This window comes from Castanea sativa, chromosome 10 (genome assembly GCF_040712315.1).
Source record: "Castanea sativa cultivar Marrone di Chiusa Pesio chromosome 10, ASM4071231v1".
Taxonomy (NCBI): Eukaryota; Viridiplantae; Streptophyta; class Magnoliopsida; order Fagales; family Fagaceae; genus Castanea; species Castanea sativa.
In genome coordinates, this window is record NC_134022.1 from 23,423,334 (window position 1) to 23,495,422 (window position 72,089).

Sequence of the window (72,089 nt, forward strand, 5' to 3'; positions counted from 1 at the left end):
TTTTATATTATTTAATTATATATTTTATATTATTTTATTGGGTCTTCTGAAAAAAAAGTCAAAAATCAAAAATAAAAAATCTTGAATTTGTTCATGAATTTGAAAAAATCCTGCCAAATATTATAACAAAACACCAATCAGCTTTTTCGAAAAATCGCCTTATTTTCGAAAATATCCTTATTGCCTTTGAAACCTTTCATCATATGCAGTCACACAAATCAGGTGAAAATGGATGTATGGTTATAAAATTGGATATGAGTAAGGTTTATGATCGAGTGTTTTTTGAAATACCTTATGAGACGGATAGGATTTAATGAGAGGTGAATTAGGTTCATTATGGTGTGTGTCAAAATAGTTTCATACTCTATCTTTGTTAATGGTGAACCAAAAGGATTGATCCATCCTACTAGGGGATAAGACAAGAGGATCATTTGTCTCCCTTTCTCTTCCTCCTTCGTACAGAAGGATTGCATGGTCTCATTTCTAATGTTGCAAGTAGTGGGAAAATCAATGACTTTTCTTTGTGTAGAAAGGGCCTTAAACTAACCCATCTACTATTTACAGATTACAATCTTTTATTTTGCAGGGCCACAACTGATGAGTGTGAAAAAATCTTCAACCTCTCGAAAATCTATGAACGTGCTTCCAGTCAAAAGGTAAATAAAAATAAGACAACTTTGTTTTTCAACAGATCCACACTAAAGAATATCTTAGTCTACCATCTTTAGTTAGGAAGGGGAAAAAGGACCGTTTCAATTATTTATCAAAGAAGGAATTTGAAAAAAAAAATTTCAAAGATGGGAAGGGAAGTTATTGTCACAAGCTGGTCGTGAAGTCTTGATTAAATCTGTTATCCAAGCCATCCTAAATTTCACTATGGGCTACTTCAAATTACCCATTGGATTGTGCAATGATATTGAGAGTCTCATTAGGAAATTTTGGTGGGGGCAACATGGTGATAGAAGGAAAATTCATTGGCTCCGATGGAATGAGTTGACAAAATTCAAGTTGGTAGGAGGAATGGGCTTTGAGATGTAGCTATGTTCAATGATTCCCTATTGGCAAAACAAGCTTGGAGATTGTTACACAATAAAGATTCTCTTTTCTACAACGTCTTTAAGGCATATTTTTTCTCCAAATTGTTCAATTATGGAGGCAAAAGACTCAAGATTGGAATCGTATGCATGTTGGAGTATTCTTAAAAGAAGGGATGTTATTCAAAGAGGTGCTCGTTGGCGGATCAGGAATGGAAAAAATGTGAAGATATGGCAGCATCAATGGCTTCCTAGGAAGCATCCTCCACCAGTTTGTTCTCCCATGGTTGCTTCCTTGGAAGAAGCCATTGTTGATTTGCTTATTGATGACTTAACAAGGCAGTAAAACAAGGACATCGTTGACGGGATTTTTGCACCAGAGGAGGTAGAGTTAATTTATAAAATCCCATTATCAAGGGCTGCATTGGAGGATATCATATTTTGGCCATTGACACAAGATGGTAATTACTCAAGCAAGACCAGGTATAGGTTCTTAAAAGAAGAGGCGGAACAAGAGGTTATGGATGTGGAGAGGAAGGACCTGTGGAGAAACATTTGGTCATTGCAGGTGCCAAACAAAGTGAAAAACTTTGAGTGGAGGGCTTACCGAAACTCCCTACCAACGAATACAAAACTAGTGCGTCGTACAATCATCGACTCACCCATCTGTGACCATTGCCAACAATGCCAAGAATCGGTTCTTCACGCACTTTGGTCATGCCATGAGCTTGATGTGGTCTGGGCTGAAGCGAAGTTATCGGATCTCCGACAAAGAACTGTTCGTTATATTTCAACAATTTATTTTTGTGATAAAGCAAAAGGAACAATACACAGATCTAAGAATAAGCAATAACACAAATAGATGTGAAAAACAAAAGCAATAAACAAATACTAAATATATATAAAGAGAAATCTGCAAATAATTAAAAACTCACAGACCAAATGCGTGAAGGATAAACAATTCAAATCAAGTCTTGTATTTGACACAATCTCCTTAAACTAGATTTCGCCCCTCACTCAATCACTGTGGTGCTTTAAAATTCATGGACGTCTGCCTCCCAGGATAAAATGATCTACAACACGAAAACGAAGCACACAAGGTCGTGCTCTGCGAACTACTCAATGTCTCTTTCTCTCTCTTTGACACAAAATGAAAATGCACAAAATATTCTCACTTTTTTTCCTAAAAAGTAGTTTTTATGAATGAGAGACTATGTAAAAACTATACATTGCTGAACAGACACTCTATTTCAGTAATAACTATTGTGTATAGACTAATTGACTCAAAAAATTAAAATAATAAAATATTATTATTTGGACAAGTAAGCCCAATCCACATATGCCAAAAACCCAACCCAATGTCCAACTCATGAGTATATAAGATCATATATTATCTCTTTCTTTTCCTATGTGGGACTCAGGGTTTTTATCACTTTAATAACATTTTCAAGTGAACATAGAAAACATCAATTTCTTATTCACTCCATACTATTTTCCTAATAATCCCCTACATGAATAGAAATTGATAAACACAATGCAAATGATGATGTAAACACAGAGAGAGTAGAAGAAAAGTTACTGTATCAGGAGAAGTAACTTATGACTTTGAACTTTCCTTTGTGAAAGACTATCACATATACTGGCTAACTAATGAATATGATGTCTTGAACTGTTTAGTTGTTTGTGTATACCAAGACAATAGAATTCACACAGCTCCTTTTTGGACATATTTCGTTCTTATAATTGTGTTCATTTCCGCCCTGAACATATCTTGGTAAATTCATAAAGTGCTTTAGAGAATTCAGCCTTGAAACTCTCATGGAAGCGGCCCACATCACACTCACATAGGTGATTCTTATTAAGAGTATCCTGCCATACCCCACTTAGAATTCCAAGATATAATAATCATTAAAAACAAAGCTTACCCTAAACAGCGCTTACAGGCATCGCTATTTCATCATAGGTAAGGGAGGGAGATGTTATCTCCATAGTGATAAAACTAGTCTCTACGATTCGATTGTCCCTTTAAACCTAGATTTTAGGATCCAGTCAGCTAGGTTGGGTTGTCATCCCGGAGACTTTTAAGTAATAGGCTTTAACCCCATTCCCCTCAATGAGCAGTTTACTTACTCTCTACTCAAAGATTTGGTTAACAGATCCGCTACATTCTCTTTCGACTTTATGAAGTCAATGGAAATAATTCCATTAGAGAGCAACTGTCTCACGGTATTATGTCGAGACTTACCATTGTACATATGACTCTGTGCCCTACCAATAGCTAATTTGCTATCACAATGTATACAAATAGAGGGCATAGGTTTCATCCACATTGGCATATCCTCCGGGAAATGACGAAGTCACTCTGCTTCTTCTCCTGTTTTGTCCAATGCGATAAATTCTGATTTCATTATGGATCTAGCAATGCATGTTTGTTTAGAAGACTACCAAGATACCACTGCACCACCAAGTGTAAATACATATCCACTTGTGGATTTGGTATCTTTTGTATCGGATATCCAATTAGCATCACTATACCCTTCTAGTACAGTTGGATACCGAGTGTAGTACAACCCATAGTTTAGGGTGTATTTCAAATACCTCAAAACCCTAACTAATGCCTTCCAGTGGTCTTCCTCTGGATTACTAGTGTATCTACTCAACTTGCTGACAGCATATGCTATGCCGGGTCTAGTGTAGTTCATTATGTACATAAAACTGCCTATTATTCTCGAATACTCCAATTGAGATATGCTTTGCCCTTTATTCTTAGTTAAGTGTAAATTTACATCTATAGGTGTTCTCAAAGGAGTGTCATCATATTTCTTGAAATTTTCAAGAACTTTCTTAACATAATGTGATTGAGATAAGACAAGTCCATCTGATTTTCTAGAAATTTTCATTCCTAGTATCACATCTGCAGCACCTAAATCTTTCATGTCGAACTCACTAGTCAACATTCTCTTGGTAACTTTAATGATATCATTATTGCTACCTATAATGAGCATATCATCAACATAGAGACACACAATGACATAGCCATTTGCAGTATCTTTAATATACACACATTTGTCACACTCATTGATTCTAAACCCATTTGACATCATTGCATTGTCAAATTTCTCTTGCCATTACTTTGGAGCTTGCTTTAGTCCATAAAGAGATTTAACAAGCCTGCACGCTTTCTTTTATTGACCAGGAACAATGAACCCCTCTAGTTGTTCCATATAAATCTTCTCATTTAATTCACCATTCAAGAATGCTATTTTTACATTTATTTGATGTATCTCTAAGTTATGCAACGCTGCAATAGCTATCAACATCCGAATAGATGTTATTCTTGTAATAGGTGAATATGTGTCAAAATAATCCACACCTTCCTTTTGTTTGTAACCCTTTACAACAAGTCTTACCTTATACTTGTCAATAGAGCCATCAACCTTTAATTTCCTTTTAAATATCCATTCATATCCTAGAAGTTTACAACCTAGTGGAAGATCCACTAATTCCCATGTATGATTTTGAAGGATGGATTCAATCTCACTATTGACAGCTTCTTTCCAGAAAGGCGCCTCAGGTGTAGAGATAACTTCCTTGAAGCTTTGAGGTTCATCTTCTAACATAAAAGTTAGAAAATCCAAACCAAACGATTTTAACGTTTTAGCCCTCTTACTACGTCTAGGCTCAACCTCATTCCTCTCTTCCATCAACTCTTGATCATGAGAGGTACTAAACGTAGACTCAAAGTTTCTCTTAAGTGAACTTGATACTTGTGTGAATTTGTAAGGAAATATTTCTTCAAAAAATACTGCATTCCTTGATTCAATAATGGTATTTACATTCATGTCAGGAACGTTAGATTTATGAATTAGAAACCGATATGCACTGCTATTATGAGCATATCCAACGAAAACACAATCCACTGATTTTGATCCTATCTTTATCCTTTTAGGAATAGGGACAGCCACCTTTGCCAAACACCCCCACACATTTAAGAATTGATAGGAAGGTTTTTTACCTTTCCATAACTAATATGGTGTCTTTTTGGTTTTCTTTCTAGGCAATTTATTAAGAATATAATTGGCGGAAAGAATAGCTTCCCCCCACAAATTCTATGGTAAACCAGAACTTATCAACATTGCATTCATCATTTCTAAGGTTCTATTTTTTCTTTCAGTAACTCCATTTTGCTGAGGTGAATAAGGTGCAGTGGTTTGATGAACAATACCATGCTGTAAACAGAACTCACCAAAAGGTGATTCATATTCCCCACCTCTATCACTCCTTAGAACCTTAATCTTTTTGTTGAGTTGATTCTCAACCTCATTCTTTTATTGCATGAATGCCTCAATTGTCTCATTCTTGCTCCTTAGCAAGTACACATAACAGTATCTAGTGCAATCATCTATGAAAGTGATGAAATATTGCTTACCACCTCTAGTTTGTACAAATTTCATGTCACATACATCACTATGTATTAAATCTAGAGGTTTAGTGCTTCTTTCAACTGATTTAAAAGATGTTCTAGCCATCTTAGCTTCCACACAAGTTTCACATTTATGATCAAAATCAATTTCAAATTTAAAAAATAAATTTAAATTGATTAGTCTATGTAAAGTATGATAATTAACATGACCCAATCTACCATGCCATACATTAGATGACTTAAGCATGTAAATAGAAGATGCAACCTTATTATTATTATCAATAACAGTCATTACATTCATCTTAAACAAGCAATTGCTCAAATATCCTTTGCTCACATACAATCCACTCTTAAAAAGTGAAAAAATTTTAGACTCAAAAACCAACTTAAAACCATTTTTGCTCAACAATGAGCCAGATACAAGATTCTTTTGAATTTCTGGTACATGCAGTACATCTTTCAAAGTAAGAAACTTACCCGTAGTCATTTTGAGCACAACCTTTCTAATTCCTTCAATCTTAAAGGTTGAGGAATTTCCCATGAAAATTTTTCTTCCATTACCCACAAGATTATATGTAGAAAACATTTTCTTTTCTGAACATACATGGCGAGTAGCCCCATTGTCCACCCACCATTCTTTGGTATTTCCTCCTACCAAGTTCACTTTAGAAATCACAGCAGAAAGGTTCATGTTGGTTTGAGCCACAACTGGATTCACAACAATTTTGTTTGACATCTGTGTTCAACAAAATTCAAACAAATTGACTCCTCCAAACCAGCTAAGTTTAAGAAATAAATATAAATATTTACTTCCAAATGTTACTGTGCAAAAAGGAAAAACAAGTCAACTATTAGTATTATTATTATTATTATTATTATTATTTCTACACCGAATTGCAAAAATAGAGCAGCATAGTAAACACAAACTAAACAATAGAATCTCAAAACCCAGCCAAGCAATAAACCCAAAGAGACAAAATAAGCCTAGTATTATATAATATATTATAAGCCAACTAAATTTCAACCCAACCAATGCAAGAACAATTTGCACAAACCAGCAAATCCAAATATATAGACCAAAGCCAGTCAAACAAGGATTCATATAAGACAAAAAGGCCCTAATAAAATAATATAAAAAGGAAGAAGGAAAGATGAACTAACTATACAACAATCCCAGTCAAGCACGTAACCGACGTTATCAAAAGATCAAAGTTCACGATAAACACAAAATTAGTCTTCTAAGTTTCGCGCAGTGTATCTACTATTACCGATTTAGGATTTTTTTAACAAACACAAATTCCTTTCACCGTTAAATCACAAAAATAAATTCTAAAATCTGCTTTAAGACTACCAATTATATTTCAACAATTTATTTTTGTTATAAAGCAAAATGAACAATACACAGGTCTAAGAATAAGCAATAACACAAATAGATGTGAAAAATAAAAGTAATAAACAAATACTGAATATATATATATATATATATAAAGAGAAATCTGCAAATAATTAAAAACTCACAGACCAAATGCGTGAAGGATGAACAATTCAGATCAAGTCTTGTGTTTGACACAATCTCCTTAATGCAGATTTCGCCCCTCACATAATCACTGTGGTGCTTTGAGACTCACAAACATTTGCCTCCTAGGATAAAATGCTTTATAGCACAAAAACGAAGCACACAAGGTCGTGTTTTACGAACTACTCAATGTCTCTTTCTCTCTCTTTGACACAAAATGAAAATGCACAAAATATTCTCACTTTTTGAGTTTTTTTTTTATTTTAATTTTTAAAAGTATTTTTTATGAATGAGGGACTACGTAAAAACTATACGTTACTGAACAGACACTCTGTTTCGGTAATAACTGATATGCACAGACTAACTGACTCAAAAAATTAAAATAATAAAATATTATTATTTGGACAAGTAGGCTCAGTCCACATATGCCAAAAGCCCAACTCAATGTCCAACTCATAAGTATATAAACTCATATATTATCTCTTTCCTTTCTTATGTGGGACTCAAGATTTTTACCATTTTAATAACATCTTCAAGTGAACATAGAAAACATCAATTTTCTTATTCACTCCATGCTATTTTTCCAACAAGAACAAGTTTTGATGATTTTTTCGATCTGGCCACATGGATTCTCAAGGACTGAAAACTCCCAGAACTGTTCGCAGTGGCTGTTTGGTCAACCTGGCATCAACGTAACTAGGTCAGGTTACAACAGAGTTGTTGCGTTCTCCATCTCATTCCTCAGGTGTCCAAGGATCGGCTTGAGGAATATCTGGCAATGCAACCACCACAAAATCCCCCACCGACTTCCTATCGTGATCGTTGGCACCCCCCTCCTGTCGGGTTTGTGAAGATCAATGTTGGCAGAGTGGTTTTTTCCAACGAGAACACAGTTGGAGTGGGTACTGTTATTAGGAATCAAGATGGCTTCATACTAGCTTCTCAAGCTCGAAAGATTAATCATGCCTATAGTCCTATCGTTCTCAAGGCATTGGTTGCTCTAGATGGTCTTCAACTTGCAATGGAACTTGGCTTCACTCATGCTGTTCTGGAAGGGGACTGCCTACAACTAATATCAGCTTTGTAAAGTGATTGCGAAATATTGTCACCTGCAAGTTTTATATTGGCGATGTTCGGCATAGTTCACAATCTTTTCTAAAATTACTTTACTCTCATGAGAGAACATAATAAGGTTACTCATTGTAGACATGACATGCTTCAAAAAATTCTAATTTTGTTGTGTGAATGGAGTCTGTTCCACCACCAGTTTTTAATGTAATTTTGGATGATACAACCTATTTATCCTAATAAAAGCTAAGCAAGTTCGTTTCTTAAAGTTTCTCAAAAAAAAAAAAGTTTGTTTCTTAAAAAAAATGTAAAATAGATATTTTTTTACATATTCGAATGTGAATGCATTAAATTGTAAATATCAAATTAATCTCTCTAGCTCAAAATGTTCAATGTTGTGCCAACAACTGAACTTCGGGTTCAACTTTTTAGAAGATGTAAATTTTATTCTTTATATTTGTTTTGTTCTTAAGGAAGACTTGGGAATGAATTTAATCAATGATACATCATGCATAGGTCAAATATTTGGGAAGAGGTCTTGGGTAGAAAATGAAGCTTTTGGGATTGGACCAAGTTGATTGACCCTGGATCCAGGTCAAGACCTTAGAAATGGGCTACTAGTCAACTTGACCTATTCATTACAATTATGGAAGTGCATTGGCAACCTTTGCAGCTAATTTTAGATTATTAAACCCTTATTTTAAGTGAGGATGAAAAATTCTTAGGTACTTTCGGAATACAGAGAAATTGTACTCACTCCTCTCATATTCATGGTAGACCCCATCATGAATGAGTGGATCCTATCATTAATGTGAGGGGAAAGAGCATCATTCTTCGTGCTTCGGGAGTACCTAAGAATTACTAGGCAATGACATGTTCCTTGAAGAAATTTTGAATGAATGAGCCTTAATTTCAAATTTTTTTTTTCAAATATAATTTGTTATTGCTTTCATTTGATCCAAATCTGGAGTCCCAGCTGCGATCCACTTCAGAGGACCTTAGTCAAAGACAGCAACTCCTTGTGTTTTTCTCGACTATACAAAGATCTAAATTAAAATTACTTGGCATATCTAATAGGGTCATGCTAACGAGTGTCCTTAGGGCATTGGTTAACAATTCATTTTAGAAAAGTTTTAACATCACTTTTATGGGAAATGAAAAAGCTTTCAGAATATTAATTGTTTTTTTTCTTTTCCCATAAAAACTTTCTTTAAATGGATTGTTAACTAATGCTCTAAGGACATTCGTTAGTATTTCCTATCTAATATATGATAAAGCCACCCTCTGTTCAAAATTTGCACATACTTACAATTACCACCACTTCTCTAGAAGATGTTGGAGGAGAACAACCCTGTGGGCAACGGCAGAGCTAGGGGTAGTGCCCCCCTGGCTAACCCAAAAAAAAAACCCTTAGTACTTAGCTAATACTTATTAAAACTCTGGCCTACTTTTTTCTTTTGATAGAAATAGCAATCTAAATCAAAGTAATACATCAGTTTGGACTATTTTCCTTGACCTGAGAGGAATTTCATCTAACCAAAAGTTCTACTCACTCACAATGATAATTTAACCGACTAAAGCTCCACTCTATTTCTTTGGTCTTGAAGCATAGCATAACTATACCTTCTAAATGAACCAATAAGTAACTACAAGTCCTCCACTAGCATGCCTTCCACATAAGTTTTAGTGAGCCCCTACCCTACCTTAGCAAAAAGGCCTTGATCAATCCCTTCAAAATTGCACTCTTGCATACCAATGTCGAAAGCAAAGTGCACCACTTGAAAAGTCACAATCCATCATGAAACTTGATGGAGCCTCTCTATACCTAGCTATGATAATATTTGAACATTTTTCAATCATTTTCTTTTATGAAAGTTTCTTGTTCGTTAATTATATATTAAAATTTTAAAAAATAGTTAATTTCTATTACGGTTTAGAAACTAAATATATATACAACATATTAGAGAAACAAAACATTATTTTTTACTCTAAGATAATCAAAAAATGATAATATGATCTCAATTTTTTTGTTATAATTTACTCAACTTTATAAAAAGTTGTGTATAAATAACAAAAAACAACATAAATTAACTAGATAAATAGAATATGATGTGTGGGAGCAAATTCTGAGGACGTCATAAGGCCATGGGCAATGTCTGAGGATGATCAAAGGCCCACACATGTGTTAACCCAAGTCTGACACGTGGGTTAAGATTGAGGAGGGAAGACATCATGATCACTTAGAACCGGACTAAAACTGAGAATGAGAGGTCCCAAGAAAGAAGGCTAACTGGCTCGTCGACCGAGGAGCCCAAGGAGCAAATGCACCTCGGGAGTACCTTATGTAACTCCCTACACCTGAAAGTAAAGCTCTAGGGAAGACAACAGAATCGTGTAAGTAACAGAAGGGGGAAATATCTGAGAAGGTGACTACCACCTCCACATTTAATGCTCTGCACCAACTGAATTGACTGCATTTATGAGGAAAAAGCACCTAAACAGTGACTCCACAGCTCATAGTTCTTTCTACCATCTCCAGAAGGGTCTTGATGGGACAAGCATCCAAATTATTCCCTTAAGACATACAAATAGAGAGCTGAGATGCAATGGAAGGGGCTATATAAGAAAAGGTACCCCTCTAAAAAAAGGGATGAACATTCTACAAGTAAAAAGACAGAGAGAGAGCAAAGGATCATACTGTAAAAATATCAGCCTTAAGTGTTAATGAGAAATCCATCCTCGGACCTACCTGGGGATGAATTTATGTTGAATTGATGCTTCTTTTGTTCATATTAATCGCTTTAGTCCTATTGTCCCTAAGCTTGTAATTTCTTTAGCATTGCAATTAACTTAAAAGCTCACTTTCTTACAAATTTATTGGGTTGGATTTTAAAAATTGAGAGTCACTACTCTAAGTGGGCCAGGGCTTTTCTTTTGAGTCCTGACATGATATATAATTGAATATACTTTCTTTTTGTGAAGATGTTTACATAATTACATTAAAATATCACTTAGTATCCAAATGAATAATTCTAAAATTTTAAAATTGGTTTCCAATATTATATATTCACATGAAATGCATATATCTTATACAAAATTCCCACCTTCCATCCCCCAACTCAGATCCTGTTTCTGCCAATGCCTGTGGGAAAATGGTTAATAGTGACTTTTAAAGCTCCTTTTGTTTTTAACAATCTAAAACTTGTTGAGAGAGATGTTTTTGGGAAAAACAATACATTCTTCATTGTTTGGCGGAAAGTCTGAAATTATGCATTCTACACCAAATACACCTGTAACTTATCAATTAAAAAATGACAAGTCAAAGAATGTCCTCTTTTTTTCTTTTTTTTTTGGATACACACACACATTAATATCAAAGAATGTCTTAAATGCATTGGTTTAGAAACTTTTAATGAAAAAAAAGGAAGAAAAAAAAAGTTGATGTTTTTTACAATTTTTTATATTGAGAAATGTTAACGGATGTTTTTAGAGTATTGGTTAACATTCCATTTTTAAAAAAATATATATGAAAAAATATTTTTTTTTAAATTAACATTTTGACAGTTTTTTTTCATTTTTCAGTAGAGTAAAAATTTTCCTAAAATAAATTGTTAATCAATACCTTAATGGCACTTATTAGCATGGTCCTATATTTATTATAAAAGTGATATCAAATTTTTTTTTTTTTTTTTGAGTAATGTACAAATACGCTAACGTGACCCATTAAAAAAAAAAAAAACTCATGTAAAAGTAAAACACGTGTTACATCCGCGCCAGCCTAGTCTGATTACTAAGAATTTTTCAAAGATAAAAAAAAAGAGTGTGAATTTGGGGTAGGTTAGAACTTAGAACTTTAGAAAGTTCTAGAAAACGTGGTTCATACGCAACTAATTGGACTTTCCAGGAACCTAGAGTAAAGTCCCCAGACCCAGCTAAATTCTTCTAGACTCCAAAACCCATAACTTTATTCAATCGCATCTCTCTATAACTATATATGAAGGGGATAAAAATAGTAAATGGACGGAAACAGTGAGGACGGATCGACACCATGATTGACCCAGCTATGACGGTTAGGTGTTGCTGAATATCCGTCTTGTATAAATTAATTATGGATGCCACGTGGCATGTCGTTTGATATATTTCAGATAAGCTTCTGCTTTATCCCCACGCAAACGTGTATATTTAGACTTCTTGCGGCACACGTTTAAGAAGATTCCTATATGGAAAGGAACTTGAGAAGGAAGTTGTATCCTCAAAGAAAGGTAATTCTACCCACTATAAATACCCCAGAAACCCTAAGTATGAAGGTACGCATAATATTCTTAACTCTAGCACTCTAGGGTTAAAGGAACAAGACTCTAACTTGACCTTCGGAGGGTATTCGGCCGACACCACACCGGTGCTCTCTTCTAGGTCCTTCGTTTTCTTTTTGCAGGTGTTGTTTTCGTTTGAGGAGCACTTGCAACTCACTGGTGATATTTTCGGCATCATCAGTTGGCGCCGTCTGTGGGAAACTAACACTAAGGAGGAAAAAAAAAAAAAAAAAACTTCGGATTATTTTAGCCTCGCTCTATCCCTGAGACAAAGAGTTGCATGGCACTCACCCGATCGATGGCAACGAACAACAATCAAGGCGACGAACCACGCGCCATCGCTTTGGAAAGGCAGGTCCAAACGCTTGCAGCGGCGGTTGAGCGCCTCACTAAGCAGAATCATGATCTGGAAGAGCAGTTACGGCAAATGCGCACATCGGAGCGCACCACGGGGAAGATCGGGGAGGGAGCTAGTCCCGAAGGAAGGAACGCGGAAAGACTCCGAGGGCAGCAACGCTCAGGCTAGACCCGAGCGACAAGAAACCAATCAACCGCTTGCTTTAGACCCGGTGCCGACTCACATAGCCACCGAAATGCGGGAGATGAGGGAACGTATGGATGCAATGATGAACGCCCTTAAGGGACGAGTATCCGGCAATACGGACGACCTAGTCCATAGAACGGATTCACCATTCACGGCGTTGGTGAATTCATACCCCGTCCCTTCAAAGTTTAAAATTCCCCATGTGGAAAACTATGACGGATCCAAGGACCCGTTGGATCACACGGAGTCTTCGAACTCTAATGCATCTTCGGGGTGTGCGGACGAAATCATGTGCGGGGCTTTCCTACCACCTTGAAAGGGCTGCGAGGGATTGGTACGGCAAGTTGACGCCCAATTCCATCGGCACTTTTAAGGAATTAGGTGCACGAGTTCGTGTCACACTTCATTGGAAGTCATCGACACAAGAGGTCTATTGCATGTATATTGGGAATTAAACAACGAGAGGGTGAGACTTTAAGGTCTTATATAGCCCGCTTTAATAAGGAATCCCTCTCGATAGACGAGGCCGACGACAAGACACTTGTGGCGGCATTCACAAACGGGTTACAAGAGGGTAAGTTCTTATTTTCCCTATGTAAGAATGACCCAAAGACTATGTCCGATGTCTATTACGGGGCGACGAAGTATATGAACGCGGAGGATGCCTTGGCGGCGGAGAAGACTACGGACCAAAGAAAAGGGAAAGAGAGGAAGATATGAAACGGATAACGGACGAAAAGTAGCTAGAACCGAGAGATCGACGAGACCGGAGACCCCGAGCCGCCTTCGGGGAGGTTCACGAAGTTTCACCTCGCGGCCCCGATTGACCAAGTGCTAATGCAAATCAAAGATGAAGGAAGCTTGACATTCCGGGCAAGTTGAAGGGAGATCCGAACAAGAGGCCAAGAGATAGATATTGCCGCTTTCACGGGACCACGGCCATGATACGACGGATTGTTTTGATTTGAAACAACAGATTGAAGCCACTTATAAGGCAAGGAAGGTTGCAAAGGTTCGTGAGGAAGGAAAGAGCTGATCATCCTCGGGAGCGAGAATCCTAGACGGGAAAACGGCGTCCCGGACCACCGGTAGCGAGACATACGGATGATAATGGGGGGCAACGCTTCGATAGGGTCGTCCAAGAAGGCCGGAAAAGACTTATTTACGGACGGTACAAAGTGTCCAATCGACGGGACCTTCATTAGAAAGAATACGGCGAAACGGCTCGGCATCGAGTTTTTTGAAGACGAGGCCGGCGCCTTCACCACCCCCATTGTGACGACGCGCTTGTGGTTAGCATCCGGGTAGGGGATTTCAACGTCCACCGAGTTCTAGTAGACAACGGGAGCTCGGCGGACATCCTTTACTATCACTGCGTTCCGGCGGATGGGGATTGCAAAGGAGCGCGGTCCGCACGCGCGCCTCGTCGGCTTTGGGGAACCCGGGTCCATCCTTTAGGATCCGTCACATTGGAGGTGACGGTAGGAGACTACCCACGACGGATAACTAAAAATGTCTCCTTTCTAGTGGTGGATTGTTCTTCGGCATACAACGCCATACTCGGACGTCCTCTTTCTCAATGCATGGAAAGCCATCACTTCAACCTACCATCGATGATCAAGTTTCCCCTTGAACATGGGGTTGGAGAACTACGCGGAAATCGAATGCTGCACGGGAATGCTACGTGGCCATGATGGAGATGGATGACCATGTACGGACAATGAGCATCGAAGAACGCAGAGAACGGTCGCGGGGAACCGTGGAGACATTGGAAGAAGTCCAACTAGATGATTCAAGGCACGATCGAACCACCGGGATAGGAACCTCGGTCGACCAAACGATTCGACATGCGATCCTCTTGTTCCTCAAAGAAAACCAAGATGTATTCGCATGGAGCCATGACGACATGCCGGGGATAGATCCGACGGTCATAGTCCATAAATTAAACGTATCACCTTCGTTCTCTCGAGGCAAAAGAAACGCGTATTCGCCCCGAGAAGGGATTGAGCTGCAGCGGAAAGTGCGGAAGCTACGAGAAGCGGACTTCATACGAGAGGTGTACTATCCGGAGTGGCTCGGCAAATGTGGTAATGGTCAAAAGTCAAATGGGAAGTGGAGAATGTGCGTTGATTTCACGGATCTAAATAAAGCGTGCCACAAAGACGGCTACCCGCTCCCACGGATTGACGCTTTAGTCGACTCCACCGCAAAAACATGAGTTGTTGTTGAGCTTCATGGATGCCTTCTCGGGGTACAACCGGATTAAGTTGGAGAAGACGGATCAAGAGAAGACATCATTTGTGACGAGTCAAGGGCTTTTTGCTACAAGGTGATGCCATTCGGGCTTAAGAATGCGGGAGCCACGTACCAACGATTAATGAACAAGATGTTCGAGCACCGGATTGGCCGGAACGTCCAAGTCTACGTAGATGACATGTTGGTAAAAAGCGTAAAGGCGTCGGATCATCTCGAGGACCTCCGGGGAGACTTTCGACACTCTTCGAACGTACGGAATGAAGGTTGAACCCAAGCAAATGCGCATTCGAATGCTTCTTTGGAAAGTTCTTAGGGTTCATAGTGTCCCCGGCGGGGCATTGAGGTTAACAGAAAGTGAAAGCAATTATGGATCTATCTCCTCCAAGGACGGTGAAGGAAGTGCAAAGCCGACGGGAAAGATAGCGACCTTAAATAGGTTCGTATCAAGAGCAACCGACAAGTGTCTCCTTTCTTTAGAACGCTAAGGAAATCTTTTGAGTGGACGGACGAATGCCAAAGGGCATTTGAAGAGTTGAAGGCATATCTTGTACGCCGCCATTACTTAGCCCGTCTGCGCCGGGGGAGGAATTATTCCTATATCTTCTTGTCTCGTCGGCGGCGGTAAGTGCGGCTCTCATTAGAGAGGAAGGGAAGGTCCGGAAGCACTGTGTACTTTGTAAGCCGGGCGCTACGAGGCGGGGAGAGGTACCCACGGATAGAACTCACCTTCGCACTTATGCAGCTCGAAAAGCGGAAGCCGTATTTTCAAGCACACCTGATAACAATCCGACGGATCGGCCATTGCGGAGAGCAATGCACAATCTGAGCCGCCGGACGAATGGCTTTGTGGGCTATCGAGCTAAGCGAGTACGATATCCAATACCAGCCACGAACGGTTTGTGAAAGGACAAATATTGGCAGACTTCATTGCGGAATTCACTACACATGAGGAGCGAGGGGGCGGAAGAGACGCCTACATGGAGAATTCACGACGGATCCTCCCGATAAGCATGCGGGAGGAATCGGGGTTGTACTCCATACCCGGAAGGAGATAAGATTGAATGTATGATCCGTCTGGAGTTCCCTGCTACGAATAATGAAGCGGAGTATGAGGCCACAGGTGGCGGGATTGGAGCTTGCAATAGCAGTGGAGCCGGGGAAGGCAATGGTCACTCCGATTCCCAAATCGTAGCTAGCCAAGTTAATGGGAGTTATGATTGTAGGAATGAACGAATGAGAAGGTACCTCAAAGAAGTGAAGGGTCGGACGAGTGCCCTCAAATTCACGATAACTCGGATACCGAGAGAAGAGAATCAAGAAGCGGATCAACTCGAGAAATGCTTGCGCCGAACCTATGGTCGTCCCCGGAGCGGTATTGTCCTTCGTCCAATATTCATCGTTACTAGATAATGTTCGGGTGCGGGAACTAATCACTAGAGATGATTGGACGGTTCCAATTGTGGCGTACCTCAAGGACGGCAAGCTTCCGAACGGGAAGGAAGACGCAAGAAAATTGAAGGTTAGGGCTGCCCGATTCATGCGATCCGAAGGCATCCTCTACAAAGAGGATTCTCCCGCCCTTATCTAAGATGCACGGGCCATGACGAGCGGACTACGTAATGAGGGAAGTTCATGAAGGGATGCCGTGGAAACCACTCAAGGTCAAGGTCTACGGTACACAAGCTACTCGGGCCCAGGGTATTGCGGCCGACAATGCGAGAAGGATGCCCGTATGTATACGTGAGGAGCTGCGATAAGTGTCAACGGTTCGGCAATCTTATTAGGCGACCAACGGAGGAACTCACACCTATGACGGCCCCATGGCCGTTCGCATAATGGGGATTGGACATCATGGGTCCATTTCCAATGGCGGCAAGACAAGGCGAAGTTCACGGTAGTAGGAATCGACTACTTCACCAAGTGGGTGGAAGCGGAAGCTCTTGCTACTATCACGGAGAAAAATATTCGCAACTTTGTATGGAGAAATATTATGCGCCGATATGGGATTCCGAGTACTCGTGTCGGACAACGGGAAGCAATTCGACAACGATGCGTTCGAGACTTTTGTTCTCGGCTAGGAATCAAGAATCACTACTCGTCGCCCGCTCATCCACGAGGCTAACGGACAAGTTGAAGTCACGAACCGGTCCTTATTAAAGATCATCAAGACCGGCTCGAGGGGGCAAAGGGCATATGGCCGGACGAACTACCAAGTGTCCTATGGGCGTACGAACAACGGCAAGAACGCCAACGGGAGACACCGTTTCGATTAGCGTTTGGTGCCGAAGCCACTCATACCGGCGAAGTTGGGTTGACGAGCTACCGTGTGGAAAGCTATGACGAGTAAGAATGCGAAGCATTACGCCTACGGCTTGACCTTGTTGATGAAGTCGGGGCAACGGCGGCTCAAGGCGCGCTCGGTATCGGGACATGATGGCAAAACATTACAACTCTAAGGAGTTCGGCACGGGACTTCAAAGTTGGAGATCTAGTGTTACGAAAAGTGCTTGGCGCTACGAAAGATGCATCCTAGGAAAGGCTGGGTCCCAGCGGGAAGGCCCGTACCGAATCATTTCATGGCACAGGAAGGGAACGTACTACTTGGAGACACTAGACGGAAGGAAGTTAAGCCATCCCTGGAACACGGAGCACCTGAAGAAGTACTACCAATAAGTGCAGCAGTCACAATACCAACTGCCTTACTTCCCAGTTTAATTTTAGACAGTTATAGCTTTTACTTTTTAGAGCTCAGTTTTTTCTTTTTCATAAACAATTTGGTTTATTGAACTTATGAGAGGAATTTTTTCTAAAAAATGCATGCTGATGAAAATCTACAAGTCCAGGAGTGAACGGTCTACAAGTCCACAAAGTGGACGGATCACCCAAAGGGTGAAGAACCTACAAGTCCACATAGTGGACGGATCACCCAAAGGGTGAAAAACCTACAAGTCCACATAGTGGACGGATCACCCAAAGGGTAAAAAGCCTACAAGTCCATATAGTGGACGGATCACCCAAAGGGTAAAAAACCTACAAGTCCACCTAGTGGACGGATCACCCAAAGGGTAAAAAACCTACAAGTCCACATAGTGGACGGATCAACCAAAGGGTAAAAAACCTAAGAGTCCACAAAGTGGACGGATAACCCAAAGGGTAAAAAACCTTAAGTCTAAAAAGTGGACGGATTATCCCATATTACAACTCCATAAAATAAGGCAGACTACACAAAAAGATTAGAAAATCTAGTTCATAAAGTGGACGGTTAGTAAAAAAACTCATTTGAAAGTCCGTTCACAAATGGACGGGTTATCTGAATATACGACGGATAATAAGCAAGCAACATGCCATTTAAGATTTGATAAGTCAAGTTTAAAAATTACAAATGACGGTTCAAACAAAAGTTCACTAAACAGTGATAAATTTTTACAAAAGGGAAAGTGTTCTATTCGTTCTTCAGAGATGAGTTCCCGTCCAATGGACCGTCGTCTTGCTGAGTAGGAGGTTGAACTTCACCTTCATCGAGCCGGAGCGATGACGGCGAACACTTCATCTGTACTCTCGGCGGACGGATTGCGCGAGTGTTTGCCCTTGAGCATCGATGTTGATGTGAGATACGTCCGACTCGAGTACGACGACTTAACGACGGATAGCGTCGTCGAACCCGTCTGCAAAGGAGTTTCCAAGCTCCGTTATAAGATTCTCAGAATCACGGTATTCTTGGACGGCTATCTCCTTGGCATTGTCAAGCTTCGACACCGTCTCCGTCAGCTGCTTCTCTTTATTATTCAAAAGTTCACGTAGATGCCCATTCTCTTTCTCCACTTCGCCTCTAACTTGCTCCGAGCACTTGAGCTTTGTCCATATTAATCTTATAGGTCTTCGGCTCATGTAACTCCTCCTCCATCGTCTTGTTTTTAAATCTCGGACGGTCCATGGATGTCTCGTGATTAAGGCAACGGCCAAAAAGCCCCTTCATCATCACCATAGCCTGGAAGCAAAAGAAAAACGATGTCATGATAATGACGAGCGTAAAGGAACTTAGCAATAATACTAGACGGATCCAAAATTACCTGAGCAAGGGTGAAGAGTCCCGTTTCACCCATCGCTTCCGTCGAGTGGTTTCCAAGGTCTGCGTAGTCGTCGGCGGTCGGCATGGACGACATCTTCTCGAGAGCATAGCTCGAGTCTTCCGAGAAGAGGACGGGTGGTTTCTCCACGGAGGTGTTGGACCCTTCATTAAACCTTTGCCTTTCCGTGTTTGACGGGCGTTTTCTCGGCTTGTAAGGCCACGACGGGTTCGACGGTAGTCCTCTGTTTCTTCGAGGACGGTCCGTCTTCTCATGTTGGATTCGTTTGACGGTACCGTATGGGTCGTCCCCTTTGCTTGACCCCCGTCCTGCTTTTCTTCTTTTCTTTGTTTAATAAGGGCTCTCCTCACCGGCGGCGTCCATTTACGCAAATCATAGACGGATGAGAGAGGAAAGGTAAAGTAAAGCAAAAGAAAAAGTGAAAGACGGGTATAGTTTTGACGAACTTACGTTTTCGAACCACTGTTATCGTATTGACGGGCAGCGGATGAAGGTTCGGGTCCGTCACTGATACCAATTCGGAAGTATCAAGCGTGACGAGTTGAGCCCAAGTTCTTTCTGCGGTTTTTGTCTTGTTAAAAATTCTCTCCAAAAAACTCCTTTGCTCCAAGTCAACTTGAGGACGGTCCCGAGCTGCAATAAAGGACGGTTAGACCTAGAAAATAAATTAAATTGACTTCAAAAATCGGACGGAAGCAAAAAGGGTACACATACCCGACGGAGGCATTATGCCCCATGTTGTGTCGACGGGCATGTTAGTTACATCTCTGAACGGCACGTCCATTCGTTCCCTTCTAAAAAGAAGTAACGACTCTTCCAGATCTCTGTTGAGTGCGGAGTGTCAGCGACGAGTCTCGATAAGGGACTTCTAGCTACAAAGCTATACATCCCCTTGGACTTGACGATCTACGGTTGGACGGTAACAATGGAAAAATTCTTCCACCGTCAACCTTACGGCACCTTCGGACATCGCCCCATACAAAACCTCAACCCCGATGAACACTCTCCGAGGCATTTGGGGAGATTTGGGTGACGGACGGACCAAGGTATTGGAAGAAGTCGACGGTGAAGAAAACTCAAGGGAAATCGAGCCCCGCCTTTAAAGCTTGCTCGTAGATCCCAACACCGTCTACCCCCTTGTAGTAGCATTTCTCGGATTTGTTGGGAAGACGTAGACGGATGTCGTCTGAGCATTTAGTACTTTGTCCTAAGTGTGTTGAGTTGAGATTCGGTCATGGACGACCTAAAATCGTTTACCGTCCGGAGAGGCGGCATGACGAGAACTCCCTAAGGCCATGCGGGCCAATTGCGATTGGACGGGAGGATCCACACCGTCCAAGCTACTGCGGACGGTACGAACTCTCGTCTCTAGACCACCATCAAGGGAAGAAGAGGTACTTGACGGATCCCTCTCTTCACTTGAAGTGTCAGGATCTCTTGGACCTGACGGAAACTTTTCATCGTAGCCCGCCCCCTCGCGGACAAACGACTGGTTACTTGACGCACTAGACATTACCTACATTTATGACGGTACAACCTAAGACACCGACGGTTCTAAAGAAAATACATATACTTAAAACAGTGAAATTCAAAGAAAGACGGAGAAAGGTTTGGAATACGTACCGGATCGAAATGGTTTCTGACGAGAATCGACGGACGGATCTGTTGAAATGACGGGAAGGCACGATAGTTGTGACGGTTGTGCTCTGCTCACAAGTTTTTGATATGAAGGAGAAATGAGGGGAGAAAAATTTGGCTTTTTATAGAGCAGAGGGCGCGGAATACGAAGCGACGCCTCGGTTTGGGTAAATAGCCAATCCATGAGGGCCACGTGCTCTTCGCCAGAAATGTAGGCCACGTGTCATCCGTCATGGTATGCCAAGACCGTCCCCATTTAATACATTGCTTTTAGTCATTCCATGGATCCGTCAGATTATAAGGACGGATCCAAGGAATGAAGGGGGCAAATGAAGGGGATAAAAATAGTAAATGGACGGAAACAGTGAGGACGGATCGACACCATGATTGACCCAGCTATGACGGTTAGGTGTTGCTGAATATCCGTCTTGTATAAATTAATTATGGATGCCACGTGGCATGTCGTTTGATATATTTCAGATAAGCTTCTGCTTTATCCCCACGCAAACGTGTATATTTAGACTTCTTGCGGCACACGTTTAAGAAGATTCCTATATGGAAAGGAACTTGAGAAGGAAGTTGTATCCTCAAAGAAAGGTAATTCTACCCACTATAAATACCCCAGAAACCCTAAGTATGAAGGTACGCATAATATTCTTAACTCTAGCACTCTAGGGTTAAAGGAACAAGACTCTAACTTGACCTTCGGAGGGTATTCGGCCGACACCACACCGGTGCTCTCTTCTAGGTCCTTCGTTTTCTTTTTGCAGGTGTTGTTTTCGTTTGAGGAGCGCTTGCAACTCACTGGTGATATTTTCGGCATCATCAATATATATATATATATATATATATATATATATATATATATATACAACACCAGCATATATACTCGCCTGACAAGAACAACAACAAATTCGAAACTCCTAAGAGCAATCAAACTCGAAGAAGATAAGATGTGTCTGGTGTTTGTGTGCGATAAAGATGAGAGGGTTGTGGCGAGACAACCAGCACCAGGGTCGTGTCCGTACTGTGGAGGAATGATACAAGCCATGGATGTTGAGTCACAGTGGAGGCTCTGTTTTCTACCTCTCTATTTCAATACCAAGCGCAAGTATTCCTGCACCGTCTGTGCCAGACGTTTGGTGGTTCAGTAACATACAGAAGATAACAAATACTAGTCCTTTTAACTCCTCCTCCTTTTTTTGATTAATGATCGAGATGTAAAAAAAAGGTGACTGAATTTTATTTATTTATTTTATATATAAATAGAAGTGTGAATTTATTATGAGATCTTTGTCTCGTTACTGTTTTCATTATTCTGTTTTGATGATTCTATTGTTCCTATATATGGACTACGCGAGTTGAAATATTGGTTCAGATATGACACATTTGTGGGTTCAACGTAAATTTTAATCCTTGAAATACAATCTTTACTCAAAAATTGGTATAGAAAGAGTATTCAAAAGTTTCTTAAGTTCTAAATTATTAGGTAGGTAGACTCAGGAATGAAAGCCAAAGACACATGAAACATATGTCGATTGTCAAACATTTGGGAAGTATGGAAGTGTATTGGGAACCTTTGCAGCCAATTTTAGATTATTAAACTTTTTTTTTTTTTATGAGTATTATTAAACCGCAATTTTAAGCAAGGATGTCTTTGGAAACTATAAGCATTTCTCGAGACATTTTTGAATGAATGAACCCTTATTTCATTGGTTATTCAAACCATCAAAGGGACTGTCAATAGGATTGCGATTGCTTTCGTTTGATCCAATCCCATCTCCGACCCACTTCTAAGCACCTTGGTCAATAGGTAGCTAACATGTTCTGTTTTCTTTTCTTGGTTTCGACTATCCAAGATCTAAGTCCAAATCAATTTTACAGCTAACACTTCTCTAGCAGACCCTGTGTGTGTAGAGGGCTGTCCAGTGACCTGGACCAACCAACCCACCCTGCCTGGTTCACGGGTGGCTCCGAAATCAGTCACAGTTGGTCACAAGTTGGCAATAGAAATAACCAAATAATTCGGTTCGAATTCGGGTTTAAAAATATTTCACCCGAATAACCTGAACCGACCTAATTATTTATACAAAGTTACAAAGAATATATGATTTGACATGCCCAGACTACTAGCCCACGCGTTTTGGTATCAGACTGAGAGAGGGGAAACGTGTATGAGTGTATCATCCCATCAAACATTAGTAAACAAAAGTTACTTTTTCCACACAAATTCTCAATATACAAATCAACCGTTAAAACTTAAATTAAATTTCAAAAATCAACGGTGCTGATGAGAGTGGAAGCTCAGCACTCAGTGATTTGACTAATTGCAGTGGCACAATTACCCAATTTCTAAATCAACGGTTAAAATACCAAATCAAGACCTAATCTAATGGTGAGAATTACATACCACAGATCTGACATCTCTCAAGTCTCACCATTTCTAACATGTCTCTTCACTTCAAAGTCAGATTGCATAATTCGTGGGTCACTCATGGCTTTGCCTTCATACTTCCTCACTTCTTCACCCTTCCTCACCTCTTCACTTCTTCAGTTTAAAGCTTTAAGCTTCGATCAATCTCAAACTTTCAGAGTCTCACCTCTTGTTTTTGTTAGGATTAGTGTCTTTAAATCCTATTGTATGATGTTATGTATGACTTAATGTTGTATTAGTAAAGTTGTTTTATTATAATCTAAAATAATTGTAACATGAATATTGAACATTATCATATAGTCCATGAGATGCATAGTATGCGATTTATGTGAAAAGTCACAAAAGATATAAATCACAAGTTCTTTGTAAACTCAAAATTGTAGTTCATAGTTGATGATGAAATTGGGCATTTTATCTGCGAAGACTATAATATATCAACTAAGATGATTTGTCTTGATCATGAAAATTGAGATTTCTAGTTGGTATGTTGATATGTTTTAAGAGTTAAAACATATTGAACTGGACCGCTGTGAGATTTATTATTCTCCTAACAACTGTCAAATGAATAATAAACTCACGACTTATATTTACATGAACTCTTAATCCTGAGAGAATAATGGACTTGATCATGACATGTAAGTTACTTTGATATATCAGTAGTGAGATCTAAAGTTACTTTAATAAATAGTTACTAGAGTATATATTTATGAAATTGGATTTCATAAATATATAATGAATAACTTAAAGAATTAAACTAGGTACTCAAGAATTAAGATGTAGTAATTTACAAAGTGACAGTCTATATTTATGACTTTATGTTACTACAAATATTTTATGAAGGCGTTGCATGTACAATAAAGTCTTAGGATATAATTTATAAATAAGGCCTAAAGTGCAACTATATTTATATAGTGGTATTAAATATAGTTAATGGTAACTTTGGACTTGTCAAGAGTTGACAAAAAAGCCTAAGGCCCATTAAAGCTAGTGTCTTATTGGTCCCCTCTGGTCCCACTCCAAGTCACATACTAAAGCCCAATTGAAAAGACCCTAAATGCTAACCCAATTAAATAATCAGTTATAAGGAGAGAAACATACAGAATTTTATACATAAAAATGTGTGTATGTGAGTGTTAGACACTTTCTAATTCTCTCTTGAATAAACTCATATAACTGATTGAGAGACCACATTTTTTGGGCGTTAGTGGAATTGGAGTGAAGATTAAAAGTGTTCTCAAATGCTTCTTATCTTTGTTTTGAAATTCACCGCTTCAAGGTACGCTCTTTTATTCTTAAATTTTGAAACTTAAATAGTGCATGTTATCAATAGTGAATGAAGTAAATCCGTTAATTTTCCGCTGCGTATGTTTTGTATGCGATACAAACATGTATTTATCCATCAGTTTTGGCTCTCTCAAACTCTCTCAAACCCTCACTTCTCTATTTAGTTGGATCTTCAACTCTTTCTAAACCGATTCTCCACATCCAAACCCTAGCCGCCTCCAATGCCGTAGTCCACTCCTCTCTCTGCCTCTAGTGACTAGCCGCCGCTGCCGCTATCCAATCAGTTCACCCTCCACAGCGTAGCTATCGCCGGTGTGTTGTCCTCACCCCGCCGGTGTGTTGTCCTTTCCCCTCCAATGTTTGTACTCACCCCGTAGGTAATTGTTCTCTACTTCTCATCTTTCTTTTGTTGTTAGTCTCGTTGGTTAAATCATATAAATCCAAAGATTTATAATATGAAACCCTAACTAAAAAAAACCTTGAAACCCTAGCTATTTACTTTTGCTCTTTATTCTTTTTTTTAATCAATTTTGATCATGTTTTAATTTTATATAGGATTGAAAGCTGAATCCAAGTAGCATTTTTTTCCTTCAAGTGCAAAACACATACACCCACGGTTTTCTTTAAGATATGGTTTTTGCTTTCCTTTGTGTTTAGCAAAAAATATATATATGTAGTGATTGTGGTGATTGTTTCTTTTTACTAATTGTCTTTTCCTTCTTTGGATTGACTTGAATGGCATTCATCCTGCAATTGATTTAGCTACTGAAGTTTCTTTCATAAGCATCTTATTAGTGGTTTCATTTTATTTTTGAATTGAATCACTGCTTGATGCTTTGTTTTTACAGAGCATTGCAATTAAGGAGGATGATGTTTATTGGTAAATGTGATTCATTGAGAGTAAAATTATGTTGTTATCAATTCTAATATGATGGAAGCCTTAAAAATAATTTAGGGAAAGCACAATGGAAATTCTAACTCTTTTAATCTCTGTGGCTCTTAGTGAACAGAAAAAGAAATTAAGGAAAACCCTAGACCTTGAAATTTTCATTCCTTAATGCTCATGTATCTTTTCTTTTATATCCCTCTCGATTAAGTGGCTGTTGACACTCCTTTAATTACGTATCATAATTTCATTTTCGTTATCCTTGTGTGCACAGCTACTCATAAATTTTACTTTTTCTATAAAAAATAGTTTTAATTTTACTGTTTTATATATAATAAGCATTTTAAACAAAAGCATTAATTAAGCCATTGGAAATATATAGCCTATCACAAACACCATAGAGATTTTATTGTATAACATATGTGGCGAAGGTAAAATTCACTACCCAGTTGCCCATGTGCAGCAGGCTAGGTCAATCAGCAATGATATGTGAAATTAAATTAAAATTGTAGTACCAATACTTTGTGATGATCTAGTACATCACATTCATTATATCCATCACTCATATATCTCCTTTATTACTAAAATTAGCTATGGTGCATGCATATCTTAAGCATAGGATTTGGGGTAGGGCTAGCTATAAGATATGTAGAGTTTAATCCAACAACAACAATAATTATATTACAATTAGACTCCAACCAAGTCAGATCAGCATATTCTAGAATTAAAATTGTGGATGACAATTAAGTTTTTGATTTGGTTTTGTTTTTTTGTTTTTTTGGGAATGTAGGTTTAGTTGAGATCTCACATAACATTACTAGCACTGATGTTATAGTCAATAGTTGAATAATAAATATTGTGGGGATAACTTAAGCTTATTAATTTATGTTGTGTCTAACTACATTTTAACTAACCCTATGTTTTACATCACTAATGATGAAAATGGTTAATCAAACTATCTTGAAAATTAGAGTACTTAATTTGAATTCAGCTTAAAGCTTTTACATTAAAATTAGAGCTAAAGTTTGACAAATGGGAGAGGGAGGAGAAGGGATAAAGTGTCACTGAACTTTGAACCCTTTGGCAAGTTTTATCTCTTTGTTTCTTCATTTAGAGGTAACAATTTAAATTGCCATTATTGAAATCTGGAAAGATAAGGAGTGCAAGGTAAGTAAGAAGAACCTTTACTATCCCACTATGAACTAAGTCTTACCCGAAAAAAATAGAGACATTTTGAAACAGAACCTTCGGTGACAAATTGCCAATGCAATATGTCATCAATTCAGTTGGCCAATTTGACCTATCAATGCCAATGACCTATCAATGCAGTATTATTATTATTATTATTAAAGCTATGAATTATACTTGTTACTCTAGTTCGCTAATACGTATCTTTGATTTTTTTTAGGTCATGGAAACCTCCACTACTGAACCCTCTATCCAAACACCAGCTGCTACACAAGATGATCGTGATATTCCCATCCAAGTTGAAGCTTCTGCTGCAACCCAAGCTGAAGCAGCTACTGTTGCTGAGTTGCCCCCAGTTCCATCATGCCAAGAGAGTATGGCAGTTCCTGTTAGTGGTACTTGTAGTGGTAGGAAAAAGTCAGTTGTTTGGGGTCATTTTGAAAAAATAAAAATAGGAGAGGGTGATACTAGTAAAACAAAGGCTATTTGTAATTATTGCCAAAAATCGTATAACTCTTATAATAAGAGTTGTGGTACTAGTATTTGTTAGCTCATGTGCCAATATGTCCCAAGAACCCTAATAGAGAAGATCTAGTTAAAGGGCAGAAAACATTAGCTTAAAAGGATAGAGAAGATGAATTCCACATTGTGTCAACAACCTTTTCTGTTGAGACTTCTAGAAAGGCGTTGCCTGAAATAATTATAATTGATGAATTGCCTTTTAGGTATGTCGAGGGTATGGGTTTAAGAAATATGTAACTACCTTACAACCTAAGCTTTGATTAAAGGATATCCCATCTCGTCAAACTATGGCTAGAGATGTGATTGGCATTTATAATAGTGAGAGAGAGAAGTTAAAGAAATCCTTGAAGGGTTGTAGGGTGTGTCTCACTACGGACACATGGACTTCTATTCAAAATTTAAATTATGTGTCTCACATGTCACTTTATTGATGATGCTTGGAAATTGCATAAGAGAATTTTAAATTTTTGTCAAGTTGAAGACCACAAGGAGGAGACTATAGGTAGAAAGATTGAGATGTTTTTGCGTGAGTGGGGTATTGATGGGATATTCACTTTAACAGTGGATAATGCTAGCTCAAATTTAACAACAATTAAATTTTTGCAAAGGGTGACTAAAGATTGGAATGGGATAGTTTTAGGAAATGAGTTCATGCACATGAGGTGTTGTGCCCATATCCTAAATTTCATTGTGGGGGAGGGTTTGAAAGAGATTGATGCATTTGTTGCTAAGGTGCATGAAGCTGTGAGGTATGTGAAGTTCTCACCCAATAGAAATCAAACTTTTAGGAGTTTTATGGATATGTTAGCTATGGAGTCCAAGAGTCTTCTTTTTCTAGATGTACTTACTAGGTGGAACTCGACCTATCTCATGTTAGAAACTGCTGAAAAATTTGAGAAAGTGTTCCTTCGAATGGATTTTGAACATAATGGTTATTCAAAATATAGGGCATTTGTGACTTTCTTAAGGCTTTTTTATAATGCAACGAAGAAGTTCTCCAATTCTTTGTACGTCACTTCAAACGCCTTCTATGATGAGATCTTTGTTATTCAGGAGAGTATTTCTAATTTAGTTAAATCCCAAAACACTCTCTTGAAAAACACAACCACAAATATGCAAACTAAATTTGATAAGTATTGGGGGGAAGGGAAGAAAATTAATCCTCTTTTGTATGTGGCTATGCTTCTTGATCCACGAAAAAAATTGAGGTTTTTGAAGTTTTATTTTTTTGAAATTTATAGGAATGCAGTGGCAGAAGTGATGGTTGATAAGGTGAATAATCTTTTGCATAAGTTTTATAATTTTTACTCTTCTATTCATTCACCAAATGTGCAAGAACAAAGTGGGAGTGAGAGGACAGAATTAGAAAGTGATGCTAGTGATCCATATGTGATGATTCACTCGCGATATGATCGTTTCTTGCAAGTTGAGCAATCTGTAGGTTGTAGTAATGAGCTTGAAAAGTATTTGGCTAAAAACTGTGATGGTAGAAAGGACGTGAATTTTGAGATATTGGAGTGGTGAAGGGACAATTGTAGTAGGTGCCAAGTGTTGTCTAAAGTTGCTAATAATGTGTTGGTTGTACCAGTTTCCACTGTTGCATCTGAGTCAGCATTTAGTACTGGAGGCCGCATTGTTGATCCATTTCGAAGTTCACTATCTCCTCTCATGGTTCAAAACCTTGTATGTTCACAAAATTAGCTTCAAGCCACAGTTCCAATTTCTTATCGCTAGTCAAGGGATGATGTAGAGGCATTGGAGGAGGAGTTACTTGACTTAGGTAATATGTTTAAATTCTGAAACTTATTGTCTATTAATTTTATTGAATGTCTCATGTATTCAAGCAAAATTTAATCTATTGTGTTTATTTCCTATTCTTTTCTAGTTTTAAATCAACAACCAACAGCAAGTGCAACAGCAAATACCAATTCAAGCAAGGGTTCCACTTTAGGCAAACGAACCTTAATTAGCATTGATGATTAATCACTAACTTGGTATGACTCTGCCTTTAGCCCCTTACTATTATAAACTTGGTTTCCTTACTAGTTGCTCTTTTATTTGGTACTAATTGTTTGTTGAATATTTTTTTGTCTATTGTAGAAGGATGGTCATTTATTTTGTAAAGAAGACAGCTTTTTGGGAATATTTTCAAAGCTTTTTTTGTATATATTGCTTTTCTAAGTTCTAACAATACTCAACTGTCAATGCTTATAGAAAAGAAATCTTAGTTCATAGGTTTTCTTTTCTATTAGTTATTGACTTTATAAACTATAGAGTAGCCATTTAATGCTTTGGAAAAGCTATTTTTGGGAAATACCTATGGTGTTTGATTACTGTAACAAATTATATTGCTTGGAACTTTGTATAACTAGCAAGCATTCTGCCTTATGGTTTACTGCCCAAAAAACTTGTAGTAATTACCTCTATGGTATTAAGTATATATATCCATTAATTTGAATATTGCAATATAGTATTATCTGTTGTGATTTATTTATTGCTAAAAATAGTATTTGTTGTGGTTGGTAGGTTTAATAGGTGTTGAATTACTCGCTTACTGCCTAGGTCCTTATTGTGTTGTTTAACAGATCACATATGGTAAAATTAGGGTTTTTGTAGGTTGGGTTGTGCTATTTTTAGTCTATTTTGTTGTGTTTATTTTTTTTAGTTAACGTGGGAAATATTATGTATGTGGATTGATATGTATTGCTTAGGTGCTTCTATTCAGAGATCACAGGTGATTAAAAAAAAAAAAAAAAAAAAGAAGACTTTTTGGTGTGTTGATCACAAGTGATTTTAAAATATAGGCTTTTTTGGTGTGTTGTGTTGTGTTATTCTGTCTACTATCCAGGTTTAAATTTGTGGAAATTTGTGAGAAAGTGCAAGATTATATTGGGTTTGATAAGTCCTGATGGTCCAACAGGTCTAGTGTAGTTCATAATATAAGCTAAGCTTGAAGCCCTATTTTAAAATAAATAAAGTAAAAAGAGGCCCAATTTGAAATATATAGGGAATTCAAAAAATTTGAAATCAAAAGGGTTTATTAAATTTTCAAATCAAGTAATTTGAGCTAAAAATGCCCCCAAAAAAATGAAATTATGATAATTTTAACTATGTCAAAAATTTTGGCCCAATTTGAGGCCCAGACCCGACAAACTAACAATTCCGACCCAGTCAACCGATTACTCAAAACGTCGGATCCAACCCGAATATTCGGTCAAATACGGGTCCGAAATTCAACAACCCGATCCAACCGGGTCAAGTTCAGTTTGGGCCCTAACCCAATCTATGGACAGGCCTACCTGTGTGAGTCCTTAATTTGGGCCCCAATGTTCATAAAATATATATGTTCTATTAAAAAAAGAAAAGAAAAAATGGTCTCTCTCTTTAATTCATGAGAAAAATCAGTTTATTGTTCTGGACAAGGCTTCTCATCCTTCCTAAAAGATTTTCTTGGGATTCAATGTATATGCTTAAACAAGATTTGTGAGGTAGACTAAAATAATTTTATAAAATCTTAAATTGATTAAGAAATTACACCATTGCATAATTTGCACTTGTATAATTTCAATTTATGTTACAAATTGATGAAGAATTCATTACTTGAATGTGAAATAACTTACAAAAAATTTGTCAAATAATTTCAGATACTACAAAAAAAAGTAACTCAATAATTCAGATACTACAAAAAAAAGTAACTCAATAATTCAGATATTAAGGGGCTGTTTGGTTTTTTTTTTCATCACTCATCACTCCTCACTCAATTTTCGTCATTCATTACTCATCACTTAAATTACCCAAATTTCCTATACCCACCCGTTTGGCACACTTCACTTAGCTTCCCATCACTCAATTTTTCTACTTTTTTGTAGGACTCACGGATCGACTTAGTGCAGCTTTTACTTCTCTTTTTTTGTCTTCCACCCCCAATACCCAAACTCACCAAACCCAGTGAAAAAAAAAAAAAAAAAACCAAACCCAGTGTGAAAGGGAAAAGAAAAAGAAGAAGAAGACCACCCAAACTCATCGAACCCAGTGGTATAAAAAAAAAACAAACAAACACACCCAGAAACACAATGCGAAAAGGAAAGAAAAGAAGAAGAAAAAAAAGATGAAAAATACCAAACCAGACCCAGCATGAATGGAAAAAGACGAAGAAGAAGACCAGTGTGAAAGGAAAAAGAAAAAATGAAGAAGAAGAAGACCACACACACCGAACCCAGTGAATGAAAAAAAAAAAAAAAAAAGTAAAAGTTGCGACTGGGTGGGTCCCTCAATGTGTGTGTATTTACAAAAATGCCATCATAACTCTATTTCCATAACTTGAAAACACCTAAAATGTGTTTTCAGTTCCCATAACTCATCACTCAAAAATTAGAGAATTGAGTGATAGAAACAAAAAATTGGAAACAATGCCAAACACACTCCTCAGCCGTGGGACCCACATATTTTGAGTTCTGAGTGATGGAAACAGATTAATGAGTGATGGAAACTGAAAATACAAACACCCCTAAAACTTCTGAAAGACCAAAAAATATTAAAGAAAAATTATTAACGTTTGAATTTGAGTTTAAGTTAAACTTGTTAAAGAATTAGTGTTTCACTCTTTGTTAAGCTTGAATTAAACAAAAATAATTTTGTTAAAAAAAAATGATGAGTTTGAGTTTAAGTTGGACTTGTCAGAAAGATAGAGTTTCACTCCTTATTAAGTTTGGACTAAACAAAAATATTTTTAAAAAAAAAAATATTAGTTTGAGTTTAAATTAGGCTTGTCAAAGAGATAGAGTTTCACTCTTTATTAAGTTTGGATTAAACAAAAATAATTCTGTTTAAAAATAAAATGAGTTTGAGTTAAAGTTGTAGTTGTAATTGTCAGAGAGATAAAGTTTCACTCCTTGTTAAGTTTGGACTAAACAAAAATAATGAGTTTAAGTTTAAGTTGGACTTATTAGAAAAATAGAGTTTCACTCATTATTAAGTTTAGATTAAATAAAAATAATTTTATTTAAATAAAATGACAATTTTATTTAAATATTGTGTTGACGTAAAAAATTGTGTGAGCTTCAGAAGTTTCGGTTTATATATATATATATATATATATATATATATATATATATATAATGATAATTACATAAGCATTCAATGGATCTTGAACCCATGACCACATCCTCCGCCTTATTCTTACAAGAAGACCTCGTTATTATTTGAGCTAGATCTTATTGGCTGCACACAATATACAGCTTTTATAAGAGCTTTTACATTATTAAATTCAATAGCATTCCCTTCTCAAATGTTTATGTTACTTGGTATCATTTTATCTTTCTATAGGCCAAATTAAGTTACTTTGCACGAACAACTGATACTACTTGCCTAAAATCGGGATTTCCACCTTATCATATAATTGTTGAAGTTTTCTTAGAACTTCCTTGGAGGCCACCAAAATGGCAACGAAATTTTTTACACAATTTGTCCAACTGTCCAATGGCTATGAATGGTAACATTGTGTAACCTCATAGAGAATGGAGGAAAAAAGAACTTAGAACAAGCAGAAAATGGTGACCATGACTGGAAGATGGTTTCTAGTAGGAGAGGAAGGGTAGCGTCTCCTCCCCCAACTATTGAATCATTCACCACCCAAAAAACAAAAAATGAGGGGACTGATGTATATGAGTTGAGGGCTACAAGCAGCAGAACATTCCAAGTGTTATCTACAGGAGAGAGGAAAGGGGGGGGGGGGGGGGGGGGTGTGGTGGATGCTCAACAACCTCCTAAGGAGGATGTTCTGAGTAATTAGAGGAGGGATCAGGTGTTCTGATGATAAGTTTTGCCAACCAAAGACAATGAGCAAAAAGACTGATTCCCTTCAACTGTGGAGACCTAGACAAATAGCTACTAAATTTCCCTCTAGTGCAAATAACACAAAGGACGACAAAGTCCAGGATCCTCCATGGATGGTTAGCTTTTAAGTTGTGACTTGTGAGAGCCTTTAGTATTATTATTATTGGTAACTTCGCAAACACACAGTGGGTTTTGAACTCAAGAACTCACACTCCACCTCTCTTAAAAGAGTGCCATTCAATGAGGCGAGTGTTCTTTTCATTGGCTAAGCTGCTTGTATTTCTTTTGTGGTACTCTTAAGTAATGTCCTAGGGCGGGTATCAGTGTGGTTTAGGGTTTAGGGACCCCTAAAAGTGTATTCATCTACCCAATACATAGCAAGGAGGCTGGTAATCAGACTGCAAGATTTGCTTCAATTCTAACACCAACTCTTCAATATCAAGGATAAGGTATTAGTGATTCTCATTTTTAAAAAAAGGTTAAGGTAATAGAAATTCAAACTCAAATCTCACCAACTCAATTAAAAATTCAAGGGATTCCAAAGTCCTAACCAACCAAAATAAATTTGTAATCTAGTTACATCACTTACATAGTTTCAACTTCTTGAAAAATGATGAAACTATAGATTTGGGGTAGGGCTTCGTAGCAAGGCAAGTTGGAATGTTTTCAGGCTGTTCTACCCACAGTTTATGAGTGATGCCACCAGCTGTGAGTTTTTCTGACAAATTCAAAATTTGAGGCTCACCCTTCACCTCAAGAGTAACCTACATATTCCATAAAGAAAACATTCAAAACACTGTCATTTCTAATCACTTTCAGCATTTAACAGATTGACCAACTTAGAAAGTAAAAGTAAGAAATATCAGGGAATAACGAGTAGGTTTATTGAAGGCATCATTTCTAATCACTTTTAGCATTTAACAGATTAACCAACTTGGCCAGTATAACTAAGAAAAAATCACTGCAACTGTGAATTACAAGTAGGTTTATTGAAGACAATTATCTGGTAGATATGAAAATTTCAATAAATTGCAGGTCTTGGTTATGGTTTGCAACCCTTACATTCCATGAAATACCAACAACATATTAGAGCAGATATTGAGATGAGCATTGATCAGGACATGGGTCCGGTCGATACTAACTTTATATAGATGTTATGGAACACATTCTAGCAGTAAAAATTGGAAGGTATGCTTATTAGTACAATGAAAAACATGAACATGCAACCCTTTTACAGCAGTATAATTATCCCCATGAACATGCAAGATATGAGAGAATCACCATCTAAAATTGCGCATTTATTGAAATTGTTATTTTCTTTCACACCACAGTTTGACTTTCCATTTTTCCCCTAATTCACAACACTGGTAAAGAAGTAAATCTTCTTTTGAATTGTGCAACAAGCCCAAGCACATGAAAATCATGTTCCTGTTATGCCTCAGGGAGAAGATAACAGTCACCAATCCGCACAAAAGTCAAGCCTGCAAAATGTTTCTTTCCAAACTCCTAACCAACAAGACTTGATCCTAGTCTAAGTCATCCAAACATAAATATTATTACTACCCAAATCAACCACCAAACATATAGAGACATTATGACTCATTCCTAGTCAAGGCCCCAACTCCCAAGTCCATTATCCTACTCTAGGTTCACTGTACTAAATTACTTGTAATGCAAGCAACATAATCTTTATCCCATTTCTAACAACCTTACTTGTAATGCAAGAAAAGTAATCCTAAGGTTAGTCTAATGTTAGACCAAAGTTTAATTTAATACATGCATACCCTAAAATATGTCATCATAACAAACATTGTCATTGTAATAAAGATGTAACTACTAAGTACTTTTCATTAAAGTAGATTGTCAGGTCAAATCACATTAAGATGCAATTATATATGTACGGAAATAACCAATAACTTTTAATTCAGTAAAAAGTTTTCAGGAAAAAGTTAGATAAATTGTTACCAAATGTACACTAGATCCGTTGTGTGCTCTCTTTTTCTCTCTCAAACTCAATGCCAACAACAATTCTAAAATGGTATGAGTTATGTCTAAAACTCTATCTTAAGCTCAATTTACAGAAATAGAAAGGAGGACGAGGATTCACCTTATGCATAGAATCGATATTTTGGGGACTACAATACTGAAGTGTGTGAGGATCGTCTTTGTGGGACCAAATGGCAGACACGGAGGCATGGCATCCCTGTGTCACCACGCTCCCGAGCGGCCACGTGTCGATCAGGTCTCGACGGAGCACCACGTACTGAACCAGCACATCTGAGTTGTCCTTCTCCACCTTCACGCTTTCGTCGTCCTGGGAAGGCGCTGACTGGGTCCCGGCGGCGGGTTGACTCATTGAGTTAAAGCCGATTCGACTCGGTGCCCTAAATCTAATCCCGGAGCTTGAGAAAGGAAAGCGTGAATTGGATTTGGACTTGATGGAGAGAGTGAAACGAAATGGCGAGGTCAGAGATGCCATGATCAGGTTCAGCTCAGCTCAGCTATTGGGCTGGATTTGAATTTCCGAGATTTTCTTTTTTACTTGTTTCTTGCTATTGGGCTGGATTTGAATTTTCGAGATTTTTTTTTTACTTGTTTCTTTATGAATTTAAAATTGGGCCTCAGAAAAAATTAGTTCGGGCTTTCTCCTCTAAATATCCACCATTAGACAACCAATTATGAGAATATTTTTTTTTTTTATTTATTTTTTAAAAGCATTTATACTACTATTTAAGGGGTTTCTCCTGATTGAAACCCTCAATTTTAATGCCCAAATTACTCTCAACTTTACCAGTTTGTAAAACTTAAATGGTAAGGTTAGACATTTAAAAAAAAAAAAAAACCACATTCAAATTTACCAAAAACAAAAAAAAAACAGTTACAAATCTACAACAAAAGTTTCGGATAACTACTCTACTAAAAAAATTGAAAGTAAAAAAAATCCAAAAAATTTCAAATACCACGTCCAATCCCAAAACAAGTTCAGATTCTTAGAAAAAAAAAAAACCATGTTATCTCTGACAAGAGTTTCAGATAACTACTACCAAAATAACTGAAGGAAGTTTAAAGTTAGCTTCATAATACTTTTGGCAATATTAGTAATTCTAAATGCACAATTATTGTGGAAAAAAAGTGTAAACCTCAAATTGAAATAAGTGAAAATTATGACACCAAAAAAAAAAAAAAGCCTCACTGTACGTGCGAAACACGTGTGATGAGACTAGTTTTTATAGTTAGGGTTTTTAAGAAGTGGATTTGAATAAAGCTGCATATGAACCAAGTTGATATGAATAGTTTGTGAGCTTGACTAGAGAAAATATTTTTTTCATATTCACTTGTTTAGACTCGATTATTAAACGAGTCAAGCTTACACATAATAATGTATTTGCGAACAAACTCATAAACATGAAACTTGATATATATATATATATATACATTGGTTGAAAAAATAATGAATGAACAGTAAATACACAATGCAAAGTAAACAATGGTGATCATGAATGACTTAAAGAATGTCATATTTCATTTGATTAAGTCAAGTATAATATACATTAGGTTCCACTATGTGAGGACATTCCACACTGTCCAATAAGGTTCAAAGATCACAGACTTGACTAATCCTTTTTGGGTTCTCAAGACTTGTGAGGTTTGAGTCCCTTTGAATTGAGTGGCTCCTTAAATATTTTGACACAAGACCTTCTCCATTGCCACTATCCTCTTAATGAAATCAACTAGAAGGCTCTGAAAACTTAAAACTCTCTTCTTGTATTTCTCTCATGTAGGGATGGCAATAGGGTCGGGCCGAAGGATGGGATCTTCACTCTCGCCCCACATGGTTTTGTCTTCCCCCGTCTCCACCTCGTCCTGCATGACGAAAAAAAAATTCTTACCCCATCCCCGCCCCTAGGGGCCTAGCAAAGCCCCGCCCCACCTTACAAACTCTACTTTTTGTTGATTTGCCCAAAGTTATTAATTTTTTAAAATAAAACCTATTTCATTAATAAAAATCTACTTGAAATTACAAATAAATTTACATCCATCAAATCAAAATAATTTTTAGCAAATACTAAATAACATTATTCAATTTGTGCATGCCTCCCTGTTACTGGACCAACCTCTTAATTATGCTCACAATTTACTTGTTGTAGTGGGTTTTTGAGTATCTTACAATAGGGAGTTCCTAGAGAAGTAAGCTAAAGGCCTACAAGAATAGCAGATCTCACAAATAGTTTCTCCTTCTTCTCTGTTTCTTCTCTCCCTTTTTCTCTGTAGTGTCTCACCCCCTTTTCTATTACCTTTCCTCTATTTATAGTCTTCCTTTAGTGGGTCAACCATAATTGCTTTCCAACAATCCTCGTGCAAGTAGGGCTCGTTTGGATTAGGGCCCTGCTTTGGAAACAGGAATATGAATGTTGGAATTAGTGCTAGACGCCGAATGGTGCTAGGCAACGGCATTCCCTAAGGCACTATCAATGTATTTCGGTCTACACCCGAGCAATAATGGCACCGGGGCTCAAATAGACCTTAATATAACTTGGTGCACATTCCGCACCAACAAATCCCATCAACAATGGGCCTACGCCCGAATACCGTATAGCCTTGGGCCCAACCACAATGGGCCTATGGCCATACAACGTACACAATTGTTTAACAAGACACTGTCACAATAAAAACAAAAATCTCATAGTACAAAATCAATGATTCAATGGTATATAAATTTGTTTCAAATAAAAACAGAAGAAAATGTTAAAATTGGTACTTTATTTCCAACATTGCTAGAGAAAACAAAAAGGCAGAAAACCACGTTAGGTAGAATAAAATAAACTAATAATATGTTTGTTTAAATTATAGGATTTTAGGGTAAGAAAAAATTACAATTTAACCCTTATCAACGAGGGGTGGGGCGGGGCGGGGCACGGTGGGCCTAAAAAATCTAAACTCATCTCTGCCCTGTCTCGTGGTGTGGGGCTACAATCTCCCCCCATCCTCTCCCCACCACCTTTGCAAGGTGGGGAAAACTCGCGCAAGACAAAACGGGGAGGAGTGGGGCAAAATTGACATCCTTACTCTCATGGTCACTTGTATGTCTGAATGAATGCCCCAATTTTTGTCTTCCTTGCTTCTTTCTTTTATACTACTCTTAGAGGACTTCAAAATTATTGTTCTCTCCCTTTGTTCTTCTAGGTCCTAGAGCCAATTTCCTTTACCTGAAACGTTGGTGGTTGGTCATTTCATTATTCCTTCTTATTTTGCTCTCATGGGAACTCGTATCTAAAAGTTCATCCTTTGGCTTTCTACTCATAGAAGCTCCTTTCTTGGACAAACCCAGATTCTATTCTAAGCTCAATGTTCCATAATCTTCTTCCCATGCTTTAAAAGGACATTTGAAAGGTTCTGGTGCCTTGAAGTTGACTTCTCTTGGTTCAGCATTTTTCAAAAAATGGGATGGATTCCTTCTTGCTAATGATGAACTTGAAAAAGCCTCAGACCGTCGTTCCTCTTATTCCATGTCTTTTGCCTTGCCTGAGGTCCCTTGGTTCCTTCACTGGGTCTTGATCCTGAGGCCCTCATCTATCCCTATCACTTTTTTACTCACTAGGCTTTTTGTCCCTTTTTATTTTATATAGGCCAAGCTTTCTCCTGTTAAGGCCCACGACCCCTCTTGTCTTCATGGGCTGGATTCCTTGTCTTCATGGGTCAGGTTCCTTTGTCACATTTTGGACCTCAACATAAGTTGATGTAGTAACTTGCAAACAAATTCAAGCTTGTCGACAAGAAAATGAACCAAACTTGAACACACAATCTTGTTTGGTGATAAATATAAGTTTAGACCATGTTCAAAATAAAATTAAATAAATAAACCTAAACTTTTAATACTTGACTTGGCTCATTTACAAGCCTATATTTACATAGTGGCGAAGCTAGGATTATTTCCCGGGGGGCCAAGCTAAGCATAAAAAAATTCTTAAGAAAAAAAAAACTTTTATGATCAAAGAGTTGTATCTAACGTGCTTTCATGGTACTAAAATCATTTATATTTGATTCTAAAACAAATTTTTCAGCAGTGTTTTTTCTACATTCACAATTAAACAATCACTTAAAATCTCATGTTTTATATTGTTGAAATCCAAGATCACATTTAAAGAAGCAATATCTAATTGTTTAAGTTCACATTTTGGAGCCTTTCTAAGGTGTTCAATATCTAAAGTTTCAGCATTAGGAATAGATTGTGGATTTTTTTTCTTTCAAAAATTACTCAAATTTTAGCCAATTTAAAAAAAATTATGAATAATTAAGTATAAACTACTAAATGCAATGAGATAAAACCAAACAATTAAAAAATTCTCAAAACCAAATATATATACAATAAAAACATTGTTATTTTTTTATAATCAGAAAATTTTATTAAGAAAGAAACAAACTACACCAAGCCACTAGACTCTCTCAACACAATAGGGGAGAAACAGTCTGAGCTAAAGCTAACATCAAAAGAGCCATAAAACTTCCAAAATAAAGACCACTTGGCTAAAATGTGGGCTGCCTCATTACATATCCTAGGCACCCAACTAACAACAACATTACTATAACTAGACAAAAAGGACCTCAAATCAAAGCAAAGAAACCTGATTCTCCAAAGGGGAGGCACTGATGAGTTCGAAATGAGATTGGCCACAACTTGAGAATCAATTTCCACTGAGACAGAATCACACCTCAAGTCCGGAACCAAAGTGAGCGCCCATCTTACTACTTCCGCTTCAACTTGAAGAGGGAAGGTGGTGTTCACTTTCCTTGAACCAGTAAACACCACTCTCCCTCTCCAATCTCTTGTGACCGTAGCAATGACAGAGAATTTTGGACCAACAGCAGCATCTACATTTATTTTTAAGCCATGCCTCGGTGGAGAATTCCAACCCAAGGCTGCTAAAGAAACTTGAGGTCTAACAAGGGGTGGTCTAGCACTTTTATGTTCAACAAAAAGGCTGAAAATTTTGGCTGCAACACCTTCCAAATTTATGTCCACGTTCTCAAATATGGAACGATTTCTTTGCTTCCAAATAACATCACAGAGGATGGCACCAAATAACAAAAATTCCTCTCTATGGCTAGGCGAAAAATTACTCGCAAAAGTCGGAGATAAAAGGAACTTGACAAACTCCGAAGGGGAATCAAAATTCAAAACATCCATTTTCAACCCCCACTGGCTTTGGAACCATAATGATTTAGCAAATGGACATACCGTAAATATATGCAAGGTTGTCTCCATAGCTGAATTACAAAGAGGGCAGCGTAAATCCATACTTTCATTAAATCTGCTAATTATCTCTTTAGAGGGCAGCAAGTTAGCAGCAATTCTCTTTAGAGGGCAGCAAGTTAGCATTAATATTGGAGGGAGGAGAAACCATTCTCGAGAGCCAATAAGCAGATTTAACAGAGAACAACCCGGATTTTGAAGCTGTCCAAGCCCAACAATCTTCCTTTTAGAATTAGCTCAACCACTAGTTCTTCAAAAAAATAATTTAATTTGGCCATGTCCCAATTCCTTTGCTCTGGCATTAATAGTTGTGAAACCACTAAGGCCAAATCTGAGTTAGCACCCTCTTTAGGAGTAGGAATAAAGCCTGGGAAGTTGGGAATCCAAGGGTCAGACCAGATTCGAATTGAAGCACCATTCCCAACTTGAAAACAAGCTGCCTTAGCTACAAGATGTTTGATGCCCATTAAACTTTCCCAAAAAGGTCAAGCTTTACCCGAAAAAGTGAGGGAAAGCCAATTATTTCAAACCTTGTATTTTGCTTTCAACACCCGAACACAAAGGCAATCCTTTCCTGAAACAATCCACCAGCCAAATTTGGAGAGGAGAGCTTGGTTGAAGTCTCAGAAGTTTCTAAAACCCCAGCCTCCCTCCTTTTGGGGCCAACATAAAGACGACCATGACATCGGAGTCCAGTACGAACCTGATTTTGCATTTGGATTCCACCAAAATCTACAAATTGAAGCTTCAAGTTGGTCACACAAGCCTTTAGAAAGCAAAATAGTAGATATGACATAAATTGGAATTGATTGAGCAACCGATTTAATGAGAGTAGCTCTACCTGACCAAGATAAATTTTTGCTTTTCCAGCCACATAGCTTGTTATCCAGCTTCTCTTTAATGAATCTAAAATCTTTATTTCTACTCTTGGAAAGAAAGAGGGGAACTCCAAGATAAGTGGAGTTTTGAGGCAACGTATTGATTCCCCAAGTATGCTTAACCTGACTAATGAACTGAGAACTTAGTCCTTTAGAAGAGGAAAAAAAAAGCATTGTTCTATATAAAGGGTACTAACATCACTGTTATTCATTCACACAACAGCATAGTAAATGGTGCTCAACAACAATTTAATATACCAAAAATAATATATTATTATATTAAGTTATAAACAAAATGGTAAAGAAATTGACAGCCCCCCAAAAAAAAACTTGACAACCACAATTTTTTACAGCTTTTCTCCGTGATTTCAAACACAAGCAATTTTAAATTATTAAAGTACAATAATACAATGTACAACACATAGTGTTTGTTCGGTAAAGATTATTTTCACCAACTAATTATACTATTCAGTATATTTTTGTTACTATTTATGAGTCTTACTGCACTTTTTAGTACTATTCATGAGTCTCACTGTACTATTTCAGCTAACTTTTACCTTTATTTATAATGCTTTTAGTAAAATGTTTTTTGGGTCTCTTTTTGCATCAATTTTTTTTTTTTTTTTTGGTTTTTGGTACCAATTAAATATTTTGGGCTTTACTGGACTACTTCAAAATTTTGAGGAGCAGGGATCAAATTCTAAGATTTGGGGGGGGGGGGGGGAGCAGTAAGTGATTTTTGTGTGCAAATCATGCTTATATTACATATTATAAGCGAAAATTGAAAAAGCAAAGGAGGCCATGACCCCCCTTGGCCCTGCGTGGCTCTACCACGAGATTTAAATTATAAACATCTTCGTTAAAAACACCATAATATTGTCTACCATGAAAATACTAATACTAATTAGTTCTAAAATTTTAATCCATGTTGTGCATAATTCAAATCTCCACTTTCTTTGACCCAAAAAAAAAATCTCCACTTTCAATAATAATAATAATAATAAGTACCCAAAAAAAAAAAAACATAAACATCGTTTAAAAGAGAGTTTGATATTGAAAGCACAATAACGTGAAAATCACCTAGGATGTCATAGAAATCTAGCTGTATTATACAAGGTAAATTATTTGAGAAGTTAAGAACTACTCTATAACGTGAAAATCTCATTCAAGACTGTAAAATTCAAACCATTGGATGATTTAAATCCAATTTAATAACCAACTTATGGGTAAAATTTAGGTAAAGTACTCAAGTGTTATTTAGGTTCTCATCTTAACATTTTATCATGAAATTTTTTTCTTGTAGAATGAAAATATAATTTTTAATTAAATCACCACACGACAGAATTTTTTTTAAAAAAAAATCTAAAGAGAAGCACATGAAATCCTGGGCATAAGTTTTGTCTCTGAGTTATTCTATTAAATTGCAACACTACTATTAAAATAAGGAAAGGATAACAAAGTGATGCATATTTTCTTTGTTTAGTACAAGGATAGAGTTATTGGTAGTGACGGTTGCGGTTGACACACTTCACTTCCCGACCATACTTATTAACCACATACAAAAGAAAATAGACATGCATTGGGATTTAGATCCTCTAGAGTTCCTAGGGTACTCTACCAAGTAGAGTTCATTAAATCCTAACCACTCTTTAATGATTTAATGGTCTAGATTTTGCCATGTCAGCATTTCATTAACAATCATCTTAATTGTTTTGTTTACAACATTATTTTATTATTTCAAGAATATTATTAATGAAATGCTGACATGGCAGAATCTAAACCATTAAATCATTAAAAAGTGGTTAGGATTTAATGAACTCTACTGGTAGAGTACCCTAAGAACTCTAGAGGATCTGAATCCCATGCATTGACGTTGTTCCCAGAAGATCTGCTCCGATCTCTCACAAGATATACCTGGGAATATGCCACACTCTCCGTAAACTATCATTATTATTTCCTAGGATGAACAAAGACACTTGCACTGTCACCGTGTAATCAATTCTTTTTTTCTTTTTTCTTTTTTTTTATCTGAAAAAAAAAAATATTGTCCCCTTATTCATCCACTTCATAGCACGTATCAATATGTAAAACCATGTATACTATCAAAGTCTTATTGAGATTATCGCTCGAACAGCCCACTAAGTGAAACAATACATGGAAGACTTCTATCATTAAGTCACAATCCGGGTGGTGTATAATCAATCAATGCTTATAACTTTACTCGATGTTTCTTGTTATGTTGTCAGTTCAGTTGTGTGACGCATCTCTACCGCAATGTAATGACAATGAACAATTCCTAGCTCTTGTCATTGCCACCAAAAAGATTGAAGGCTACAATTTGTTGCTTCCAAGCCATATATATATAACCGATGTTACGTATATTTAGTTATTTACGTAGTGAAACAATTCTGCATTCAATCAAATCACTTACCATATTAGATGGAATAATTGCTGTTAAACACAGGCTGAGTTCTACATCATAACTTCTTGTGAAAGATATGAATAAAGGTCTGAGATTGACTAGAATTTGCACTTCGTGTCCGTCCATTTTTGGGTATTTTTTTCAGTTGAGGTGGCAAAAATTTTCCTATCTCACCTGATCTATCTTGTCTTGCGTGCATGTGTTTTATTAACTTAATATCTATACGACTTTACCTTAAAGACACAATAATTAATTATTTTTAAAAAAAAATTTCAAAAATTTCAAAAATATTAATAATTTTTTCAATTTTCAAGAAAATGTTTCAAAAAATGAATGTCTTAACCAAACTCATATCTTTATTAAGATGCAGTCAATCAATGCTACAAGGAGGGATAATACATTTTATTTACGTTGTTTAACTAGCTTGTACCACCCTTCTTGCATAGAACATATTTAAAAATACCCAAAAAAAAATGTATGAATTCCTACTTAAATTTAATACTATATATATATATATATATATATATATATATATATATATATTCACTTTTTAAAAACCATTGTCAAAATATCAACTTTAGACTAATCGGTCATTCTTGATAGCTCAATTTTAATGAAGAAAAAAAAGAGAGGATATTTTGTTGACCGACTTAATTATATATTTATTAGTGTTTACTTCACAACGTTACTTTTGTCATGAAACTTAATAGTGTTCATTATATATTTCAAAAACATTATTAAAATTTATTACATATTTAAAAATACCCAAAAAAAATGTATGAATTCCTACTTAAATTTAATACTATATATATTCGCTTTTTAAAAACCATTGTCAAAATATCATCTTTAGACTAATCGGTCATTCTTGATAGCTCAATTTTAACGAAGAAAAAAAAATGAGGGTAGTTCAATTTTAATGAAGAAAAAAAATGAGGATATTTTGTTGACCTAATTAATTATTTATTTATTAGTGTTTACTTCACAACATTACTTTTGTTATGAAACTTAATAGTGTTCATTATATTTTTCAAAAACATTATTAAAATTTATTCATAAGGCACATGTTTTGACACGAAAACTTTTTTTTAAACTAAGTTTACGCTTCAGTCAATGATAATTAAAATTTGGTTAGAAAAATTAGATTAATCTTAAAGGATTAGGATCCTGATCTCTTATACTGTGACTCCACCATGGACTTCTGAATATCTTTCCATCTATTTTGAAAAGTGTAAATTGGAATATATCATGTCATTAACAATTTAAACAGATATCAAAATGTATATAGTAAATATTTACTTAAATATTAATGATGTTTTAAAATATTATTTTTGTGCATACAAAATGAGTATATACTATGTTACTTTAAACAATAGTGCTTGTACTTTGTTGTTTAAAATATTCTATAAATTTAAATTCGAAACACTTTCCAACGTTTTTTTCCCCCTCATATGCCTACAAAAGGTGCATGCATTATCAAAATAATTGTAAATTTTACATAATATGCATTTTCCATCAATTGCTAATAAGCAGCATTCATCAACTTTTGAACTTGTGTCTCTATCGAACCAAAGATTAAGATGAGCCGATTTGTGGTTCATAAACCTAAGGCCAACCCAGCAATATTGGTGCTATAATAAATGAACTGTATTGTTTATAATTACCTTTTGACTTAAAAAAATAGTAATAAAAAATCTTTTTATGTCTATTTATTTCGCAATCCAGTAAACATGAAACCCAAATTTAAATTTGACTATTAAATAAGTTAAAAGTCAATTATAATTCGTTACTTATAAATATTATTATATATTTTTATATATACATGTATAAAAATATATTTATATAAATTCGATATTAAATTATGTAATTATATAAACTTGATATCGAATAATGTAAGTTCATAAATAAATTTGTAAGATATCTAATTTACAAGTTGATAAACAAAATCATGTATCTAGCTAGTTACCTCAAATAACCTATAAGATTTTTAACAAGCTCAATCTTGTTTGACCAAAAAAAGAAAAAGCAAAGCTTGAACAAACTCTAGCCAGTTTTACAAGAAAATGAACAAACTCAAACCTAACTCGTTATAGTTAGCTAACACTTCTGTACTAGTAATACTTGACTAGTTTACAACTTTCAATTGCCCGACTTGGATCGTTTATTACAATGCAAAAATCATGACTCCATCCAAATGTAAATTTAACCAACTGCAAAGAAAAGTTTTGATAGTTTTGTTCAAACTCCCAAGTTTAGCTACACAAAATAGAAAATTCTTGCATTGGTCTAAAAATAGGATAAGAGAGAATTTGTTTTCTTTTTCTTTTTCTTTTTCTCTCTGGATAAAGAGAGAATTCTTAGTCTTTAATCCTTTTTTTTTTTTTTTTTTTTTTTTTTTTGCAGAGGGTCTTTAATCTTTATACATAAGGACATTCCAACAACAAATATCTAGTCGCACACTCTAGAAACAAAAAAAAAAAAATGATAATTATAATGCCACGTCACAAGATCATGTATATCCATAAGATCATGTATATCCATATGCATACCAAAAATAAAAGTCTTCAAAATCTAGAAGTCTCCACAAATTAAAAAGAAGGATAATATTATTTAGTTATTTTTTATGGTTTTTGAGCGGTCACAGAAACAGCTAAAAAAATTTATAAAAAAAAAAAAAAAAAAACCTTAGCTAATGCCTAATCATGATCTTGTTCATCATGTTCTTGCAGATCTGAGAGAGAAAAACAACTCCTTGACTTGAAACTCAAGAGCCTCCTATCTTGCAATTTACTTGGTATTCTCTCTTGATGTTTTCGATCTTCTTGTGGTTTTTTCTCAGATGATGATGATGAAGAAGAAGGTGAGGAAGAAGATGAAGATGATGGGTACTCTTGCCGCTCTTGATGATGTTCATGGTCTTCGTCCTCATCTTCATCTTCGTTTAGAGCCAATAGAGGCATGGATTTAGGGTTGAAGGAGCTGTAAAAGGAAGATCTCCTTGTGTTCCACTTTGAAGCAATCAAAACCCTCCTCCTCTTGTTAAATGGGTTCTCTTGTTTCTCCAAATCCTTCACTGTACTAGCCACTTCCACTTCTGATAGATTAGCAAATGACTTTGATTTCCCACTAAAGTGATTAGATAATCCCCTCCTGTACATGTACCAAAAAACCCAAACCCATATCACAACTTGTTCCAAAAAAAATCGTAACTTTTTCATGAAGACACAATTTTTTCATACAATAATTCACATAGTAAATCAAAACAGATATTCCATTTGTGAAGTTGCAACAAAAGCAGAAAGAAATATTAACTGCTTTTTTTGTTACCCAACTATCAAACAGAAAATTAACGAAAAACACAAACTTGAAGATCAACATAATCACAAACTAAATAATTTCACACAAAAAAAAAAAAGCAAAATTTTCAAATAATTACTTGATGGGAAGAGAGTCTTCCAAAGAAGACAAAGAACCAAGTCCACGCTTGAAATTGCTCTGGACCTCCTTGGACGAAACGCCATCGTTTTCATCATCATCATCTTCTTCGCTATCATCGGGTACTCCGATCGAAGACGAACTCTCACACGATTCCTCATCTTCTTCTTCTTCTTCTTCCTCCTCCGGAGCCTTCCCGGGCTCACGGATCTCAAACCCCGACCCGACTTCGTTTCGGATCGCGGAACCCACATCACCGATCGCAGCTGACGAAACGACAACAGCGTACTTTGTCGTTGTCGGCGACGGAGACACCTCGATGCTAAACGTGGGACCTCCTAGTAGAACCTCCATCATTAACGGCACAAAAAAAATAATCAAACGTTCTGATCGAAATTGCTGTTTTGGAACTTTCTACAGATTTACCCTCCTCACCCTTGTCCTCTTCGTCTTCTTCTCCTTTTAGGTTTCCAGATTATAGGGTTGCTTCTCATCAATTACAAGAAAGACACAGGGTAGATAGGGTGCGCAGGATAAGGAGGAAGTGGGTGTAGGTTAATAAGAGTTTTACAGACAACAAGGATAAGGATTAGGTTTTTCAATTTTCAACATAGGAGAACACGAGGAAAGAGAAATAGGGTTGGAGCTAATTAATAGTTGTAGAATTTTAACACATGAATTTATATATATATATAAAAATAATAATAATATTAGAGAGAGAAAGAGAAAGAGAGAGAGAGAGATGTGTAAGCTATGTAATCCTATTAATATGCAAAAAGGAAAAGGCTAACGTCCGCCGGCATCGAAATAGGCACCAACGTCCTTTGACACGTTCGGGATTACGTGGCAAAGACAATGACCAGAGAAAATATATATGAATCTATAAAACTTATCCTGTTTCCTTTTGTTGGATCAGATCAAAAGCTTTGGGGGACTTCTCTTACTGCAAAACTGGTCCCCAAGCTTTTATAAATTTTGTACATGTATATCCACTTGTCTCCAATGTCCTTTTATTTCAATTACCCACTATTTTTCTTGTGGTTTATTAGTGGTTTAATAATAAAGTCTTTAATATTACCCTATCATATTTTTATGTTTGTTTTAAAAAAGTTTTAACTTATAGCGTCAGTTCTTGATGATAGTTCTTTATTATCAAAACAAAATATCAATCGGTGTTTTTGCAAATGGGGATCGAATCTCAAGTTTCTTATTCAACCATCAAAGACTTTACCAATTAAGCTAATTAGAATCTACATATTTTTATGTTTTAGGAGTTTTTAGTTTGGGTGGTGGCAAGTTTCACAATTACGTGGACCATCTCATGCCATTCATGACAAGTTTTAAGTGGATTAAGAGAAATAATTACTTGAACCTAAATTTTCAGTACTATTTTTTGCGTTTAACGATATATTTCACCAATTATAACTTATTCAGTATTTGTTTGACTTTCTTTATAAAACAACCAACGTTTAAAATAGAAAAAAAAAAAAAAAAAAAAAAAGTCAAACATATGATAGGTTGTAATTAGTGAAATATAAAGTGAAACAAAAAATAGTAAAGAGGATTTGTATTCATGACTACACCAACTAATAGAGTTAAATTATGTGTAGAAGTTATGGTATGTGGTTATTTGTGGTGTATCTTTATTTATATGGAAATATTACACTAATCAAGGCATTTTTAGAGGTTTATTGTGATTAAAGTGAAGTCAACTTGTATCTAGCATTAATTGTACACAAAACATATTTGGTTAGAGATGTACGATATCTTTATTGGCGTGGAAAAATTACCCAAATAAATGAGTTTCCATAAGTACTTTTTAGTATAAATGTGGGATTCAACTTTTTAGTAGAAATGTGGGATTTAAACTCTATAGGTATCTATTGAAAACCATTTGACAATAGCCAGCTATTGGAGACATCCAAAATTTCTGTAGAGACATGTTATTCAAATAGACACATCTTTATTAAAACCGTCTAAATTTAAAAACTCTCATTCCTAACTATCGATTTATAATTTTATACACATTAAAAAATAATAAAAAAATCCACCATATCCTCCAATCCATTCAAGGAAGGCACTTCATGACCAACAATCTCCTTTATTCGAACCCTTTGCGACCCTTGCATGGCATGACTCAACCCATCCATTGTGCTAGTAAGTGTCGCAATGATGCTCCAAGAGATATCATTCAAATCCACGAGGATATCATTGGAGTTTGTATTGGATATATTGTGAAATTTGGCATTTGTGGGGATTGGGTTCAAGGTTTTAGGGTTGAGCGTGTTATCTCAATGTGTATTTCATATAATAATCTTTTTGTTAAATTAATAATTAATTTGGTCGTTCAATTGTTAATTAGTTATGTTAATTTAGTTTCCTAACTTTTAAAAATCATAGGATCCATTTAAGCAAATGAGATATCTTAATAATGAAAATAATCAATTATGTTGATTTTAAAATTCGAGAGACTAAAATGACACCGTTATAAGTTAATGGAGTAAATTAAAACAGTTAATCATTGGTTAATCATTGAGAGACCAAATTGAAATTTACCCAATAATTGGATAACTAAATTATATAAAATCAAAATTTTATTCTAACAACAATCAAACTGAAAATATAAATTAAAATGTTGCCAAAGAAAAATGTAAGTTTTTAAAGATGTAATTTTTAAAGACCGATCCTATTTTTTAAAGACCGATCTTATGATATAGAAAGAAGAAAATACTTTGACTTTGCTGTTAGATATTATTTGATGTCACGAGATTTTATCAAGACTTGCAGCATGACCCATGAGTTAAGGCCACGTATTTATCAAACTATTTAATGAATTTATTTATATTGGATAAGCAAATAATGTATTCAAGTACTTTTTACTGAATTAATAAATTTAATTATATTAGGTAATGAGCCAAATTTTGAAATTCATATTCACAAATTATTAGAAAAATCTTGAGTAGATCATTGGGCCCTTTGTTTAAGGGTTAGCACTAGGATGGTTTTTTTTATTGGATGATAGATAGACGAGTTTGTGTTGTATTGAGGTAAGGTTATTCAAATAGATAGTTTTACACTAATTTGATCAATTTAATAATTTTATCAAAACCCGTAACCTTAATACAATTGTTTATTAAATGAGTTGACATGGCATAACCTATATAATGGACAATCTAAGAAAAATAGAGTGAAACAGAAGGTTTTTTTTTTTTTTTGGTAAAAGAATTAGAAACTTTAAAATCTCAATGAATAATTTATCAATAAAACCATTAAAATTTGTATAATATATGATCATCTTTCTTTCGAGAAATGAAAATTTATCGATTACAATTTTATTTATTGTAACTAAGAATGTATATGAATTTCCTCAAAAAGAAAAGAAAAGAAAAGAACGTATATGTTATCACATTATTTGTTTGTTTGTTTGCAATGACGTTATTTAAAATTTTATCATGGTAGTATATATCTAAATAAATTTTTATTTGAACCATAAGATAAAGTTATTTCAAATAAAATCTCCCTTTAGCATAATCATGAACAACCCAACACCGTACATTATATTTTGGGTAAATTAATTTTTAACCATTAAAGTTTTGGGCATATTTCATTTGAATCTTAAATTTTAAAAAAATATTTCTATCAAACCTTATATCACATCCTTTTTATTGACAATATTAAACATCACATATCCAACAAGTTTAAATGAAAATTATTTCAAACTTTGAGGTTTAAATAAAAACTATTTGAAACTATAAGGTTTAATAAAAAAAATTTAAAACCTTCAAGGTTCAAATGAAATAATTTGAAAGTTCAAGATTTAAACCGAATGTATCCATTGCTCTAAGATTTAAAAAAGTAATTTACCCCTCTTTTATTTTGGTCTTTTTTTATAATTTTTTATTTGTACCTTTGGTTTTATCCCTTCGAATAAGACAACAAGTGTCTTGTAACTAAAATTTAGCATGAGGAGAAAACTAAGAGACCAGTCTAATCAAACTATAATGTCTCAAATTGATCAATTGCTCCAAATAAAATCGATAAGGTATTCAAGCAAGTTGCATTGTAGTTTCTAAATCTACAAAGTATCAAGGTCGTGTCGCCAAATTAGCTATAGGTTGGTTGGTTGAGAGCAAAGATAGTGATTGCATAATTAGGTTTTGGTTTGGAATATTGACCATAGAGAGAAAAGCATAAAAGCAAAGCTACAAAAATCCATTGGGTTGATAAAGTTGTACTCAATTTAGTTGTGGACATTTTTTCTTTTCTTCTTTTTTATTTTTCGATAAACATTATAGGCTGCCACTTGCCAATATAAATATGGTCAAAAAAGATCGATATAACTAAAATCTTATCGAATCTTGAATGGATCAGCTCGCCTTCTAGTCGATCAGTCTTTGTCAAATACCAAATTTTTTGACAGGGCACCAAGAAAAAAAACTATAAAGAATGAAGAAATACACAGTCGAGTGGGGTCATCACACAAAGAACCGTACGGCTCGAATATTTCATGTGGATGATCCAGCTTGTTATATCCAAACATTGTTAATTATTCATGATTGTAGCCAGTTGCACTTGCACACATATGAACAGAGAGAGAGAGAGAGAGAGAGATAGGGTTTTTAGCTTTTTATTTAAGGCTAGGCTGTTAAATATTTTAACCATGGTGCGGTGGACTTTGACACATTGGCAGACAGAAATTCTAACCTAAACTTGTTAAATGTATATAATAAAAAGTAAACAATTCTAAAAAGATGCTCATTGGAAGAAATGGGGTCACTGACCAATGAATGTTTATCTTCGACTTAGCAATTTGACTGACTTGCCTTATCTTTTTAGATAAAACTATTTAACGATAATAATAATGGTTGGTGAAGAATTCTGATATTTCTAATGGATGTATCTAAAGATTAAATCTTTAGATCCCAAAAAGTATAACGTGACCTTTGATGCCAAGAAAAAATGGTCAACACAATCAACTCTCATTTTTATCATAATTACTATTGTCAACATTAAATTAGAAGATCTTTCTTTCATTTTATTCTTAATTACGGTTGTGAATTCCAGGGAGAATGGGAAAATTGGCATTAGTGCTGAACAAGTAATGCAATGTGTGACAGACATATTTTGTTGGGTTTTATTAACGTGTGCTTTAAGGCCTACATTAGTATATTATTTTAAGAAACCTGTTACAGAAAGATAAAAAAAAAAACAACTAACAGATTTTTTATTTTCTTATAAAAAAATTTACTAAAATGGATGATTAATGATTAACCAGACCCTATTTTGTTAGCAGTTTTAACTTCTAATTATGTAGAGAAATGTTAAATTTACAAAATTTTCAAAATAAATTCTTAAGTGACAAGTTGTTAGTAAGTATTACCGATAGGTAAAAAAAATAATTCCAATAGTGTATTTAAATTAGAATCAGTATCAACTTAGTATTTAAAATTTATTGTGAAAGTGCTATAAAAATGTTATATACAAAAATTATTTAATTGGGTTTCCACTTTCCAATAAAATTGAAGTTCCATTATTGATCGGTCAATGTGTTGGCTTGACACGTTTTAAACCCAAGGAAGGGATCACCTATCAAAGTGGTTTGAATTTTTGAACCGACATTACCTCAGGTATTCAGGATTCAACCTTAGACCCGTATGCAATCAACTCTTTGAGGTTGTTTCCTTATTCATGGCAAAGACCAATGCCTCGACATAACGGACCTCTTGTTTCAGTATAAAAGTAAAACAAATATCCAATCAAAAAAAAAAAAAGTAAAACAAGTACGAAACAAAAAAATATATCTTGGTAGATGTATTTTCTTTTCTTTTTTTTTTCCTTTTTTTTTTTCTTATTGGTTAAAATTGTATGAATCAAGAATTAGTATGGCAAAGTATGCCATGTGATGCAACAAGAAAATTGTCTAGCACATGTTTTGGCTTAATATGTCAAAAGTATAACTAGTTATATAACTTGAACAGAGGAAAATTCTAACACGCTTGAGTCTATGCTTCACATTGACTCAATGTATATTAAATTTATTTTCTTCTTAATAAAAGTTACGGTCTTTTTATATAAAACAAATTCTTCTAAAATATAAGTATATATATATAAAAGAATTAGCATGGTACAAGTTAAGACTGCCACTCCATGTTTAGATTGAAGGGCTTAATTAGTTTTGCAACTATACATTCCTTAAGCATTTGTAGAAGAATTAGTGTTTACCAACAACACTCATCACCCACAATTGAAGGCACAAGAAAGAAAGCAATAAAATAATGGAAAAACTTTTGTCTAAATTGGATAATATTGTATACTTTTATTGTATATCATTTTTTTTCCTTTTGTTAATCATATCTTTATCTCACTCCTCGTCAAAGTAAAGTTATGCATTTTAATAAAGAGTTTTATAATTTAGTGACGTTATATCTTCTTTTTTATTATGAGAAGGATCCAAGTCCAAATCCTTTCCATTGTTGTTATTACATAATTACATATTATGCAAATGGTGAATCTTAGTATATTTATTATTCTTAAAAGGTGAAAACCTTTTTTGTTCATGCTTTAGCCCCCTAACGATGAATTATTGGTTCCATTGCTAATACATTTAATTATCTTTCATTTAACAATAAACAATAACGAAAAAAGTTATAGTATAAAAAATTTGGAATTAAATATGAATCCAACCAACAAAAAAGAAAGAGTATATATATATTATTGAGTCCAACTAAAAATATATTTTTTAATTGATTTCTTGGGATAATAATAGACTAATATGGATATAATTTTGCAAGGTAACAAAGATGATGTATAAACAACTTGGATTATAAAGGTAAAGATGATTGTGCATGATAGTGAATTTGATGAAAAAGAGTCTTATATACTCTAATAGATATCACTGCGTCTAACAACTAAAAATATATATTTTTAATTGATTTCTTGGGAGAACGGACTACTTAATATGGATAGAATTTTGCAAGGTAACAAAGATGATGGTATGAACAACTTGGATTATAAAGGTAAAGATGATTGTGCATGATAGTGAATTTGATGAAAAAAGTCTTAGTTTGTATTTTATACAATATATTATCAATCTTGAGTGCAACCAATTAGAATGCAAGGGTTATAAATATATTTGTAACGGACTTGTTTAGTTAGAATTATTAAATATTGTTATCTAAGTGATGACAAAGTAAGTAAGGATGTTCACGGTGCGGTGCGGTTTTGAGCTATTTTTAGCACCACACTTTGTGATGCGGTTTAGCTAAAACCATAACTGCACCGCATCTTTTTTTTTCAATCACATGTGCAGTGTGATGTGGTGCGGTGAAGTTTAAAGTTTAGCCAAAACCATAACCGCACTGCACCTCATTTTTGAGGTCACATATGAGGTGCGGTGTATAAGATACGGTTTGAATGATTTAAAGTTGGTATATTTTTCAAATTTTGGGTTTTTTCTACCCAGTCCAAAACTAATGTTTCCCTTTGTTTTGGTCCAAATTTTAAACTATTGAACTAATTTTTCTTTATTTTGTGCTGGTTTTCCTAATCAATACTTGCTAGGGTTATCAAACTATTTTTTTTTAAAAAAATTAGAGTTATTAAACTATTAATAATATATTTAATATTAAAAATAATTAAATATATTAATATACAGAGAGGGTGCGGTGCGGTGTGGTGTGGTGCACTATTACTTGCGGTGCGGTTATGCCATTTTGCTTGCAGTTTTGATGTGGTTTTTGCGGTTTGTGCGGTTTGGTGAACACCCCTAAAAGTAAGTTATTAATTAAATTTATCTAGTGGGTTCCAGTTAGCTCAACTAATAAAATATCTGATGGTTGTATAAGAGATCTGAGATTCAATTCCCGCCTACACCAAAAACTGATTGGTGTCTTGATCTAATGATAAAAAGCTATTATCAGGAGCGGAGACCATAGATTGAAACTCTCTAAAAAAAAATTAAATTTATCTAAAATTTATATACATATATAATAGATTTTATAGTCTATCATTTGACAAATGTCCAAATAAAATAATCAGTTTCATTATCATAAAAATAAAAAAAAATAAAAAATCATTTAATTACTATTCACGTTTTGGTAAGTATGATGAGAACACAAAAACATGTGTTTACGAGTTTAGTTTTAAGATCTACCTACACAAAATAAGTAAGCAAATATGATGAATGCATCTACAACATATCCCTTGACTTAATTCAATCAAAAGAGACGGTATCTTACGTATTTGCCATATGCATTGTGAGATCTACACGTTGCAAAAGAAATAATATACATGTGCAATGAATGAGATAAATATTGCAACTCCGGAAAAAGTCATCCTAGTATATACATCAATTATCTATGGAATTATTTCATTTTTATTGACTTTTGGGTTATTGTCATCGTCGTTCAATTCATCACAAACATATTTCCATTATCTCCTGCTTAAAGTAGGTTTTTGACCAATTGATTACCTCTGGGCTCTGGCTATAAAACCCTTACCATCAATTGAGTTGGAATTTGGACTAATGGTGAATTTCACGGTACATGTCAAGAAAGAGCTTTATAACTTCGTGCCCACGAGGACGCGTAACCATTACGCAAACTTCATATATATGCCATTCCCAGAGAATTTTCTTTGAAAGGGGGTGGAAAGGTTCTTCAAAAATCAGAATGATCAGTATACCCTAATATATACGACAAGATCAAGACAAGTCAGAGGTTGATTAGTCTAAAATTCAGTCATGGCAAAGTGCTTCTCTACCATGAGTCATCAATGTTGAACCTTTTTTTTGCTGTCACGTATAGCCATACAGGTAAACCGTAAACATTTGTCTTGTTTTCCCACAAAAAGCCATAGATGAACCCAAAAATTTTGGTAATTAATAAGTGTGAGATTTCTTTAATACATACTTCTTATTTCATACGTATCATATATTTGTCTAATCTCAGTCGTTCAACTTCGATTGTTTCCCACTAACCACCAAAACTTGGACCACATATAACCCTCTAAGGTTTACTTTTCCTTCTCTATATTTTACTTTTTACTCAACAGGATTTACTTTAAACTCATCCATTCTTTTTTTTTTTTTTTTTTTTAAGCTGAAGCAATAGTAAACTTTATTTATACAAAATCATGGTGTATAATGGAAAAGAAAAAAAGAGGGATATTCTTTTAATCAAACAATAACCTCCTCTTTCTCTTTTGTAACACTAGCCAAAGCTAGAATTGCTTGATAACATTGTAATGGTATACTAATAAAACTATGAAAAAAAAAAATCAAAAATCAAAATCAAAACTATCTCTAAACATAGTAATGTCTTCAAGAATCTAAGCAGCCTTAAGAGAATAAGGTCTGTCAGAATTAGGGGTGTACATGGGTCGGGTTGAAAGGATTTTTTGACCCAACTCACCATGGTGGGTCAAAAAAAATTCAACTCAACCCAACCCAACCCACATGAGTCGGGTTGAATCCATGGGTTGGACAAATTTTTTATTATTATTAAATTGAGTAGGAAAAAATATAAATATAACTATAAATATATTTAAAAAAACCCAAAAATTAGTATCAATATAACTCCCTAAATAACAATAGTAATTTATTAGGGTTTGTGTGAACTAATTGGCTTTTATATAGGATAGGAAGAGTTGGTTATTTAAAAAAATTAATTAATTTTATAATATATTTTAAATACATATATATTAAATATATGGGTGGGTCGAGTTAGGTTTGGTGGGTTTGAAATTTTATGACCCAAACTCAACTCGATCCACAATCAAAAATTTTTTTGTAACCCAATCTAACCCACCAAGACCTAAAAACCAACCCGACGGGTTGGGTTGAATTGGGTCGGTTTTGGGCCTTTTGGCTGATTGACTGGACACCCTAGTCAGAATTCAAGCGATCAGCAAATTCAGCAAAATTACTTTCCACCATAACTTTAGAAAAGCAAGTACTCTGACCGAATTGTAACGCCATCCTCATCATAGAAGCAGCCGTACAAAGGGAATTCAATTTCCTCTCAACCCGAACACATGAGGCAGCTAACACTTCTCCTCTTTGATTCCGTGTAAGCAAACCAAACCCCACTGTAGAAGCATTCTTCGTCTGAGATATAGCCAGGTTTAGCTCGTGGATTGATTCAGATTGTGGGGGCTGCCATTTAGCTGGTGGAGAGGGTCATTTAAGTCTAAAGCTTTATGATTCCCAAAAAAATAAAAATAAAAAAGTCAAAGTATTACAAGCCAAGTTATGAAGATAAAGTTCTTTCATTTTGGGCATATTGACTCTATTGAATTTCAGCTAGGTAATGGTTTGGTTCAAGGAAGTCAATACTATATTCGAGACTGTACCGATTTGGCCACCGATACGATATATTTTGGATACCGGTTAATACCGGTGTACCATTTCGAGTTTACCGCTATTTTATATATATATATATATATATATATATATATATATATATATATACACACACACACACCAAAATCTCTAGAACCATGTTTATAAACATATAATATTTCACTTATATTATAGTAAATATAAAAATTTATCATAAAACATTACCTCAATTCACAACAAATTATTCATAGTTTTAAACTTTAGTATTAATTACAATATAAAAAATAGAAAGCTTAGTTGTTCATTGTATACTAAGAAAAAAAATAATACTAATAAGTTAATGTAAATAAGTTACCATTATGCCCTTACAAAAATTCAAAAATTACAAAACTAAAAATTAAAAAAAAATAAAAAAGTTTTTTCTGTACCGGCCGGTATTGCCCGAAATTGGCCGGTATAGCCGGTACGGCCGGTATTTTTTCCGGTACAGTATAGAAGTGTACCGGCCGGTTCCGATACGGTATCGACCACCTTGGTTTGGTTACCTCAACATGATCAAGATTTATTTATGTTTGTGTATGTGCAAATTAATGTGCAAGGTTGGAGTGAGGCCATGAGAATTCCTCTGACCGAAAAACCTCAATTTTAATACCATTAAAAATTATTAATCTCGCTGATGTCTTTATCTAATAAATTGGAACAAGATTTTGATATTTTGTTTCACATTTAAGATTTTTTATTTTTGTGTCAAACATTTAGATTTGTAATATTTAGTCTGAACTATGAAATTAATTTATTTCAAATTAAGATGATCATAATACTAACAAGTTATTATGTCCCTTGTAAATTTTGTTGTAAGATTTCCATACTCAATGAATGTGTTTCTGATTTCATTTGCATTTTTGTGTGATTAATTAATGAGCGGATGAGACAAGACTTTGCCTTCATCCTAACATTATTTCTCTCTCTCTCTCTCTCAACTAGTATTGTCATTTGGTTTTACATCAATTTTCCATGTACGACACAGCCGAGGTAGTTACCAATTCTGTTTTTGTTTGAAACAAATCATACTTAAGGGTTTCAAACAATCTAGAAAGAGGAGTAGTCCGGAAATAAAACCTTTCAAAGCCATAGGATTTTTCGTCGTATAAGTTTTAGATGAATATGACCCCTTGTTTGAATTAAAGGGGGTTGAGTGGAAGAAACTATTTGATGGACAAAATGCTTTCATATAAGACATTGTATCAATGGTATCATCACAAAGAATTAACATCATTGCTAAAGAACTAGACAAGGTTCAAGTCAAACAACTTAATCAAAAGTTGTATACTTCCGTATCCTTATATAAAGCAAATATAATGAATCTGATCAATTTGGCAAAGTCACTCATTAGTCTCTCTTCATTGCATTTTCTAATGTGGGCTACCCATCATTTTGTGTTCTTTAATTGGTTTATGGTGTAAGAGGGCCTGAATTCACATCATTATCATCATTCATATATGTCCATGTCCTTTGGGTGGCTTCACTTTCTAGTTTCCAACTTTTCCATTCGATTTTCAATTCTTTTTCACCCCTTCAGGTTCCACAACAGACAGTACTACAACTCTTCCATTCAACTTCGTAATTTCTTTTTCTTTTTTTTTTTGTGGTATTTGAATTTGCATTTTGTTACGTATTTTCTTACATCATAGCCGCCACAAATGGAGAATGAACCAACTTTCATACCAAAAAATCAGAGTTCTAAAGTCTTCGTATCCCAAAAGAAATTAGACATAAGCTTTAGGCCGCAACACCCGGATCAAATTTGTCACCAAATTGAAGTGCATAGGCCCACTAAACCTGGACTACTATTGCATTGATTGAAGAGTAGAGCTCAGCCCGAAAATTCTTCAGCTGGTAGGGGGCTGGTTTTCAAATCCAGAAGGTTTTCTTCTTTTCTATTTTTGGGAGGGGATTGAAATTCCATGGATTGTAACACGATCATTAAGCCTAAATGATATTATCTAGACATCAAGAAAACAAAAATAAAGTATCTTTTATAACACATGCACAAGTGTATACAACACAATTTTTAGCTATATATATATGCAATAAATTTTACACCTATGGGATTCACGAAGGTGAGGTATTAAATGAAAATTTATATGAGATAACACCTCCTTCAAAAATATATTCCTCTGTTAGAACATTTACGTCAAGAATGCTATAAAATATAGTATTTAACATCTCAAAAAAATTACTTTATCCATTTTAACAACTCACTTTATATACACCCAACATCAAAGGTTATGTTATTTTATTACTTCATTTAAATATTCTTTTTTTATTCTTTCTTTATGTTATCTTTTAAGAGCATTCTTATCAAGCATGCTAAAAAGCCAATTTTAGCACCAACATACAAAAATACATACTACATCAAAGCTCTCATATATTAAAAGTTTTGACACTTAACTACAGTGAGCAATCATCTAAAACCAAAAAATATTTTTTTAATCCCTCAGCCTCTAAGCCTCTCCCTCTTTCTCTTTCTCACACGGCTCATTTTCCACATGTTTTTTGTTGGCTTTCCCTTAGCCCCATCCCTTGCCTTCTCCCACACCTGAGACCCATCAATTTCCCTTCTCCCACACCTAAGACCAAACCCAACCTTGAAACTTTCTGACCAACGAGGGCATCAGTGTTGAGGTGAGATCGGCGTAAGTCATCGGCATGGAGATCTGTGGGTTATCGACATGGAATGGTGGTGGTTGTTTTGGGTTCCATGGGTTTGAGTTGTGTGAAATTCATGGGTTTGGATTTCGTGGATTTGGGTATGATGGGTGGGTTTTTGTTGGTTGTGGTATGGGTGGGTTCAACGTCATTGATGTTGGTTGTGACTATTGTGGCTGGTGGCAGTGGCAATGGGTGTGGGTTTGAGTTTGTGATTTGATTTTGGGCTTGTGATTGGTTTTGAGATTGTGATTTGGTTTCGGGTTTGTTTTTGTTTGTGATTGAGGTTGTGGCAATGGGTGCCAATGGTGGTGGCTGATAGTAGTGGATTGGATTTGTTGTGGGTTGGGTGTTTTTGTTTTGGAGAAGATACACGTACAAAAGAGAGAGGAAGAAAGAAAGAAAGAAGGACGGATAGATGAGATTGAGAATAATAAATAATTATAAAATAACTAAGAAATAATGTTTTAATGAAGTGTTAAAAAATATAAAGCCTTTGATGTTGGTTATATTATAAAATGATGTGTTAAATTGATAAAGTAGTATCTTGAAATACTAAATGCTATATTTTTTAGCATTTTTGATGTGAATACTCTAACTATCATGTACCTGCCTAAAAATTAATAATTTTTTTTAACACCTTGCTATAGTGGGCTGGCAGCCCACCGTAGCTGGTTGTCAAAATTTATAGCAAATAGCATATTTAATGTAGTGTGCTTTTTTGAAATTAGATGTTAAAAAATAGCATTTTTAGCTTTTGAAACTTTTAATGTAAATGCTTTTAGGCCTATATGTCAGTGTTGCTTGCATGACAAGTCAAAACACTAACCAATGTTGACCAATGGCTTCCGGTTCTAAAGGATTGAATAAGCATTGGGATGACAATTTTTTTTGGTGAAGTCACTTGCTTTGGAGAGGGGGGGAGTTGCAATTGTCAAAGAAAAAGAAAAATCATACTTTAAAGTAAAAAATCTAAATTCTTTCCCTGTGCCACTAATAACAAAACCATCAACAACCACCATCATCGTCATCAACAACATATCACATCCGCCACTAAAGTGCCAGCAAGACCAGCAATAGCATATACTACCACCAGGTGGTCGACAATAAGAAGATAGGTTCCCTAAGTATCAAGAAAGTCTTGTTTTTGACACGGTAAAAGCTAACAAAACATGTTTTCAGCTTCCATATTGAAATACTTGGATTCCCACATCGGGTGCTTCCTCACTCTTGTGGGGGCCCTTGTATGAGGGTTGGACTTATGATCACTTGACTCACGTAAAGGAGGTGCTATTTCGTGTAACGGTTGCATACAACATTTCTCTCACATAGAGATGAGTTCGATACTTGTGGGGTCCACCTCCATGTAAGTGGGTGCTTAACATACAATACAATGCAAAACCTCAATAAGGGCAAATAGAAGTCAATCCCAGTCCACATCTAGAAAGCAAAAACTTCCAGATGAAGCTAAGAAAAGCAAAACAAAAAAACAAATGGAAATTGCCTAATCATCAATGCATAGAATAAAAGCTTCTTACCTTAATATTCAAACAAGTAAGGCTGTAATACCATAAAAGTTTCTTATTAGGTTGTAATACGTTGCCAATTTATTGTCAATAAGTTTCAGTAAAATCATGGCTGCAATACATAAGTTCTCAAGAACAACAGGGATCCCGCAACATTGACGACAAGCATCTCAGGAAGGTCCCTACATGTACAACCAATTTCTAAATACTGATGAGTAAAGAATTCAATCACCACTAGATCTCTAGATGCACATTTCATCAAATAATTGTACATGAAATCTAGCAATTACAAGAATTTTCCTGCTGCCTACTTAGCAATTGAAGTCACAAGTAAAGATGGGAGAGAGAAATAAATAATGAATAGCTATAGTTCATGAGTATTATCTACCAACCTTATCCAATAGGCCCATAAAACTTGTTCAACATCATGTCTGGTACTCTGAGATCTTATGTCTTTGTCAGAACCCTTCAAGCATGGGAAACAGTTCTCTATTCTTCGTCGACAAGTTACAAAAACTTCATCTCATGGAGAAAATTTTGGCAATTGAATGCCAATGTTCAGAAGAACTTCCTTCTCTAAATCCAATAAATGTTTCATTTTTTTTGTGCAACAGTTGCATGGATCTTTGGTAATACATTATATATACAAGGCAACTAGCTAACCATCTGACTATGGGAGGAGAATAATGGAGCATGATACCCTTTCAGATTAACCAAAATAAAGTAAATAGGGATAGAAAATCAGACAACTGCAGAAGCAGTACGACGAAGATCTGCTACTCCATTGTTGAATTTCCCACTAGACTGCCTGCCTTTGAAACTGCCATATCTCCCGGGCTTTGGCTGAAAAAGAGACATTAACATTTTCTCCAAAGTCTGCACGGTGTACTTTGCATACTTACTGGAACTTGCATCTTGCTCTACCAAGGGTCCATAATTCTGCATGTAGCTTCGGTAAACAGGCACAACTGCCTGCACTACAACCTGGCATGTCTTCTCCCTCAAATCTTTGTCAGACACAACCCAGTTTGACTGCTTCGTATACATCTCATCAAAAGCTTCATTGAATGCTTTCAGCCTTTTCTTGACAAGATCACGGGCAGTAGCACGTCCACCTGAAAACATAAGCAGACCTTCCCTACTTAAATGACCTGGAAGCTTTCCCCAGCTCTCTTTCAAGAAGTAAGTGGAATGATAGTCCTTGGACTGTTCATGTTCTTTTAACCAAGAATCACCAAGGAGATCACCAACTTTTGTTCCCTTCAGGTGCTTGTACAAATACCAGTGGTTGTTCATTGCAAAAAAGTGAGATAGGGTGCCATCCTCAATAACCTTCATCCATGTCTCCAAATTTTGCTCAATGGCTTTGATTATGTTCAAAACCTCATTAACAAGGAGCCTTTCTCGAAATTTTTCATGCTTCCAACTCCGGTGAATGACCAGAACCTGGGTTAGGATCGTCTTGTAATCATCCCCAAGCAGTTTGTTACAGTAATCAATAATGATGATTACCAATTTTGGAACACTCCCATCTGGAGGAGGTGGGATCTCTCTTTGTAACGCAACTTGATCCAGAAGCTCCCAGAACAACTCTGCTGCCCCATCAATCACCCTCTTGATGAGATCCCTTGTCAGGTTCTGAATTTCAACACATGCTGCTCCACCAAACAGCCGGTTAAAGTCCAGTCTCAATTTGTTCAAAGATGCAAATATATCCAACAACTTTAAAAGCTTATTGGGGTCTTTCCTACTCTCTGTAACAGTCTTCCCAAATTGAAGAAATGCAAGAATACCAGCCTGAGCAGCTATCTTTGCAAAGCAGCCCATCCACACATCCAATCCCATCCTTTCAAAAACATCAATACAAAGCTTATACTCTGCCTCAAACAAATGCTTCACTGCAAACTCCAAATGCTTACCCCACTGTGCTATATACCCCTCTATGCTAGTCACGTCATTGAATTCTGATACAGAGATCTCAAGGTAATCCAAATTAAGAGCCTGCAAACTCGCTCTAACATTTGAGCTACGAACTTCAACATAGATTGATATACACTTATCAAGTCTACCATTGGCCATTAATCTCCCAAGAATTGCTTGCAACTTCTGAATGACACTAACCGGCAAAGGTGATGGCGCAATGCATGCTTGATCAGCAAGGGATGATGATGATGACATTGGAAGTGGAATACTATGCTCAGTCAAGAGCCTCCTAAACTCATTTTCCAACTTATCCAATGCGGCATCTAAAAGCCCACCATCAAGGTGAGCCCTCTCCCCATCATCCTGCAATTCTCTAAGATTTTTCAATGACTTCTTCAAATTCGAAAGGAACCGTTCATCAGCTACCGTATTATCCTCCAAATACTCCACTATATCTTCCAACCACTGAATTGCCAATCCACAATTATCTGCCAAAAACTTCAATGCCTCCTCAAGGCGTTTCAACACTGATAAGTAGCCCGGGAGATCATTCCGCGGGTCAGACAACAACGACTTTTCGAGCCCATGAACAGCATCAAACACCTTAAGCACTGCTGCTGCTGGGCTTACTGCACGGTTGATGTGGCCCCCAACTGCCACAAGGGCATCCTTGTCGGCTCGAATAGGCCGAACCGCAGCCTCAAGAGAAGGTAATCTTTGATTAATTTCCTCTAATCTTGGCCCAGCTTTGCCTAAAGCTAACCCTAAAGCCTTTGACTTCTCTAAGCTAAGCTTCAAAGACTTCCTAGCAGAAATCAAGGTCTCAATTTTATTGTCATTCGCCATTCCAATTCAAAACCCACCCCAAAACCCTAAGAAAGATCAGACCTTTGAATCTCAATATTTTCACTGAATTAAAAAAAAGACAGTAACTTCGGAAGACAACGGGCTTTTTTTTCTCTAATGGGTCATCTTAAAAATATCTATAGGAATCATCAAAAAATCAAACATTTGAAAATTGTTTCTTCACCAAACTTCCACCAAAACATAACCAAACAAAACCAAATACTAAGATACAGGTGGGAAGTATTACCAAATCGACCAAAACCTACCAACCCAGAATTTGCTTTTTTGGTTTTTAGTCGAAAAGTTCAAGAAAACGAGTGAGAGAGACTGAAAGAGAGGGAGAAGTAAGAAACTCACTTGGAGAGCGAGTCGACCCGGCGAGTTGAGTTGAGTTGGAAAAAAGAAATGTAGAGAAGTTGGATTCTGAATCGGTAGTATGGAAGAATCCTCGAAAATTGAGAGAGAGAAAGAGAGCGACAGAAGAGACCTTAGCAGATGCGATGAGATGCAAAAGTAAAGAAAAGTAAGCTCTTTTTTTTACAACTCTAAATAAATTTTTTTGCTTTTTTTTTTTTTAATTTAAATTTCTTGCTTTGTCCGACGAGTACAGCTAAAGTGCATGACAGTAAGGCTCCAAAGCAAAGGCAAACACGACCCTTCCTTCCCTCTACGCTTTTCTCTATTTTCTCTCTGTCCCTCTTTAATAAATTTTTACATTTTTCTAACCCCTCTTTCCTCTCTCTCTCTCTCTATTTGTTTTGTTATTCATTTTGAGAATCAAACAAGAAATGTAAATTGATTTGTGTTTTATTGGTACAAATTCAGGTGCACAATGCTCACACGCAATGTGACTGACAGTTTGTTTATTTGTGAGCTAAAGAGTCAACATTTCCCACACGAAACTAGAAAAAATTAATTATTTTTTAAAAAAAACCCTGGGTAGTTGTACTTGTACATGTGAATATTGTGAGATTCTTCCAATAAATACAAGTAACTTGCTAAGTACTTTTCTAACCTTTTCTAAAATTTTAAATTTTTTTAATAAAATGTTGTTACTATAATTTGGTTTGGTGTGAATTATGTTTTTTGTTTTTTAAATATATAATTTTGATAAAATTATAATTATCCTTAAAAATGTCTTTGAAATACTGTATCTAACATTTATAAAAAAGTGATTTTGGATTAACTTTTTTTCTTTTATTTTTTTAACTTATTTGCTTATGTTTAACTTTTTAAAAGCTTACTTATTTTTAAAAATAATTATAATGTTGCTAATTAAGAGTGCATCTAAATTAAATTTTTGCTTAAAGCTTATTTGTTTAAAATTGGGAAAATTTTAATTGTACCTAAAAACAAGTGAGGTGTTAACAAAATTATATCTAAACAAATTTTTTTTTTTTTAAGTAATCTAAACCCACACTTAAAACAACCCCAGTAGTTTACCAAAAAAAAAAAAAACCAAGTACAAACAGAGATTAAACAGAAGACTCAAATCGTGGCATTGGTTGCAGCTTGTACGAACGGGAATCTAGGCATATTAGAATAGTTATTATGAAGGTAAGAGGAAAGACGTTGGACAGTGAAACATGTACCATGATTTGTCTTATCAAATTTTATAACGGGCTGATTTGTGTGACTGTGAATGAGTATTAAAGATTTAAATTCCGTGTAATATTCTAGAATGGGACAATTACACCATACTCACTCGTATTAATTTTTACAACTATAATTTTTTATTCAAAAAAAAACTTTCAATTTCAACCTATTATTTAAAGTTGTCATTTACGCAAAAAAATAAAAAAAAGTTAACTATTTATAGCCCCATAAGCTAACAAATTGTGAAATTAAACAAGCTACTCAATATGTCTACAGAATCAATTTTTGCTCACTTCAAAAAAAAGAATCAATTTTTGGTCTGAAGATTGTTCGGGTATTGGTGTGGTAGCTGGGAGAACAATTCCATGTGGGAGACGAAAATGACAGGGATTGGAAGTATTCAAGTTTATAGTCAGCATTGCTGCACGAGCATGTGCAGATTTATTCATTTGCCAAGGACAGCAATTACCACAAATAGCTTGGGTTTTTTACTACTCTTTTAAAAATAAATTTACCAAGACAGTAAGCCAATGTGATCCGAACTAACCAGAGCCAAAGTAGATGAATTCAATGAAGTGAAGTTTTGGGAGCAAGGCTACAATTGGTGCCATCATTTTCGTGCTGACAAGTTCAATGTATATACTCACACATCAGACCATCATGATGGCATTATTTAAACCTTCTATTGTTCAAATATCAACTCAATATTTGTCTCTGTATCAACAAAAAAAAAAAAACTCAATATTTGTCTCGCACCTCCCCTAAGTACTCCTATTAAGTATCAACTAAAAGATTCTATTGTTTAACCTTCTCTGTTTGATGAAGTTGATGCTGTGGTAGTAGTAATAAGAGCTTTATCAAAGCATATGGGACCACACCCATTTTTTTGTTTGGCTTGATTTTCATCCCTTGTTTCCATCACTCAATTCTCTGATGTGTGAGTGATAAGTTATGAAAACTGAAAACACATTTGAGGTGTTTTCAATTTCCAAAACTCAATTTTCAATAGCATTTTCGTAATTAAACCACCATACCAGCTGCAATGTTTGACAAATGATTTTTTTTTTTTTTTTTGTGAAACCCAGCCGCAATGTTTGACATATTCTCTGATTTTTTTTTTTTTTTTTTTGGGTGAGGATTGAGGAACCCTCTTGCGCTTCTTATGGTCATTTGATTAAGGATGCAAAGTTCTTAGCATAATACTTTGTTGTTTTTAATGTATCTCATACTAAAAGACATGGTAGTTTTGGAGCTCACAATCTTACTACATATGCTAGACATGTCAGTGATTTATCAGTGTGGAGGATGAAAAACGTTCATCTACACCTTAATGTCGTAACCTTAGCCAATATGACTATTTAGTTTTAATAGAATTACAACCTTTTCAAAAAAAAAAAAAAACCACCTCAATGACCCAATTGTTCGGCACCTCCCTAAATATCAACTCAATGGCCCTCTAACCATTTAAAAGAAAAAATAAATAAAAATAACTCAATATTTGTTCAAAAGATAACCTCATTTGCCAATAACATTTATTCTATTCTTATACTCAATCAAGAAACAGAGAAAATTAAAATTTTGACAGGGACCTTTTCCTTAACTTGATTGAATTATTCTTTCCAAGGTCCTAATAAACTAAATCCATCCAAGCAAAATTTGAGAGGGATAATCAATGCTCATCATTAACATTTCCAAAATTTGAGTTTTTTTTTTTTTTTTCTTTCCGGAAATAACGTTCTAAGTTCTAACCAAGCATGGGTAGGATATACGGATTAAAAAGTTCTCATGATTGAACAATACTAAAAGTCCCTCTTTTAGATACTCTAAAATAAAAAAAATTTTAAAAAAAAAAAAAAACCCCCTCTCTTATTTTGCTAATCATTTTTAGTTGAAAGACGACTCCTTCATGGAGAGAACTTTCTTCTGTTACTATGATTGCAAACCCTTTCCATCAGTTGAACAACATAATTACAAATCATTTAGCCCGGGTTTAGTTTGGCAAATGATGGAAAATCATTATTTAAAATATTCCCAAGTTGCAGGCTTGTAGTTGACTTGCACAATTTATAAGTAAATGATCTGAGATATTTACATTTGTTTTTTCCCTCTAAAAAGTAAGAGGGTTCAAATGTAACTGCACAGCAATATAAACTCTATTCAAGGCGGAATCAACTCAATCGAGAATCTGAAATTGGAGGCCAAATTCGAGAAGAAAAAAGAAAGAAAGAAAATATTTAATCAAAGCTTTTATGGTTATACGTGTATATGATAATTTATCTTGGGTATACATTTATACTAAAAATTAACCTGATTCTCAAAAAAAAAATTAACCTTGAATGCAAGAGAAATTCTTATGCACACACTCCATGGATTGGGCTTCACGATACTCTATTTTAATATTAAAATTTAAAAGGATTGTAGGGCTTGTTGCACATTATCACTCTTTTAGATCCTAAAAAAAAAAAAAAACTATTCTAGATCTTCAACCATTGAGTTCTAAATTCTAATTCAAATGGAAAGTAATCCTGATTTTGCAGTTGGGGTGGACCTTTATGTCTAGGCCCAATTATAACCTTTAAAAAACTGTCTTGAAGAAAGATCTCCAGAATCCTTTTAGTCTGAGGGCTTAATGGCCTTTAGCTACAAAAACTATAACTTAGAGTGTACCTTTTTTGGAAAAGATTTCTTCCAATTTAAATCCTCAAATTGCTTTCAATTTTTAATTAAAAATTTGAGATATATGACATTTATTTGATTTTATATAATTTGTGTGATTTTTTTTTAAAATTATTGGATATTTTAAATGTCACCTATTTTACATTTGATTAAAAATTAGATTGAATTGGGGTGGACTTTTATGTCTAGGCCCAATACCACTTTTTCAAGTTCCGGTTGGTTGGACAGCCGGCCTAATCATTAAAACGTCTGCATTATAGGAATATATGTAGCCTAAAACTTGTCAATGAAGCAGATCAGCATAAAATTTATGGAATTCAAACCAACCAATATAGAAAAAGACATCACCTCTTGTCTCTAGAGTCAAATAATTTATCAGATGTTGAAATTCACATTTCATCACAAGTACAGTAGGTGCAACTCAGGACCAACCTTATTTGTCACTAATCAACCTAAGATTTTAGGGAAGGGATGGGTAGAAGAACACATTATAGGGTTGAATATTGGCGACAATGAGATACAACTTTTAGTTGTATAGTTACCTAAAAAAGTATCAAGCTAAGACATCACTTCAATCAGATAAGATTATGATTTTCCATAATTTTTGGTGGAACTTCACTAAATGGAAAATTTTCAAATCTTAATCATTCTTTCTCAAATAGATGGCTAGAATTTTCTCAAATTTTTCGACATATAAAAATAATAATTTACACAATCCTCTAACCTCATCTTATAAATGACAGAATTAGTTCGGTTTTAAAATAATCTAGATTTAAAAACTTTTGGTTTATGAAATTTGGGGTAAGTTCTAGTTGTCTCACTCTAATTTTAAATGGTTCAATTTCCGTCTCTATTTTCGGGAATGATTTATCTCATCCATTTTTTTTGCTTATGTGGCTAGTACTAATATAAGGTAGCTAGCTAGCTATTAATATGACATTGAAATTCATTTAGCTAATTTACATAGACATCTTAATCCCAAAGAGGCAGAGTCCCCTTGCTGGATATCAGGCTACGAGTGCTGAACCCAACAACTACATAATCTCAAAGTCTCCTACAATTTCCATAGCCGCGACTATGTGTGCCCCCTTTGACACCACCATGGACCCTTTTCACAAGTCACAATCTTTGGAACTTGAGAAAATTTTAAAATGAAGGGTGTATGTCTTGAATTTGTGTGCGTGTGTTTTGAAGTCGCATTTGTTTAGTTAGTGAAAATGAGGAAGAAAAGTGCAATTATTGTTTGAGTCTTGTGGGACTTCTTCTTTTTTGTGTTCTTAATTATTCTTATATTCTTTTTTTTTTTATTATGTTGATTAGTGCAATTTTGAGAGATTTTTATTGGTAAAAAAAAATAATACAACTGTTGAGAATATTGTGGGGAGCCTCCTATTAAGTAATTAACATAATATATAAGAATAACACCTAACCCAAAAGATTAAGCATATGAGTTTGAATTTAACGATGTTATATTAACTATTTACTTTTGCCAATTGCCATTATTATTCCATGTTGGACTTTACACACTATATACCCAATAATCGAGTCATTGTCTCTTTGTGGACTTCAATGCCTCTATTTGGGCTATAAACAAGTTCTGCTAGGTCCATCTTTGCCTACAAACTATTCATGACCCACAGATAGATATAGAAGCCCAACACATCCTAGAAAACCCAATCAAATAACCTGCTCGATCTCAACACATCAAAGTTCTTCCCCTAAGTAAATAAGGTCTAATGGGCTAACGCCAAATCCGATCCAACAAGAATTACCAAGAATTTTAAATACATCATATAAGATATCCACCCAAGTGTCTAAAAGAATCGTAGTGGATTTTAACCCTTTTTTTTTTTTTAAGACACGCGTCTAAATTCTAGAGTGTGTTTATCATTTATGAGATAAATCTAAGGTCGGTAGATATGCATTGCACGTTTGCAACATGAATGGAGATATTGACTTTCACCTTATGAATTAAGCCCAATTAATAAACTACCGAAAGTCATCCAAATAAAAAACACATATGGTTGATTTTTAGCTTGAAACATTAATTAAGTGGACCATTTATAATTTTATATTTTATATAATACAACCACCGCTGATTTTTTTTCATCCAATCCTTTCTATCTATACAATTTATTATTATCAAGTGGTTCATATCCCCTTTCCCATTTATCTCTCTCTCCTTTAATTGTTTTTTTTCCCCCAAGGTTTTTGGTCAAACTACGTTTCCTCTTCAATAATATCATCATTAATTTCCACCCAAAAAATAAAATCATCACTAATTTAAAAAATAAATATCTCAAATATTCTATTCAACAAGAAATGAAAGGACCACCTCATCTTCCATTTTCGAGTTATGATTATTATGCTCTTCCCACCTACAAAGCATCTGATTTCTCACTTCTTTGACTCTTAACTCACACGCACCTTCCTTTTTTGTCAATAAAGAATCCATAGTGGCAGATCAAGATAAACATGAAATTAAATAATTAAAAAAATTAAAATCTTAAAAATAAATAATATCAACACCAAACGATATAAAAGTCTAATAAATTAAACACCTGCTTTGGCAGATTGAGATTCCAATTCAACCACTATTTATATATGTTAAAAATTAAAAATCAAATTTACATCCAAACCCCTCCACTACCTCGATATTACAAAAGTCTACGTCGTTTACCAACTTTCCCAATTCTCTCTCTTTTTTCTTTTTCTTTTTTTATATAAATTTTAAGATATTTCAATATCTCTCACTCACGTTGACTCGAATACCAAACCCACCCCAGTGTTCACGTTCTCCTGCATCGCGAGCGGACCCGAGTGACGATGCTCCGCCTCGTACGTTACAATCAGCATCTTTGGATCATCAGGTGCTCTCTCCACGTGTTTCCTCGCTGGACAACCCCTTACTGTGCTGCATTTGTAATAACCCCTGAAAAAACAAACAAGGTCAACAACGTTAATCAAAAAATAAAAAAAATTGACTTCATAATTATATACAACAATAAATTGAACGGTCAGTGATGAAGGACTATAATAGTTACCGTGGGTATGGTGATCCCTTGATTGGTTTCTGACCATACTTCCTCCATGAATACTCATCTGGTGGAATATCAGCAATTTTTGAACTAATTGCCGGTACTCTAATTGTTCTCTTAACCCGATTTTTCCTGTAATCAAAACAACAATCAGTCACTACTTAATAACGATTAACGAATTTAATCCAAAAAAAATTAAAATTTTATTGTGCGCCGCGGTTGCTAACGTGAGCTAGGGGTGCGTAATGTATTGCTTTAAACGAAGTCAGTGGTCAAAATTAGAATCCAAGGGCAAGGAGTAGTGGACTACTAGAGAGATAAAGACAAATCTGTTTTGTTTACGAGGTTTGAATTTTTGGACCTAGTCTTTTACTTTTGTTTCCTTTTTCCTAAAATGCCCCAGTTAAAAGACAAGACAACCCT

General features: G+C 35.4%; 7 protein-coding genes and 1 pseudogene across 7 annotated transcripts in view; 3 read left to right on the top strand and 5 right to left on the bottom strand.

Annotated features, from left to right (window-relative positions):
• Window positions 1-7,597: 7,597 nt before the first annotated feature.
• Window positions 7,598-8,060, top strand: LOC142612256 (uncharacterized). Its single transcript, XM_075784373.1, has 2 exons — window positions 7,598-7,630; window positions 7,719-8,060. Exons 1-2 carry the CDS (start codon window positions 7,598-7,600, stop codon window positions 8,058-8,060), a joined length of 375 nt encoding a protein of 124 aa, XP_075640488.1.
• Window positions 8,061-21,782: 13,722 nt separating this feature from the next.
• Window positions 21,783-22,150, top strand: LOC142611641 (uncharacterized). Its single transcript, XM_075783734.1, has one exon. It carries the CDS (start codon window positions 21,834-21,836, stop codon window positions 22,032-22,034), a length of 201 nt encoding a protein of 66 aa, XP_075639849.1. The 5' UTR covers window positions 21,783-21,833; the 3' UTR covers window positions 22,035-22,150.
• A 4,745-nt stretch (window positions 22,151-26,895) lies between these two features.
• Window positions 26,896-29,177, top strand: LOC142613121 (zinc finger BED domain-containing protein RICESLEEPER 1-like; annotated as a pseudogene).
• A 4,283-nt stretch (window positions 29,178-33,460) lies between these two features.
• On the bottom strand, window positions 33,461-35,696 carry LOC142612855 (uncharacterized). The gene is made up of 2 exons (XM_075785024.1): window positions 35,137-35,696; window positions 33,461-33,793 (listed from the first exon to the last, which is right to left on the bottom strand). Exons 1-2 carry the CDS (start codon window positions 35,506-35,508, stop codon window positions 33,611-33,613), a joined length of 555 nt encoding a protein of 184 aa, XP_075641139.1. The 5' UTR covers window positions 35,509-35,696; the 3' UTR covers window positions 33,461-33,610.
• A 3,754-nt stretch (window positions 35,697-39,450) lies between these two features.
• Window positions 39,451-40,748, bottom strand: LOC142612257 (uncharacterized). Its single transcript, XM_075784374.1, has 2 exons — window positions 40,599-40,748; window positions 39,451-40,482 (listed from the first exon to the last, which is right to left on the bottom strand). Exons 1-2 carry the CDS (start codon window positions 40,746-40,748, stop codon window positions 39,451-39,453), a joined length of 1,182 nt encoding a protein of 393 aa, XP_075640489.1.
• Window positions 40,749-46,166: 5,418 nt separating this feature from the next.
• On the bottom strand, window positions 46,167-47,786 carry LOC142613368 (protein OXIDATIVE STRESS 3 LIKE 4-like). Its single transcript, XM_075785693.1, has 2 exons — window positions 47,015-47,786; window positions 46,167-46,728 (listed from the first exon to the last, which is right to left on the bottom strand). The coding sequence occupies exons 1-2, from the start codon at window positions 47,368-47,370 to the stop codon at window positions 46,275-46,277; spliced, it is 810 nt and encodes a 269-aa protein (XP_075641808.1). The 5' UTR covers window positions 47,371-47,786; the 3' UTR covers window positions 46,167-46,274.
• Window positions 47,787-61,637: 13,851 nt separating this feature from the next.
• On the bottom strand, window positions 61,638-65,060 carry LOC142613639 (exocyst complex component EXO70A1). Its single transcript, XM_075786076.1, has 2 exons — window positions 61,980-65,060; window positions 61,638-61,769 (listed from the first exon to the last, which is right to left on the bottom strand). The coding sequence occupies exon 1, from the start codon at window positions 64,354-64,356 to the stop codon at window positions 62,329-62,331; it is 2,028 nt and encodes a 675-aa protein (XP_075642191.1). The 5' UTR covers window positions 64,357-65,060; the 3' UTR covers window positions 61,638-61,769; window positions 61,980-62,328.
• A 6,142-nt stretch (window positions 65,061-71,202) lies between these two features.
• Window positions 71,203-72,089, bottom strand: part of LOC142613505 (putative WRKY transcription factor 11) — a 2,097-nt gene continuing 1,210 nt past the window's right edge. Inside the window, exons 2-3 of the mRNA XM_075785879.1 lie at window positions 71,673-71,798; window positions 71,203-71,560 (exon numbers count right to left, since the gene is read on the bottom strand). Coding sequence (XP_075641994.1) covers window positions 71,383-71,560; window positions 71,673-71,798 — 304 coding nt within the window. The 3' untranslated portion in view covers window positions 71,203-71,382. The remainder of the gene's footprint in view (window positions 71,561-71,672; window positions 71,799-72,089) is intronic.

What these genes read in the sequence shown, in the direction of transcription:
- LOC142613368 (XM_075785693.1), bottom strand. Translation starts at nt 47,370, where the DNA reads ATGATGGAGGTTCTACTAGGAGGTCCCACGTTTAGCATCGAGGTGTCT. An exon ending in GAAGACTCTCTTCCCATCAA is followed by an intron (nt 46,729 to 47,014) that starts GTAATTATTTGA and finishes GTACATGTACAG; the next exon opens with GAGGGGATTATCTAATCACT.
- LOC142612855 (XM_075785024.1), bottom strand. Translation starts at nt 35,508, where the DNA reads ATGGCATCTCTGACCTCGCCATTTCGTTTCACTCTCTCCATCAAGTCC. An exon ending in ATATCGATTCTATGCATAAG is followed by an intron (nt 33,794 to 35,136) that starts GTGAATCCTCGT and finishes TGGAATATGTAG; the next exon opens with GTTACTCTTGAGGTGAAGGG.
- LOC142612256 (XM_075784373.1), top strand. Translation starts at nt 7,598, where the DNA reads ATGGATTCTCAAGGACTGAAAACTCCCAGAACT. An exon ending in GACTGAAAACTCCCAGAACT is followed by an intron (nt 7,631 to 7,718) that starts GTTCGCAGTGGC and finishes CTCATTCCTCAG; the next exon opens with GTGTCCAAGGATCGGCTTGA.
- LOC142613639 (XM_075786076.1), bottom strand. Translation starts at nt 64,356, where the DNA reads ATGGCGAATGACAATAAAATTGAGACCTTGATTTCTGCTAGGAAGTCT.
- LOC142611641 (XM_075783734.1), top strand. Translation starts at nt 21,834, where the DNA reads ATGTGTCTGGTGTTTGTGTGCGATAAAGATGAGAGGGTTGTGGCGAGA.
- LOC142612257 (XM_075784374.1), bottom strand. Translation starts at nt 40,748, where the DNA reads ATGGGCATCAAACATCTTGTAGCTAAGGCAGCTTGTTTTCAAGTTGGG. An exon ending in ACTCAGATTTGGCCTTAGTG is followed by an intron (nt 40,483 to 40,598) that starts GTTTCACAACTA and finishes GGGCTTGGACAG; the next exon opens with CTTCAAAATCCGGGTTGTTC.